Raw genomic sequence first — 71687 nt, forward strand, 5'->3', positions numbered from 1 at the left:
CCCAATCTTTGTGAGGTTTTTTTTCTTTAAAGGATGCTTGTGAGATCATTTTAAAAAATAAAAGAAAATGCTTACCTGCTGACCATAAAAAATGACTTTTTTTTTTTAAAATACCTGCTGACCATAAAAATGCTTACCTCTTTAGAATAATGCAATCCAAAGAATGAACAGAAAAAGAAAAAGAAAAAGAGAGAGACAAAAGGTACATGTGATGTAGACTAAAGTGGTATGGGTATAACTTATCCAAATTTTTCATACCATATCATATGTATTCAGGTGTCAATCTGAGTCACCTTTAATTAGATGGAATGATTACAAGACCAATCCCACACATCTGTCACATACAAACACAAACACACAAGCTTGTCAAGTTATATCCCTCCATGCCCCACTTTGTCAGATGGCTTAGGACTTTACCATACATTTTCCTCCTCACAGGCATTGCCATATTGCCATCTCTCCATCAGTGTGTTGCACAGTAACAGTAATCATCCCCTTCCTTTTAGTCCTCTGCATTTTGCATTTCCATTATGAAAGTTTTCAGTGGGAACAGGCCTTGCTGGGCTGGTAGATTGTACCATACAATTCTAATTTATGGTACATTATGCATGCCCCCTCTGACATTTTTTTTTGTTTAAATTTGACTTTTATTATTAATTTTCTAATATTTTTGGTTTCAATATTATAAAAACATAATTTTTTTGTTGCAACGATAACATTCCTATAATCTAATCTATCCTATTTTATAGGGAGGGAGAGTCTAAAGAGACTATATAAGGGGATAGTAGGTGTACAGATTCGATTAGAATAAATGAGTGCTCTGACACCTCCTTGAAACTCCCGACCTATAGCTCAAAGAGGAACTTAATCCCTTTTTTGATAGGCACCGAGTCAACGGTCAGTTGTTTACAAAAATGTAATTAACCGCCTACTTTTGGATGCATGAGCTATCTGTCAAAGACTAGTTTGCCAAGCTAGTCCAACTCATAATCTTTGGAAGCATATCCTTTTGACATTTTGTTACCAAATATTTTGATTTCAATAACCTCAATTCTATGCTAAAGGTAAAATTTCTTTTCCTAATGTCATGATCTAGGAATGTTTGCGTGACATGACATCTAATAATTTGAAGGAATTACCACAAAAATTCCGCAAGAATTGTTTATAATTTTGGCAAATACTCGAGGAAATAAAGGGTGCTGATCACTCCTACATGACACATTCATAGGAGCTGCAGAACAATTTTCTTTAGGGGGCCAGGGGGGACTTGGTGGGACTTGAGTCACTTGATGGACTACAACTATTTTGCCATGAGTTAAAAGGACAAAACTCAAATCGTGGTCCATAGTACTCATGACCTCCAGTTTATCATTCAGCTTGCTTTCTTGTGATCTGAAGTGAAATCTGTCGTGTTTTCTGCAATTCTGGTGTAGGAATATAATTAATCTCCTCATGTGAAAGCATGGAGCCTCTCCAACAATTTTTATATATGTGATTATTGGGCCTACATTTCAAGTTGATAGGAATTATATATATTCCACAAGTATATAGTGTCATATGCATCCAATGCGCAGAAGTATCACATAAAATAGGAAAGGCAGACAGTTCTTGCGCAGTACTTTAATCTCTTAATAAACATTGTAGTCGTGTCTTAATCTAGCTTGTTTACTATATAAGTTCAACCTTAAGATCGAGTAACTTGATTATGTTTTGCGTAGAAGCATAGAGTTAGTTTCTAGTACTCTAGAAGATATATTACAGGAATACCATGGCAAAGGGATTGAAGCTTTATGACAATGAATTTTCGAGATCAGGTAATTCAACTGAGTTGTATAAGAGAGGTTAGAGAGAAATACCATATAAACTAAAGGGGATGACGAGGTCTAATTTGAAAATTAGGTGGGGGAATTTGAAAAGGTGTTGTGGGTGTATTTGGATAATTAGGTTGGGGTCGGGGATGGTTAAACTTGGTATGATAAACAGGTCGAGAGTGTGATTGGCACATCCTTCAAAATTTTTGATTATAGGGGCGGCGCGAGAAAATTTGAACTCCTAACATATTGCTTGAAAATAATTTTAAAATTGCATTTCCCTTGTGGTAAAACACGCCTTTATATGCTTCGTTTTTTTTTATATTCCCCATAGATAATTGTAAAACTTTATAAACAAGAAAAAGTTTTTTTTTTCCAATATGTAATTGCAAAACTTTTTTGGTTATCTAATAAAATTAGTGAAAAACTTTTCACCTTATTGGATGATTCAAGGTACAAGTTTCTTTTGAGTTTATTAGCATTGTCCCACAAGTATGACATTACTTACTTTGGTATTAACATTCACCCCCTAACAGGCCAAAAAGGACTGCACTATGTGTCTAAGCGTGTCATTTAACTCTCTTCTTTTATTCCTTATTGGTTAGCTGACACAAATGGTTTAATGTTAGATGCTTTTCCTAATCCCTCCTAATGTCAATATAATGATATCCAACTGCCTACAAAATGAGAAATCAGCTGATTTTGGGGACCTCTTGAGGCCTAATAAAATGATTGGGGACAGCCATAAAATCAAACCCTTCTTTGTTTTAGGTTTAGGACATGATTAGATCACAAGTAGCATGAGTAGGACCAACCCTAAAACAATTTTGATTTTGCCATCAAAGTCGCTTGTCATTATACCTTATGTTTGCCATTACAAGTTACTAAGATGGTGCAGTTTTTCTAAGAAAATGATTACTCCAAGTTATAATACGGTTTGACATAAAACACGCGTTAGATTTTTGAAAAGATCGGAGAAAGTTAGACAGTTTTGCGAACCTTGCATTATTTATGTCACGTCTAGAGGAGGAAAATGAGTAAAATACAATTGAGGGAAAAAAAAATTTTATGTGCTCATTCTCATGTCTGCAAAATATCTCCATTCGGAGGCAATTAATAGTGTAATAAAAATTTTTTTCTTGTAAAGAAAGACATAAATATATATGTGGAAGTTCAATTATAAATGACTATGTTAGGAACAATACGAAAGACAAACGAGAGACCAAAATTGATGTTACAAATAACAGTTGGGGGAAGGATCCTTTTCATAGAGAGGGATAATCCTTAGCAGCAGTTGTTAAGTCAATCATTTTTGTCGATTTTGTCTTATTTCACAATATGTACATTCATTTTTTCAGGATGTAATACACTTTTAATACAAAAAAAGAGTATAACTCACTTTGAATACAAAGTAAGTAGAATAAATTTTTATGAATCCCATATATAATGTTAAAAATGATATATATGCAATCTTTTAAATTTTATATTTTTTTGACCAATCATGACCGTTAACCTTTCAGAACGTTAATTGAATTCTATCCTAGAGCCAAAGGTAGAAGAGCACTCGAATTTGGTTTACGAAGTGCCTCAACAACAGTACTCACACCAGACAGATCTTGATTACTTGACAAGACATATCCAGGCTTACCTTGGCTGCTCAGATCCGTTTGGATTGCAGGTTTACTACGAAAAATTCTCGACATATTTTAAATTATTTTTTTACCTTATACACGTTATGTCGCTAGAATTTAATTTTTTACAAAAGCTCCCAAAAATTCCAAACAATATGAGCTTTATCCTAGTTTTTTCAGGCTTAAAAGGAACAACTATAGTCACCTTGCCCAAATTACTTTACAATGAGTACACTTAAAAGAAACCATTGTAAGCCACCTCTTGAAAAGCCTTCTTTTCCAAAATAAGAAAAGAAAAAGTGATAGTAAACCCTACGTGTCTGCAGCTGATAGCAAAATTTTATATCGGTTCAGAGCAACTATTTGACAAGTTTCGTAATTATTCTAAAACCAATACAAGAGTCCCATCTGGATCCATTTTAACATCCTAAGTGGATCCTGTTTAATATGTAAATTAATAAGTGGAGTTTTCATATGTCTACATGAAACTTTTTTTTTTTTTTTTTTTTTTTAAATTTTGGACCAGCATGCTAAGTAGTAAAGAGGCTGCTTAGGATCGATATAAAATTTCTGGAAAGCTTTAACCTTTGCAAGTTCTGCGAAGTTTCACCAGAATCGGTGGGGTTCTCTGCTCTGCAAAGCCATTTGGCATTTAAGCAAGCTGTTCGTGATGTGGTGCTTGTGCTTGTTTGGTCCAGTTTGAACTCAGCATGGCCCAATGGCTGGTTTCTTTGATGATAAGGCCTTGCCTTTTGAAGAGGGGGACAAAAAAGGGAAATTTGTCCCTAGGGGAAAAACTGTTATAGCTAGAGGTTTAAACTGAGAGATTAGGATTGCGTTTGATAAAATCGAAAATTGAAATCTGAATTTGTTAAGTTATTGAATTGTTAAAATATTGAATTGAAACGTCGTATCACATTAAGTGATAAGTAAATAGTTTATTACTTATTTTTTGGAACAAGTTTTGCCTAGAAAATTCAGTGTTATTTAATTAATTCAGATGTTTAAATTTTGATTATCAAATGCATCTAAACATATTAAGATTCAAATCCATTAAATTTAATTGCTGAATTGAGTTCTCAAACTGGTGAAAAAAATATAGGTAATTTGTGGAGAAGAATAGTTCTTTTTGGTTGAAATAGAGGGAATCCATTTTTTTAAATATTTTTTGGTGAGTTTATGGTGTAAAAGAAGTGTGTATGAATAGTAGATTATTTGGGATAATTTTTTGAAAAATTACTGTAGAATTTTTTTTATATGATGATGTATATGAGATAAGAAGGTACGACACATGTGAAATAAGAAGGTGATTAGAAAATGTATTGATAATACAAACAAATAAATTTTTACTAATAAACCACTAACCAAACTTTTTTTTTTTTTTTTTTTTGAGTGTATACCTGGAAAAGGGGTTTAAACTTTAGATGGGTCCATTGCCCATTTGTAACTAACGCAACACTTTCACATTATTCTTATTAAAAAAAAATGGCACAAATAATCCTTAACATTTCAGAGCTCACGCCTGTACTAAAAAAATTTGGACCCTAACATTTTCAAAAAGGCATTTTAATCCCAAAATTCCAATTATTATTATTATTATTATTATCATTTTATTTTTTCTTGATAAACTCACACGCATCACATGATTAACGTTTTATGTGGTTCGATCAATTAATCTTATGCCTACAAATATAAAAAAAAGCAAAATTTAATATTAAAAGTAGCAGTCCAGAGCTTAGAAAAATATTCTTAAAACCCAAAATAAATACAATAAGAGACAAAACGATAGAAAATTCAATACTTACGTAAGAATAACTGCTCCGTGGTTGGCAGTTGGGGTGAGAAGTTTGGAGGGCAAAAAAGAGAAAAAAAAACACAAGAATAATCGAATTAAATATAATTCACTTGGAAAATTCGGTTAAATCCGACTCTTGCTGACCCGACAGAAATAGGGACATTCTAGTAATTTCAGAATATAGAACAGACAAATTTATAATTATGCAAAGCTTTCTTGGTCGACAACATAATTTACTCGAAACAAATAGGACATCGATCTTTCGTGCCTCCATTTTCTGTCTTTTTTCGAATTAAAAGAATAAGGGAAGTGAAAGAGGAGAAGAGAAGACAAGACCATGAGAAGAAGTAAACAAAACTGAAAAAAATTCTCCACTTCTCTACTTCAGGTTCCAAAATTCAAACCCTAACCTCTCTATCCATGCATTTTGTTCATATTTTTGTGTTTAAATTCGAATTTTGTTTCCAATTTATTTTAATTTAAGTAGTTTTGATTATTTCTGAGTTAAGGCCTTGTTTGTTGATTGGAAATTATCAAAGATTAGGTCTATTGGATTCTTATCGTCCTTAAATTAACTGGTATTTCTATTATTTCAGCTGCTTGATAAATCTTATGAAGTAAGAAAAAAAGAATGAGAAGTTAAAATTTGTTACGAATTTTCTGTAGTTCTTAAGCTGGTATATATATATTTTCCCATAAGTAAGGTTCTGTTTATATATTTTTATTTTTTTGTAATTTTTTAATATCAAAAAAGGAGTTTCATTTTTGTATGATCATTTCCATTGTTGTTGTTTATTATTATTTTTTAAAATTTATGAGTTTAGTTAACTTTGTAGGATCGGTAAAGGTATGGCTATATCTGATGGGGTTGGTGATGCGGGGCCGGCTATATTGCAATTGCATACTTGGAGACCCTCTGAAAAGCGATTAATAAGAAACCTGTCAGAGTTTCGCAATGGTTCTATTTCTCCATCAAGAGAGCTTTTATTATTGCTTACGTACCAATGCGAAGCGTTGTTGCTTCCTCTAGTTAAAGGTAAAAAGGAATTGCTTGTGTTTGTCGGTAATTATGTTAATTAGCATTTAATGGTTGATCTAATAGTTAATTTCTTTTTTCCTCTGTCAATTGATACTTTTCAGAGCAATCAAGATATAGTAGGGACACTGAAATTAGTCGTTGTGAAGATCTAAAGAATCCTCATTTGGTAGTTTCTGGGTTGGACTCGAGGGAGAATTCGTTAGGCACTTCTGCAGCATTGGACGTGGGCCTGAGTAATGATCCATTAATGGAACTTCCAGGTCCGAGTGGTTGTGATTATATAAGTGATGTACATTCTTTGGCTTGGGGTCTGTGTGGAGATACGAACAAGCAGCACGAAGAGACTTCATTTAGGGAACTGCTTTTTGTGTCAGGCAACCATGGAGTTACTGTTCATGCTTTTTCTAATTCTTGTAAAACTGATGAAGTGTTGAGACCCATGGAAGAAGGTGAGACTTTACAAGGAGGGTGGGTGGATTGGGGACCATCGTTAGATGTTTTGCACAATATGGAGGGTGTAGAGGACTCCAGATTGGCTGATGAAGCCTCTGGGGCTGCCTCTTGTGAGAGCAGTAGTAGTGAAAGGAGCGGACTATGTACTTTTATGGAAGCTCCAAAGGATGACATTTCTAGCTTAGTTGCTCCCAGAAGATGGTTGCGTACTTTCTTAACAAAAGTTCAGACAGTGAAGTCTGATGGTCACTTATGCACTAGATTACCGGAGAAGTTATCATTTCCTCCTTCTGCCAACATCATCTCATTTAGCATTTTCAGTGATGATTTATCTATTTTGGAGTTTGTTTCTCATAAATCTCCTGTGCTGACCCAAAAAGAAAGTTGCACCGTGTCAGTTCAAGATAGTGGAAACAGGGAGTGTAGAAATTCAGATGCAGGTTCAACTAGCACATTACAAGGCGCTTCTGTTCCATCTGACTCGGCAATTGGTGGGATTGACAGTTCTTGCAAAATTTTACGAGTTTTTTCTAGCAATTCGTATTGTTTAGTTGGTTTTGCCATAGAAATTATACGGCATAACAACCCTGATGTATCTGGAGGAAAAGAGAGTAATCTTGTAATTGCTGTGGCTAGGCTAGTCAGTTGGGGAATGCAATGGGTTTGCTCAGTCAAGCTTGATGAAGGTCCTGGTATAGTGGAATGGACAGACTTCAAGCTCTCTCCTGGTTTTCTTATTTGTCTCAGGAAATCTGGCTTAATATCTTTTTATGGTCCAATGAGTGGTGAGCATATTGCATCTCTGAATCTTTTGAATATTTGTCGATTACATCCTTCTTTAAGTTCCCTAACAGAAGAAGGCTTAGCTTTGAGACACAATGGATGCAATATGGATCACAAGGAAGATGCTGTATTATCTCATCAAACTGGCAATTTTGCTGGTACAAGAAGGTTTCGGAGTCTTCACATTGTTTCACACTCTGCATTGTTAGGTGTAGTTGATGAATTTGGTGTAGTGTATGTCATACATGTTAATGACCACATACCGGGAATGCGAAAATCTTTTGAAAAACCACTTCCTGATTATCCATGGTTAGGAATGGGAATATTGGCTGGCTGGGAGGTGGCCAGTGCTGAAATTGGCTGTCAAAGGGATATTTCTGATCTTTTGGGATGCCAAAGTGTTAGTAGTTCACTGGACATAAATAAAAGTTTCATGTCTGGAGTAAAGGCAGAAAATCATGATACAAGTGCAACCAGTGAAAGTGATACCAAGAAGCAAAGGGATAAATCTAACTTGTATAAAAGTAGTCAGCATGCTGCATCCCAGGTAATAGATAAGAAGAAGCTTGTTGGCTCTGATTTACCATCAAGTTTTATGAGACAGATATTCCTTCCTACTGATAGATCTAATGAAGATGATATTGTTTGTTTTTCTCCCTTTGGAATCACTCGCCTTGTTCAAAGATTCAACTGTCGTGAAAACAGCAAATTTATTGTTCATTCGAACTTGCTTTTGGACTTTGCTATAAATGATGAGAGAGAGTATAAAAGGCAAGGTTGGGAAGCTTCTATCAAAGAGGCCATTGGTTGTGTTTTCGAGGGTTGTCTATATTTGGTGACGGAGAATGGTCTTTCAGTTGTTCTTCCTTCTCTCTTAGCTTCTTCGAGTTTCTTTCCTCTTGAAGCTATTGGATACCGACATCTAAGTCCTGCTACTGGAACTAAGCTTGAGATTGATGAACGTTTGGGAATTGAAATATCCAAAAATCCTTGGCCACCTTGGAAGGTGGAGGTTCTGGATAGAGTACTGTTATACGAAGGCCCTGTGGAGGCAGATCAATTGTGCCACGCAAATGGTAATACTTTTGTGAACTGGAATTAACATATTGTTTATTACACATATATTGTTCAGATTTTAAGCAAGTTATACCCTGTCTACATTGTGGTGTTATGAATATTTCCTTTCGTTGGGAAGTACAACTAATTGCTGTGAGTATGATCTGAAAAACATTACGTGTTTGTTTAGATCTTGTATTTTAGAGGAAGCTAGATATCTTTGATTTTTATCATGTTCCCTGAACGGATGGATGTACATGATTTTGTAGTTTTTGAAAATTGGTAAGACCTACTGTAGTAGGTTTGGCAAGTACAAGTGAAAAGTTCACTTAACAAGTCAAACTTTTATATTTTGTTTTAAAAGTCAAGTTTATGGGTAAAGAGTGGAAGTAGAAGATGGAAATGCTCACTTTTCTATCAGAAGATTGTAACATTGCAACATAATAGCTTAAAAGATAGAAGAAAAACATAACTTGTGAATCTGACTTTTGCATATGGAAGATTCCTTAGTTGTTTTGCCAGCTTATTTGGATATGTGCCTAGGAAGTCAACAGTGTGAGTGGTTGTTAAGGAGGAAATGAAATGATATGTGGAGTTTAATCAAGTAGCATTGTGGTGGAGAATGTGCAGAGGGTATATTACACGTATTTTTTTTTTCCTTTTTTAGTTTAAGTGGAAGGCGTCTAGGTTTAAATCTTTTTGCCTTGTACTTGATTCTTGAGTACAAAGATTCGACATTAAGTTCTTTAATACTAGCCATTTGCAATGAAGAGCTAATTCAAAAATTGGAATTATTGATGCAAAAGCCATATATAAGATGTAATTTCAGTCAATAGAATGTAAATCTTGACGATCATGAAATGTGTAGGACTACACGATTTGATATTTTGACAATCATTCTAGGTACGTGTATCCCTACTCTTGATATTCCCCCATTTGCTCTTGCTTGTGATGGACTGCATATGGCCTCGTCTAATTTGATAATGGATGAAAATATATAAGACCCAATGTACACAGTGACTCATGCAGACATCTAGAGGATAATGGTAACAGAATCATACAAATGGTTGGATTCTCCTGAAATATTTTGGAAGAATATATGATTAATTATATGTGGTAAAAGGCTGCTCGGTCTTTATCTCAGAATTCGAGGATTAGATGTGCAACTTGAATCAACACCCTCTGCAAATAACAGCTATTGTCTTTTAAAAGATAAGCCAATTTTCAATTGAGTTTGTGGTAATGAGAATTACCTCACTTTTATTTCTGAAGTAGTGAAGCTTTTGATACGTTTATTTTGGTTGGCTTTGGTTTCAATTGAAGAGTTTTCAGTATCATATGCACTAAGATGAACCTGTTTGTATACATTCTTTGATGTTTTGTGATGGATTTGCATATGTGACCATGTATTATGTCTATGGTTTGTAGCCTTTTGGTTGGTTTTTCACATTGGATAGTGGGAAGGAATTCTGCCTTTAAAATGAGTTTTGCCAAACATATGGTATTCGGTTTTATGGTGGTTGGCTGGCTGGTGGCTGGTCACAGTGGCAGATGGATTGAGCTTGCCGTGAGCCTTTGCACTGGCAGTGATGGCCGCTGGGCGATCCAGTGAAGGCAGTGGAGGAAGAAGGCATAGGAAAGAGCAAAGAAGGAGAAGATGGGGAACAAAATCAAAGAAAAAAGGAGACAAGTAAATAAATAAAAAGGAATGTGAGAATGGCACTGAAAGGTGGCTCATTGTAGGAATTTTTGTGGGTGAACTTTTTGTTTGAGTTGAATGTGTTTGATTGACTTGGTGAACTAGCCGTTGAAATCAACCAGATTTAGTGGCAGTAAATGATGGCCCATCTAAATCCTTTCGAAGTTTTCTATTATCTATATCAATTTTTTTCTGGGTGTGTATGGATGTATAAAATGATGTAGGTTAAAATCATCTATGGGCACTACCATTTTATGCTGCTCTGTGGTTCTGGTCCCTGGTTCCCTGCACCCCAACTAAACTACAAACACTTTAATCTATTGGTTGTCAATATCCTGCATTTTTGCAGTGGCCTAGCATATTTTGTACATTGACTACGTTTTTGGGTAACATTTTTTTTAAAAAATATTTGTATCCTGATAGCTGCTTCTCTTTTTTTTTTGCAACCCAACCAAGTACAAACACCTTAATCTGTTGGTTGTCAAATTAGGATGTTTGGGGTAATAAAATATGTTTTTTAGGACCGAGGTTTATTAGTTACTGGTACAATAGCTTGCCTTCTGAAAGTTTCTTTAAATGCAGAACATGCTAGTTTTTTTACGAGTCAGAGAATGTGTTTTTTACAGTCAAATTAGGATGTTTGGGTTAATAAAATATGTTCTTCAGGACCGAGATTATGGTACAATGGCTTGCCTTCTGAAAGTTTCTTTAAACGCAGAACGTGCTACTATTTTACGATTCAGAATGTGTTTTTTAGTCTGAAATATGCTTTATATGGACTCCTCTTTTGAGTTGACTATGGTTTTCCTAGTTTGTATCTTTTTAACTTCTTTGGGATGCATGCTGCCAGCATGTTTTTGGATGGCTAATCTCTCATTTTAATAGAAAGTTAAGGCTTGAGTAAGTAATGCATTACATAATTGTCACTATTGTTTCAGGATGGGACTTGAAAACTTCCCGAATAAGGCGCTTGCAGCTGGCTCTGGATTACCTGAAGTTTGGGGAAATTGAAAAGTAAGATTCAGTTAGCTTACAGTTGTTCTTGTTGTGAAACTTTATAGATATTGTAGTATCCTCAAGAATGCCAAACTTATGGGAAGTTTAAAACAGAATTCAGTTAAAATAATGATCTGAGGAACAATTTTTTTGGCTCAGATTTTTTTTTTTTTTGGCAGTTTGCTTCACATAGAAAAAGTTTGATTAGTTTTCTGAGGATTTTTGTGCTTTGGAGTTGAACTAATGTTATGTCTGCCATCAGATGATTGCATTTGGTAGATATGATAAAAAAGATTATCGGTGCCATAAGTGCAGCTTATTTTGTTCTGGTAGTTGGCAGTCTTTCCTCGGTACATTTGTTTGTTTGGAAACCTTATAAAGTGGGTCCTTTTTGTTCTCCCAATTGATAATTCAAAATTGTCTCCAAATCTTTTAGAAGCTTTGGAGTTTATGCCATGATTAAGAACTAGGACAGGATAATTACGTTGCTCAATCAGAGCTGGGAAATGAGTCTTTTCAAAGATCAAAGCCTTTCTCTGTCTCTGCCTCTCTCTCTCTCTCTTCCTCTCTCTCCCTCTGTCTGTCTCTCTCTCTGTCTCTGACACGCACACACACTAGAGGTGCATAGGCTTCACTCCTTTGTGCTAGTGGCAGCTGGTATATTTTAAATATGATTATGCTGGTAACTTTTTGCATGGATGTAGAACTCTGTATGCTAAATTAGGATTTTCCAAATGGTAGCCTGTTTAATGGTAATAAGTATGAGGTCTAGTAATTGAAGACGGATTGTAGATCTGCTTAATGCTTTATGTTTTATATTTTGGCTCGGTTATTGCTTAATGTAACGTCATGTTTCTAGCTAAATTTATCTCAAAATGTACTTGCCTTTAATAGATTGTTTGGAGCTTGATTGTGCTTCTTCATTGGTGAGCAGTTCTCTGGAAATGCTCGCTGTTATCCATCTTGCTGAAGAGGGCATCTTGAGATTGATCTTTGCTGCTGTTTATCTAATGTTGGAGAAAGTTAGTAATGATAATGAGATTTCTGCTGCATCAAGGTATGATGCTTCTCTACTTGGAATTTTCTATACTTTCTCTCCCCTTATTCCAACATTTTGGCAGATAGTAAAGCTTAGGACAGAAAGCTTCATCTTTGCATTATTTTTTTCACTCCCTTTTGAACTTTACAAACTGGAGAAGCCAACCTTTCTCTTCTTATGGTCTTTGGTCATTTCTACTCCCAATACGATCTTACTGTTCATTTGTTGTTCCGATAATGTGTGGAGTTATGTTTTTGATGGTTAGATTGTGATACAGGCTCCTTGCACTGGCATCCAGCTTTGGAATCAAGATGATACGCAATTATGGTTTATTACATCAGCAGAAGGAACTTTTGGATCAGAATGTAAGAGATGTCCAAGAATTTCCCATTCTACCTGCAGCAGGTGATGATGGATCAGAACATTTGAGGAGGATGTCAGATATGGCTCACTATTTGGAGATCATCAGAGATTTACAGATGCGACTGACTACCAAATTCAGACGGCTAGGTCATGGAATGGTATGGTTTGTGTTCTGCAGCTTATGCTGAATTCAGGTGAATTGACTTCTTGTGTACTATGTAGAATGATGTATATATTTCCTGATGTTCAAGGTGGATGGTCCGAACGCCTTACAGGTTATGGATGATCTTGTGGAGGATGAATCCAAGATTTCAGTTCCTTCTGGGGATGCATCATTGTTGGCTGCTGCAAGCCATCATGAATCTGTGCTTCCTGCATCTGAAAATGCAGAAAATTTGGCTTTGATCCCCATGGACACATTGAACAATGAAACATCTCTTGTTTCTGAAGGAAGCGGTCTTGGAAAAAGAATTTTTACCCCAGAGAATCCGAAAGATATGATTGCACGTTGGGAATTGGATAATTTGGACCTTAAGACTATAGTCAGAGATGCCTTAGTTTCTGGTCGACTTCCTTTGGCAGTTCTTAAATTGCATCTTCTTCGTTCAAGAGAATTTTTCACTGAGCAAGATACACATGACACATTTAATGAAGTTCGTGATGTGGGAAGAGCCATTGTTTATGAGTTATTACTCAAGGTAAGCCATTAATGCTTTGTAGGTATCTGAATTGAGTTAAAAGAAAATTAGGATTACTTTTTCTGCCCGTCCTTTTTTGGTAATAATACTTTTGGCGCTTTGATGGGTAGGGAGAGACATCTCTTGCTGTAGCAACTTTGCAAAAGCTTGGTGAAGATATTGAATCTAGCCTTAGACAGTTGCTTTTCGGGACTCTTAGGAGATCTCTTCGTTCGCAATTGGCCGAGGAGATGAAATTATATGGCTATCTTGGACTGCGTGAGTGGAACATATTGGAGAGGATATCACTTATTGAGGTATGTGGAACAGTTTAGTTATATTCCTATTACAGGCATTGAGATTTTACACAAGGGAATATTTTTGAGCTGACACTTGGTTGTTTTACGAAAAGAGGGTGTACCCTTGCAGTAGTTTTTGGAACTCATTCAGCACTCGGTGGAATGAGTTGAAGCAGGAATCTTGCAGAAATACATCAGAGGGAATCAGTTTCAGAGTATTGCATCCGCTACATAAGGATCTTATAATTGCATGTGGTGATATTGACGGGGCTGTGTTGGGATCCTGGACAAGCATAAATGGACATCCTGTTCCTCCTGAGGTTGATGATGACAGCTGTCATGCTGGGTACTGGACTGCTGCGGCTGTATGGTCTGATGTCTGGGATCAAATTACCATTGATCGTGTAAGGCATTTGCTATAAATTATTGATAATACTTTATGCTTCCTGATGGGTACTATGTTTTCCCTCTGAAGAGCATAATTTGAGTATATGTATTTAAAGAACAGAAGTTGCTGTGTCTTTTGATCTGGCATATTGTATTTTCTCCAAAGCATTGCATAGTATGAGCATCAATGCAAATGGTTCAAGTGGCCTTTCGTGGTGGCACAGGCTCTGAGATGGGCTTTTTGTTTACATTCAGAAGGGTTAGTGCATAATATAACATGTATCATTTTATTGTTAAAGGAAAGATGAACTTCTGGTGCTGGTTGTTAGAAATGCAGGTCAATTTTGTTTGGTAACTGCTGTAATAGTTTCTACTGATTTGACATAATTCCTACCTTGGCAGGACTCCAGCTAAGCTTTAGGTGTCTAGAGCTGAACTTGTACACCTCTTTTTCTTCTTTGATCCTTTCACAGAAAAGTGCCCCATATAAGAGAAAAGGAAGGGAAAATATGTGGAAGTTTTGTTGCCTCTTCCCTCCCCTGTTGTTAAATAAATAACAGAGGATATTATGCTGTGGTTGCCTTCTTTCTCCAAAGCACTGCAATCTCTTTACTGCTTGTGTTATTTTGTTGCTGTAGCCTTGTCACATTCTGTTTTCTTGTTGTAGAGCAGTTGAGTTATTTATACATGATTGACTAGGTTTTATTTTGACAAATATTTGAATTCAACGATGAGCTAATACTACTCTTTTTGTGCAGGTAGTGCTGGATCAACCTTTTCTTATGGGTGTTAACACTTTGTGGGAATCACAGCTTGAGTACTACATGGGCCACAATGACTGGATGCAGGTTTCAATGCTCTTAGAGGTGATTCCATCATATGCATTATCTGGTGGGGCACTAAGCATTAGACTGGACTCTATGCACTCTGATTCAGTGGTTGAATATGGCCGGGAAATCCCTGACTATGCCAATTACGTATGTTCACTTGATGAACTGGATGGTGCGTGCATGAATGTCCCAAACATTAAGATTTTCAGGTTTCCAACCAATGATATGTGCTCCATGTGGCTAAGAATGCTTATGGAGCAGCAGCTTGCTAAGAAATTTGTGTTTTTGAAGGATTATTGGGAAGGGACTGCAGAGATAGTGCCTATTCTAGCACGGTCAGGTTTCATATTTGACCTACATGGTTCTTCAACCCTGGAGGAGTCGGGTGAGGGCTTGACAGAGTTTGTGCTTTCAGTTACTGATGCTACATTTCATCCCGGTGCTATCCTTGCTTTACACAAACTTATGGTGCAATTCTGTGCACAATGTAACCTCCTGAATCTCTTGGATATTTATTTGGACCACCACAAATTGGCAGTAGATCAAGATTCTCTTTCTTTGGTGCTGGATGCTGCAGTACGTGGACCCAAATTAACATTTGGGGTATTATTTATGTCATTGCACAACTTTGTTGCTAAGCTTTCATCCACATGAACTTTTCAATGACTGTTAATTTCTTTTTTGACCATTTAAAGATTAAGAGCTGCACTAAAGATATTCAGATTTTAGGAGTTTGGTTTACTATAGAAATTGTGCTTTCATGAAAGTCTAGCAAAATAAGTTCTCACAATCATGAGGCTGACAGGGCTTCTTTTCAGTGTAGTAAAAGTCACCCATATTAAAAGAGCTTTTGCTATATATCCTTTTCTTTTCAGAGCGTGGGAATTGATGAAGCTAATATCATTCCTTATCATTAACGTATTATTAAGATTCCAATCTCATTTATCGTAACTTTTAAGAACCATGTGGTAATTAATGATGGAAAATGCTCTTTAAGTTTTCTTGGAAGCATATTTCATAGTTTGATTGTTATGGTTTGTTAAACTTCCCACTCCCATCCATAATGATACCGTTATGTTTGGCTTTCAGATTCTAGTTATATTTAGCATTTTGACGATGTGTTTTCTCTTTCTGGCTTGTAGAACTAGTGCTTAAACCCCATTTTGCATTAAGAGGAATGGAAGATAATTTCTAGCTGACATCTTAGGTTTCTCTTTTTATCATACTTTGTAAATGTGCCTTTATTCATGCTAATATAGTGAATGCATTGCTTTCCATAGGGAGACAATCAGTGGGCAAAATTATTGCTCTTTCAAAGGGTCAAGGGAAAGGAATATGAAGCATCATTCTGTAATGCGCGTGCTGTAGCATCGCACAATTTTCTTCCTGGTAACAATATCGGTGTACTAGATGTTGATGACATAATGCGTACTGTGGATGACATTGCTGAAGGAGCCGGAGAAATGGCAGCTTTAGCAACCTTAATGTATGCACCTGTTCCAATTCAAGAGTGTCTGAGTAGTGGGAGCATTAACAGGCACTTTAGTTCTGGGCAGTGCACTCTGGAGAACCTTAGGCCAGCTCTGCAGTGTTTCCCTACACTGTGGCGCACTCTTCTGGCAGCATGTTTTGGACAAGATCCCAGTTGCAACATGTTTGGTTCTAAACTACAAGGTAATGCAATCTGACCAGATTGGGGTGGTGGGGCATTGGGGTTGGTGAAAGAGGGGATGGGGAGGGGAGAAGAGGGAATGGAGGAGGAAGGGAAAGGGGAGGATAGAGGGGGGAGGTGGCGAGAGAGGTTGGGGGTGGGGGGGGGAGGAGTGAAAGGGTGGTGATTGTTGTGGAGGGAGAAAAGGTTGTGTTGGTTTGTTTTTTGGGTGGTTCTGGGATTTTTTTTGGGTATTTTGTGAGATGTTGCTGTAGACTTGTATCTTAGAAACTTTTTTTTAAGAGAAACACCATTACCAAACAGATCCTCTGGTCACCTAATTGTTTGTCTGATATTCAGTGTCTGGTTATTCTGATTTGCTGCACTATTTGAATTGGCGGGAGAACATATTATTCTCTTCTGGACGGGATACTTCACTTCTACAGATGCTTCCGTGCTGGTTTCCCAAGGGTGTACGGAGATTGATTCAGCTATATATACAGGTTACTTGAGAAATTTTATTCTGTCTCATTCTGCTTACGGAGAGCCATCTAGTTAATCTAGATTGTTATCTTTGCTGGCAAAGCTACAGTCATGAACTTTGCAGTAGTCATTAGTAGTTTGTTCTTGAATAAGATAGATGCAATTGTCTTCTTAAATAAGTTATAATGAGTCATCTTTTTTGGTACTTGGATCACTTTTACATGATTGTTGTGTTTGGATAAGTGCATGGAAAAGTGATATTTTTCTACACGTCATGGCAGGGTCCTCTTGGTTGGCAATCCATGGCAGATTTGCCAATAGGAGAATCCTATTGGCCAAGGGATTTGGATGATCCCAATATCAGTGCCATGTCATGGGAAGCTGCTATCCAGAAGCATATTGAAGAACAACTTTGTGCTTCTTCCTCGGAGGTGAGGCGAGGCGAGGCGAGCTCTTCATTTTCTGTTTTATTGTATATAATGTTCTTGTGCTTTTGAGTTTCCAATTTTGACTTGCAAAGAGTTTCTGCTTAGATCAATAAAGTCTTGGTTTCTGGTCAATTAATAAATCTAACCTTTTTTACTTTCTAAATTCTGAATTGCACATTGGTTATCCTGACTGTTACCATATAGGGGAGGTCCTAATTTCTGGGATTGAGGGCCTCAGCAATTGCCTTCCAGAACAATTGCGTAGGCAATTCATGTTGGAGATCCCACCATTTCGAAATTGTGTGGCGGGAATCGGAAGTTGGGGAAATTTAAAAATGTCATTTGGCCCGGCAGTTAACAATACAGGCTCAAGGAACTTTGTAGTATTAGTTCATACAAGTGTTGTTTTAATGTATGTGTCTGCAGTGTTACTCGAGCAATAGGTACTGACAATACCTGAGTCCCCTGATAGCCAATTGCCATTTCCCTTCTAACTTTCCAGCCCTGAACAGTGAAACTCTCCTATAAGCTTTTCATATCACATGATCAGAAAAGGGGATGTTGTTGGTTACCTGTCACAAAGTTACTAGTCCTTTGTCTTTCATTTGAAATTCCTTCTAAATCAGGGGAAAGGGGAAATTGGTTAAGAGATTGTCCAAAACCTACGTACTTAGCTGGTTGAATATTGGATGCCACTAACAAGAATTTCGTAAGGACAAAAAAAAAAAAAGAAAAAGAAAAAAGGGAAATGTTTTTTTTTTTTTTTGGTTCTCAATATGTTTTTATCAGAATTGTAACTTGTATGAAATATCTAGTGCAATTTGAAAATGTTGTGAAATCTTTTCAGTAGCTTCTATTTCAGTTTACAAATGTTAACTGATCCCCAATTGCCTTTTTTTTTTTTTAAGTTTCTTGGATTTTTTCTCATCTTAGTTGCTTCTCTTGGCATTAGGAAGCTGGTCTTGGTCTCGAGCACCATTTGCATCGTGGGCGTGCACTGGCTGCTTTTAATCATCTCCTTGCTTTGAGAGTTCAAAAACTGAATACAGAAAAAAGAGGGTCCTCTGGAACCTCAGTACCTGGGCAAACAAATGTGCAGTCAGATTTACATGCACTTCTTGCACCTATATCTCAGAATGAGGAATCTCTTCTTTCAACGGTGTGGATCACTTGTGGTTTGTTTTGTTTATGTAAAAAAGTGATTGCATTTTTAAGTGGACATTTTTTTATCCTTTGTTTGGTTAATGCCTATATCTTGAAGTTCACTCTTCCGCTGTCCTGACAAGTAGTAAGTAGTTTGTCATCAAGGCAGTTCTTGAAGTTTGACAATGTTATCGAATAAAAGTGTTTAAGGAGTCAAGGAGATTGTAGGTCTCATGACATCATTTAAATTATTGGACTTCAAGTATATCATATGCCTTCAATGTTGAGATGCATAACATGTTTTTCCTTCATGCCATAGGAATAGAATACATGCAAGTTTGGCAGGGCTATTCTAATAGTTCTTCATGTTACTAAAAATAGTATGGTAGTTTGAATAAGGTGCTGGATTTTGCCGTGTATGGGCAAACTTTTCTGGCATTCCTTTCAAGGGCCCATTCATTTTTAGAACCTGAAGTCTCCCTACTTCACGACCACAGGATTGATGTTAGTTGGCTTTTAAGTGTAAGCCCAAGTGCGAACTCACAGCTCTGTGGTACCCATTTTCATAAGCAAGGACAAAAGCCAGATGAATTAGTACTTGGGTGTGATCAATTGGTTCAGCTATTTTATTATCCTCGCATAAGCATATGTAATATTCAGATAACAAAACTAATTACATGTAGCGCAACACTTATTGACTCATGATAGAGTTTGCGACTTGTATGTATAGGTTGTGCCCCTCGCCATTTTGCATTTTGAGGATTCAGTGTTAGTGGCTTCTTGTGCTCTTCTTTTGGAGTTATGCGGTTTGTCTGCCAGCATCCTCCAAATTGACGTTGGTGCTTTAAGAAGGATATCTTCTTTCTATAAATCTGGTGATCATGGAAATCAAACAGTGGAACTTTCGCCCAAGGGTTCCGCTGTACATACAAAATCTATTGAAGGAGATGTAACAGAATCTCTTGCTCGGGCATTGGCAGATGATTATCTTCGCAATGAATCTTCCATTTGTGTAAAGCAAAGAGACCTCCAGAACAATGTCACTGGAAAATTGCCAACAAGAGCTCTCATGATGGTCCTGCAACATTTGGAAAAAGCAAGTCTTCCAGTTTTTGGTGGTGGGATGACGTGTGGTTCGTGGTTAGTAACTGGTAGTGGTGATGGAACTGAGTTGAGGTCTCAACAGAAAGCTGCAAGCGAGAAGTGGAATCTAGTCACGGTTTTCTGTCAGATGCACCAGATGCCCTTAAGCACCAAATATCTTGCTTGCTTAGCTAGAGATAATGACTGGGTATGCTCTAGTTTGTGGTCATAGCCTTAGTTTTACATCAATATCTATTTTCCATCGGATGTCACATCTCAAGTATTTTGCTGCCAGGTTGGGTTTCTATCAGAAGCTCAAGTTGGAGGATACCCTCTTGAAACAGTCATACAAGTTGTATGCCTCAAGTCCCTTTTAACTGTTTACAGTTCTATTTAGTAACATCTTATGATTTGCTCTAATACTTTTGATATCTGCTATTTCCAGGCATCAAAGGAATTTAGTGATCCACGCCTGAAAATTCATATATTAACAGTTTTGAAAAGCATGCAATCACGAAAAAGAGTTTTTCATTCACCAAATTCAGATATTGCTGGGCAACAGTTTGAAGTTTTCATATCAGATGAAAACCTTTATGCATCTGTTGAACTCTTTGGTATAATAGCAGAATGTGAGAAACTTAATAATCCAGGTGAAGCTCTTCTCTTGAAGGCCAAAAACTTGAGCTGGTCAATTTTGGCTATGATCGCAGCATGTTTTCCAGATGTATCTCCCTTGTCATGTCTGGCCATTTGGCTGGAAATAACTGCAGCAAGGTGGCATTTATCTCTCTCTTCTTTACTGTATATAAAACAGACTTGCTCACACATGCATTTCCTGATATAAATATCACTTGCTACACTGTCTTTAAGCTTCCATTACTATATTATGCCAATTTCTGCACAGAGTTTGTATTCTCAGGATTTATCATGAATCTTCCCAATGATATTTTTCCATGTGTACTTGGATATGAATTTGATTTAGTATGCTTTCTAAATCAGGGAGACTTCTGCCATCAAAGTTAATGACATTGCTTCCCAGATTGCAAATAACGTTGGAGCAGCTGTTGAGGCTACTAATTCCCTGCCAGTGGCTGCTAGAGCCCATACATTTCACTATAACAGGAAAAGTCAGAAAAGGAGACGGCTTATTGAGCCCATGTTGGAAAATTCATTGTCTTTGACAGCTTTTGATGTATCTACCACTTCTGGCGGTGCAAAGTTTGAAGAAATCATGCCTGAAGAGGAAAGGGGACAAAAAATTGATGAAGATGTAACCGTGTCATCTAATTCTGATGAAGTAGTTAATTCCCTTTTGAGAATGGTCGCTGTTCTGTGTGAACAACACCTGTTCCTTCCATTGCTGAAGGCATTTGAGATATTCCTGCCATCCTGTTCTCTCTTACCTTTTATCCGTGCACTTCAGGTATGTGTAAGTTGCTTTGCATTTCGAATTACTTCTTAGTGCAGTTTTTTGAGGTAAGGCATTAAGGCACCTTTGTTTTCTAGTAAAACTGGTTGGGGTCTGCCAAACCCCTTGCTGTCTCAGGTGGTTTTCTTCAAACCCAAAACAAAAAAAAAAGGTTGACACAAATCTGCTTGGTCCAATTTCTTTCCAATAAATTTCCACTGCCCATAAAGGGAACTTAGCCAGATTTCTGAATTATTGCAGTATTATTTATATTTATATCGACACTGTTTCATTACAGCACTGATTTTTATTTTTCAAATAATAAAAATAAGTTCCAACTCCATATACAACCTGTGTACGTTGCTGGTGCTGATTTATCTTGTATGCTCAAAAGGAAATTGCATCTCTTTCTCATGATGTGGCCTGCTATCCATCTAAATGGCTACTTTTTTCCACACACTGCCAGGACATTTCAGATTTGAAATATTTTTGAAGTGTATCTCTGAACTATTGTATTGGCTTAAATTTTGTAGCACAAAAGGAAGAGTTTCAAATGTGTTTACAGTCTAGCGATCATCATTGTGATGATCTGAATCATTGACAAATTAGCGGGTCTTTGTCTCAGTATCAATAATGATAAATATGTGGTTTTGCATTTGGACAGCTTCATTGTGTTAGGATGATTAATTTTGTTTCTAAATGTTATTCCACTATAGGATTTCAAGCTGCTTAACAGCAATTGATGAAGACACTGACCTAACACTTTATGCAAAATAACCAGATATCGTGGATTGATGATTAGGGATAATAAAGAAATGAGCTCTTTGTGCAATCCATAAACCTTTAACCAGACACGAACTTCTTCAAACTAATCTTATATGAGAAAAAATTGATTGAAAATGTCTCTGTATTGGGCTCAAAAAGTTCTTTGTAGCTTTCATTGGATCTCTGAGCATGAAAATGTAGCTAGAACTTTAATATTTCTGTTTTTTTTTTCTATTATTTGTGTATGCTATAACTTGCAGGCATTTTCTCAAATGCGCCTTTCAGAAGCTTCAGCACATCTAGGGTCCTTTTCTGCCAGAATTAAGGAAGAACCTTCTCAGACACAAACAAATTTTGCAAGGGAAGGACCAACAGGGAGCTCGTGGATAAGTTCCATAGCTGTGAAAGCAGCTGATGCGATGCTTTCGATGTGCCCTTCACCTTATGAGAAAAGATGCTTATTACAACTTCTCGCTGCGACTGACTTTGGTGATGATGGATCTGCTGCAACATATTATCGGCGACTTTATTGGAAAATAAACCTTGCAGAACCTTCACTACGTAAAGATGATGGCCTCCATCTTGGAAATGAGACGCTAGATGATGCTTCCCTGCTAGCAGCATTAATAAAGAATGGTTGTTGGGAGCAGGCACGCAATTGGGCCAAGCAACTGGAGGCTAGTGGTGGATCTTGGAAGTCTGTTATACACCATGTTACTGAAATGCAGGTATTTATTTGCTTCACAAAGCTTTTATTCCACATTAATATCATCTATGATTTTGTTTTTTGCCTATACTTTTTGAACAAGGTCTTCTACCTGCTTGCAGCTGAGGTTTGCTTTTCTGTTTTTTTTTGGTCATGGGAGTATCATGTACTATTCACTTAAAACTGCCAAAAACTGGTGAATTGGCTTTCACGGCATATATTGTGAAGCTTTTCCCATTGATTTGTCAAAAGTTGGCATTTTAGCTTTTATTTCTCTCGGGTATTCTTCAGGAAATAGTAAGTTATGTTGCTCTTACAAATGAAACTTGTGGGCTCTACATGACACTAATGCATGTTCTGTAATGACTCTCCTAAAAGTGATTGTCCCAATTCCACCATTTAAGAGCCCTCCATTCCTTTTAGGTCTATCCTTGACTCTAAACTTATTGGATAGCCTGTGGTAGACTAAAGTTGATTTTACTTTTGTTGGATTATCTTGTTTATGTCAAGGAACTGCATGTGTACTGTTTTTTAGCTAAAAAGGAGATCTGTTAGGTAGAGAGTGGTCAGAAACAGGGCATTTCTAGGAGAAGGCATGAAAACACCTGACTCAGAATGTTTTTAGCTTGTTGGAGTTGGTAAATTCGATGAGTCTATTTCCAAGAACCGATGTTCTGTCCATAAGTTGTAAGTTATTCATAAAAACCACTATCCAATGTTGAATTAATTCAGGACCTGAGTCACCTCGTGTGTTATGGTCTGCCATTATTAATTATTATAACCTTATATCTTGAACTTGGCTGTTTCAACAATTCATGTTCTAAAGTACCATATAGCTCATTTAGGTGCCCTAACAAATTCTGCTCTATTTTACTAGGGATCCATTATGTTGCCTGTTATTTTGCATGCCAGCACAAAACTTGATACTTTCAGCTCTCTTCATGACTTAATTGAAGGGTTCCCATTCTTTGTGAAACTGCATTTTCTTTCTAGTATAGAGTTAGATCATGCGTCAATTTTGATGTGAACTCTGCATATTTTCTTGTGCACATGGATCTAGGCTGAATCCATGGTGGCAGAATGGAAGGAGTTCCTTTGGGATGTCCCAGAAGAGAGGGTTGCTTTGTGGGGCCACTGTCAAACACTTTTTATCAGATACTCCTTCCCAGCATCACAGGTTTGTTTATTTATTTATTTACACGTACTAGATGCGTAAGTTAGCATCGTCCTTTCCACTATTTTGAAGTCATTGCATCTTCGCTTTTGCCCTGTCTTTATTTCTTCTCTTGAATGAGTAGAAACAAAGCACCTGCTGTTTTACACAAATTTTTTCGTCTTCAGTCAATTTGATTTTCTACTGTTGCTCTGTAGGCAGGGTTATTTTTCCTCAAACATGCAGAGGCAGCAGAGAAAGATCTCCCAGCAAGAGAGCTTCATGGACTATTGCTGCTTTCTTTGCAATGGTTGAGTGGAACAATAACTCGGTCTAATCAGTAAGTGTCTGTAAGGAACAACTTATGCTACATACCTTGCATAAAATTATATTCTGACTGACTAATTTTACAGGGCATGTCCTCTAAACCTTCTGCGAGAGATTGAGACTAAAGTGTGGCTTCTAGCTGTAGAGTCAGAAGCTCAGGTGAAAAGTGAGGGGGATTTCCCCCAGAGCAATTGTGGTAGGGAACTTGGGATTGGGAAGAGCTCCAGCATTATGGATCATACTGCAGACATCATCACAAAGATTGACAATCATTTGAATTCAATGAAAATGAAAAGTGTAGACAGAAGTGACTTCAGGGAGAATAATCAGACACAATTAAAGACCCATCAAGCATTAGTAGACGACTTTATGGCTTCCACCGGAGGGAACAGCAAGGCAAAAAGGAGAGCCAAGGGCTTTGTGCAATCAAGACGGCCTTTAAATGATGCAGTGGATAAAAGCAATGAGTTTGAAAGTGTCTTCTTCTCCCAGAGTCACAGAGATGATTCACAATTAGTGGATGACAACTTTAAATTTGAAGCATCCCTTTCAAGGTGGGAGGAAGGAGTTGGACCTGCAGAGCTGGAAAGAGCCGTTCTTTCATTGTTGGAGTTTGGACAAATTGCAGCTGCCCGACAGCTGCAACATAAGTTGTCTCCAGGTCAAATTCCATATGAATTTGTTGTCTTGGATGCTGCTTTGAAGCTGGCTGCTCTCTCAACTCCAAACAACAAAATGTCTGTCTTGCTATTGGATGATGAAGTGCGCTCTGTGATACAGTCTAACAATTTCGTGGCTAATCATCATGTGATTGAGCCACTTCAGGTACTGCATAATTTTGTTTTCCACTTTTCAATTTATGTTATTCAATGGCTTTAGACAATACTTAAATTCTAGTTACTTCAATTTAAGTTGTTTGCATAGGACAATTTTTTAATGCTAATAAAAATTATCTGAGGTAGGTATTGGATGGTCTAGCAGCCATACTCGCTGAAGGCCGTGGGCGAGGAGTTTGTAAGAGAATTGTGGCTGTTGTAAAGGCTGCAAATGTTTTAGGTCTGTCATTTTCAGAAGCATTTGATAAGCAGCCAATTGAACTATTGCAGCTTCTTACTCTCAAAGCACAAGATTCATTTGAAGAAGCAAATCTCCTTGTGCAAACGCATTCTATGCCAGCTTCTAGTATTGCTCATGTTCTTGCAGAATCCTTTTTAAAGGTCTGTGTGCTTTTTATGGTTTGTCCTTCTTAGTGTGTAGATGTTCAATTAACATCCTAGAATAGATCTTTGGCATCTGCTAAGGGCTATGTGACTGCTTTGTCTTGTTTTGGTTGAAATAAGTCTGAACAGGGATTTTGGAAGTTGAATTTTAATTTTATAATTATTTACTGATCCTTTGTCAAGTTATTTTTGTTTTTGGTGGAAGTTTATGATGTCTGGCACTTTTATTGAAAAGTCTATTTATGTTTGTTGTTGAATTAGGGCTTATTAGCTGCACATCGTGGTGGATACATGGATTCCCAGAAGGAGGAAGGACCTGCTCCTTTGTTGTGGAGATTTTCAGACTTCTTGAAGTGGGCCGAGCTTTGTCCCTCAGAACCAGAAATTGGCCATGCGTTGATGCGTTTGGTGATCACTGGGCAAGAAATACCACATGCCTGTGAGGTAGTATGGCAACTGTTTGTCTTTTCTTCTTTTACCTCAGTATCCCTTGTATCTAATTAAATTGCTTAAAACTGAAAGATTAGGGATTGTGCTGGTTGCAAATTGAATGTGTAATAATTGGCAAAATCTGATGTGGGGCAATAAGGAACATTCCTAGTCCTAGTTCACTAAAATTTTGGTTTTCAAAGTGTGTATAATGACTAACAAGATGGATGGTGTCTTGGTAATGTTTTACTTTGCATTCAATAGAATAGTTCCTAGTCCTAGTCCACTAAAATTTTGGTTTTCAAAGTGTGTATAATGACTAACAAGATGGATGGTGTCTTGCTAATGTTTTACTTTACGTTCAATAGAATAGTTGGAGTCTGGGTCATAGGTGGAAGTTTTTAGCCAAGTATAGTGACACGGAAACTTTATTCATCCTCAGCTCTGGTCTTTTAATGGTTTCCTCTTTTTTTTTTTTTGGCATGCAAATTGTTGTTATTTTTAGCTTCTTCTGCATAAACAATATAAAAGTTCCCTTTAGATTTGTGAGCTTAATTTTGGATGATAATCTGATATGCAATAACTACCTCCAGTCTAAAAATGAAATACTGTGTTATCTTTGGATGTTGATGTTTTCCCCTTCTAAATTACCTTTTAATTAGTCAAATTCTTTTTCGCGTCCTTATTTGTTTCCTTATTTTCTCATTCTGAAATGTTCAGTTAGTTTAGTATTGATAGGAATACTATTGAGCGCATAAATTCATTTGAAGTTGGAGGACTGTTGCAACTAAACTTTGACATGTTGGAGCTTTGCTTTGTGAAACTTGATGGCCTATGGTCTAAGCTGCCAAGATACAATCATCAATTTTGCGACTAGATATAAGGATGTAATATTTGTTTCATGGGTTATGGATTGAATTAACAAGGTGTGATCATCTGAATAAAATCATCGCAATTAGCGCGTTAACCTCTTTTTTTAAGTTTTGGTGAATGGAAGATCTACATCCTTATTGAACAACTTGTTGGCACTGTCTCTTTATTGAATTATTTGTGCGGTGTCCTCTCAGTCAAGTTTCAGGTGATTTAAATGGTGTTTTTTCCATGCTTGGCTTGAGCCTCTTTTCATTCTCTACTTTCACCCTTCCTCATTTTATGGAAGTCAGTAGTATTTGACCAAGTTATTTGTCTATTTTGGGTGTGAAAAAGAGGAGAAACTGAACGTCATATATTTCACATCAATTCTTCCCTTATAAGAAGCATGTTAGAATCCTGCTTTTCTCCTACACAACTGGAAAAAAAAAAGATTTTTTTTTTTGCCCACGGGGGCGGGGATGCCTGGCCAAGGGGTTGTTAGTGTTGTTTGTTGAATAATAATCACCTCATTCCTCAAATGTTCTTTCAGCTGTATTTGCAAGATAGATAAATGTAGTAAAAGAGAGTACCTTTTCCATGTTCCTCCTTTTGCTAAGCTTTGAATTCTATTTAGATTGTTATTGACACCTTTGTCAATATGTTTCTGTTACCATAAATCCTGTTACTGTTCTTATTGCTGGGCCTGTAGACAGTATGTCTAATATTTAACACATGAAGAACTAGCACTACATAGACTTTGCTGAAGTGCAGCACAGGAGTAGGTAATTTGCTGAGAAATTACTGAGTGTCAACATGCTTCAAAGATTCTGTCAGATTGTCAGTAAATTGTGAAGTTCATATTTAAACAGGAAAGAAATGGACTTAAAGATAAGTCTTCACCACAAAGTACAGCACTTGTAGTTTGACAAATAATCAAAAGTTCATAGTTCTAAAAGCTTGAATTCTTTGACTTGTTTCTTGTAAGTGACCTTGAAGGTATTAAGTGTACCTTACTTTGAGATTGATGAAGAAAAAAATTTTAAAAAGGGTTCCTATGCCAGAGGGGGGTCAACATTTAATTATTTGGAACTGATTTTTCAGGTTGAGCTTCTGATACTGTCCCACCACTTCTACAAGTCATCAGCATGCCTGGATGGTGTTGATGTTCTTGTAGCTCTTGCAGCAACCAGGGTAGAAGCTTATGTATCTGAGGGTGATTTCACGTGCTTGGCTCGTTTAATAACTGGAGTCGGAAATTTCCATGCGCTGAATTTCATACTCGGAATCCTTATTGAAAATGGTCAACTTGATCTTCTTCTTCAAAAGTATTCTGCTGCTGCAGATGCAAATACAGGCACCGCTGAAGCAGTTAGAGGATTTCGTATGGCTGTTCTTACGTCACTCCAGCAATTCAACCCCCATGATCTAGATGCATTTGCCATGGTAATTATTTATAATCTTCTTAAAGATAAGCTAATTATTAGCATAAAGTAAATTGCAGTTTCTGTTGTTTCATTGCAATTGTTGGTTCAGCTTCTCTCCCTATCCATTTCATTTCTTCACCAATTGAAAACATCTGATTCTCCATTTCTTGCAATTGGTACATCTGAAAAGCTTGATATCCTGTTCCCGGCTTTCTTTCAGGTTTATAATCACTTTGACATGAAGCACGAAACTGCTGCTCTCCTGGAGTCACGTGCAGAGCAATCTTCTCATCAATGGTTCCTCCGTTATGACAAAGATCAGACTGATGATCTACTGGAATCTATGCGGTATTTTATTGAAGCTGCTGAAGTTCACTCCTCCATTGATGCTGGCAATAAAACACGCAAAGCTTGCGCTCAGGCATCACTCCTCTCTCTTCAGATTCGAATGCCAGATTTGCAATGGCTCAATCTTTCTGAAACTAATGCACGAAGAGCACTAGTTGAGCAATCTCGTTTCCAAGAGGCACTAGTCGTTGCTGAAGCCTATGGTCTTAACCAGCCAAGCGAGTGGGCCCTGGTGCTTTGGAACCAAATGCTCAAACCAGAACTCACTGAACAGTTTATGGCCGAGTTTGTTGCTGTACTCCCTCTCCAGCCCTCAATGCTTGTTGAGCTTGCAAGATTTTATAGGGCTGAGGTTGCTGCCAGGTGGGACCAATCCCAGTTTTCCGTGTGGCTGACAGGCGGAGGGCTGCCAGCTGAGTGGGCGAAGTACCTTGGTAGGTCATTCAGATGTTTGCTGAAAAGGACTAGGGACTTGAGGTTGCGGCTGCAGTTGGCTACGACAGCCACCGGGTTTATTGATGTTATTGATTCATGTAACAATGCGTTGGATAAGGTTCCTGAAAATGCTGGGCCACTTGTCTTGAGGAAAGGGCATGGAGGAGCTTATCTCCCTTTGATGTGAAAATTTGGGCATGAATCACTTGAAATTGGATCCTTGAGATCTTGAACACGATTTTAGCGGTGCTGCATTATGATATCATCACGACAGATCTCCTGCAATTCTCTGTGAACAGCACCAAGCAAAGCATGCCAAGAAATCAACATCATGTACTGACAATGAGTTTGGAGTTTTCTCCAAGATAGCCAAGTAGAAGCAGTATCAATCCTTGATGAAGACTAGGCAGGTTGTTTTTTTACAGAAATCTTGTGAATATAATGCAGTTTCGGCATAAATTTTTTTTTTTTTTTAAAAAAATTTTCCCCCAACTTTTTCATACCGGGGCGAGCTGATTTGAGTGTACGAGTGAAATTTTGGCCTGTAAGAAATGTACATGATTAGAACTGTACAATATGTACATAGATATTTGAAGTGAAATTTATCTGAAGTGGCTGGTTTTTCTTGAGGTACTCGAGGCATAATTATCAGTTAAGAGGCCATATTTTTGTTTGATTGAAACAAATTGAAATTGAAGTGTACAATTTGCTCCATTATCAGTTAGAATAGCAATATGGATGGATTTTGAGAGTAGTTTGATGAGGTAATTAACGTTTAACCTGGACTATAATAGTACCAGGTTCTGCGCTATGGAAATCTGGATACAGTAACGTATTCCACCACAACAGTTCATGTTAGTTTCACATGAATTTTGCTGCCATAAAAAAAGGATTTTTCTTTTAAATGAGATAAAGAAATTATTTGTTTCTTAGATTCAATATAAACAAAGAATTACCACATTCAAAAAATTAAAAGAACAGCAAGAGAATTAGGACAAAATCGATTGGCATAAAGTTCATTGATAAGAACTTGGGTTATATTTCTCTGTTTATGAACTTTCGATCCAAAAACAAGCAGTGGACCCTAATTCATTGCAACAAAAATTAACCTTTCACTCCTGCTTTTTGTCCAAAGATTTATCACTAGTGTTATGCCTCTGGGATAGAAAACGCTTCGTGCTCTCAAGAACACCAAAGAATATTGAACCACCAATGCCTATCCACAACACTCTTGGCCCGATGCCCTGCAAGGATTTAAAGTTAAGAGCAACAATTAATTACCATATTTCATATGCCACGCTTCCCATTTAACAACAAGAACTACACTTCTATCCATTGGCACAAACACTTGTACCTTTAAAAGAGCAGGAGGCCCTTCTTCTCTTACTATAGCCTGCACGCAATCAAATACGCCTCGATACTGGTTTGTTGATCCCTGTAGAGCATGCAGATTAACATATCATACCAGCAAACGGAACAAATTCATTATGCAGGTAACCCGACTGAACATTCCGTCGATGTTCATGAAGAAGAGAACGGTTGAGCAAGAGAGAGAGTAACAAAACATACACTTATAAACGAACCTGGACCATTAACCTTGTCTTGATCACGTCCAATGGTGTAGTTATAGCTCCAGTTAGGGCGCCTACATATATATATATATATATATATATATATATATATATATATTAGTGTACATAATTAGGAGGTAATCTTCATTGCAGAATGTAATGTCGAGCACTAAGCAAATAATTCAATTGCTTCCTAGATGACCTTCGAAAAAAATTGAAGGTCCATTTCCAGTCTAGGCAACCAGAAATCCAAGAACAGTCTTTACATTTTGTGCATGAATCACAAAAATGAGTATACCGGTACAATCTACTACTAATTTCAAATTCTCCAGCAGGAGAAAACCTATTTCTTGGGAAACAAATTGAGTTCGTATTCTGCAAAGTGCACACCAAGACGCATCTAAATACAAGAGATACAGAAGCAGGCTATTAGGAAATGAAATTACCAGCAAAAGCACCAATTGCAGCATTCTCAGGATCATTCAAATCCCTCTTTGCCTGGTCAAAAGCACACCACAGAAAAGGTGTTTACAGAAGCAGTATTGTTTAAAAACACAACTCAGACCAAATTATGAAAGTCTTGGTATCAAGAAATTTGTTTAGTTATCATTTAGTTAAACCACAAAGCAAACTCATAAGGTGCACTATATATGATTAAACATGGAAAAAGAGAAACAGCTTAACAACATAGCATGACATAGTTTATCAAATGCACATTAGATTAAGAGATAAACAAGAACAAGCAGGAAAAATCAGCTAATATATTTTTGTGCGGGAAGCACTATAGAGCTGAATTCGTCCTCATCTGATAAGCAAAACAATTCATCAAGTCTCTTTCTGTATAAAGTAACTTACTGCCATCTTGTAGCCTATTCGAAGCTGTTCATAGATGCAGAACTCGATTGCATCAAATGGCAAATCTCTCAGTAAAAATGATCTATATCCCTACAAGTTCAGGATATAAAAGTTAAAAACCCATGCAGAAGAGTAAGATAAAGAAAAACCCGTCCTAAAACACTACTATTGTCAAAGATTAAAGCTTCTGAGAATTATACACAACGTATATCTGCATAGAGTACCTAATCACAGCTTAGCAATCCTCTAGATATATAAAAACATCATTAATCATTGGAAAAGGGATGGAATGAACATCTCAACACTATATGGTTGTAAGGAAAATTGATTTTCCTCTGAAGTATTGGATAGAGCAGGTATATTACCGCATAAAGACCTCTAAAACCTTCCTTGGAAATGATTAAACGAACAGCATCAGGTGGAGAAGCAAATTGTCTAGTCTGCATCCGTTGCTTGACAACCTACACTTTCAAGATACAAAGAAAATTTACCAACGCAAAATGAAAATGAAATTTTAAGGCTATGCACAAACAGCAAGAAAACGAATATAAACTCATGTACCTCTGTTGGAACACGAATAAGAGAAGCTGCAATACCTCCAATGGCCCCAGCTGTCTACACATTTAGCACCTCATAAACAAACCGGGGAAAAGGCTACAACACAATCACCTCGAGCATAAAATGTCATCCAAACAGTTATCAAACTTATAGGGACTCAGCTAATATCCAAAATTCAGGTGACACAATCCACTTCATTTCACAAAGCAAGTTTTGGTCTCAATCAACAGTTATCAGGAATTTCAAAAGAAAAAACAAGTTAATGGGAATATTGTTGTTGAGTAATGTAGGTCAAAGGTAGAAGTCATTCTGACATTTGTAGATGCCAATTAGGTCCAATGCCACAACCACCATGCCAAACAAAATGAACTCAAAAAGTTTCATAGGTCAAGTGATAAAGCGACAAACAAAGTTTGGGCCAAGGGACACTCCAACTTTTGGGTTCTCCAGACATGTAGTAGAAACGCCTTGAACCAAAAGTAAGAATCTTTCTACTATGAACTAGGATAAAAAGATTGCAGAAGAACATAATGAGCTTAATTAGGCTACCAGAAGAAATCTATGTAAAAAGATAAGGCCTTTGTTCTGAAGTACAGTGGTGCACCTACAGATCAGAATTGCTAAAATTACAAAATATCCGACTGAAGTTATCTGGCACATTTATCAGGTATTATGGCACCATTTGAAATAACACTTACTAAATCTTCTCAGGAATCGAAATTTGTTATAACACCCTTTACAGCCTATATTTTACATGAAATTTATCAATTCAAGTCCTTTCTTTGTAGGTTAAACATCTGAATTTAAAGAAGTTATATTAATGACCAGAGCTGTTTCGAGATCAATAAAAAGTGCCACAAGATATAAGCCTTACCAGATGAGCAACTGCACTGAACTTTTCAGGGAAAAGCTTCAGCAATTTTTGCTTTGTGGGTTCATATACACCAACAAAAACAGCAGATGCCCTGTAGATACAACAAGTGTGTAAAGTAGTGGTGGCATCCATAGATCCATTAATTGTTAAAATCAAATCTGAACAAACAAAAAATTGCAAAAGCAAAAGTTCATCCGTAAAAATTAAGGATGGGGCCACTGGCCAAGATTTCATCCGTTCAACATACAAAATGTTATTAGCTATTTGATTAGCAAGTGCAATACCACATAATACAAAATTATCAAGTCATGGAATTTTATAAGAACTTACGGCAGGACTCCAGCAAGGTTACCAGTCAATCCAGAATACAGGCCTCTAAGATTTATTTTTCCTCCTCCTTGAGCAGCCTACACGTATCATTATTAACAGGAATCATAACATGATATTGACAGTAAACATAGGGAGCAACTTTGTCCCAAGAATTTGAATCCTAATGGAAGAAATCATATTCGAAAATCTCACTTTCTTTTTTCCTCACAATAGGGCCTACGCAACATAAAGTATTAACCAACAAGTATTTTCTGTTTCTGTTACACATTCACATGGACTTTTACCTGTTTCAATATGTAACACACAAAATTTATAACTGAGGAACTTTCATCTGCTACTACAGATTGGATAATACAGAAAAAAGAGGGAGAGAAAAAGAAACCAAACGTCTCTCATTAGCACAATGAACAAATCAGCCCAAAAGTTTGCAGCATATATCACAATAGACCAAGAAACAAGATGTTTCCCTAGTTAATTTTCATCAGCTAAGCAGTCTAATCAATGTTTTAGAAGCGGTCAAATATAAATGCATTTTACCATATATTACTCCTTCACCCCCAACCAAACAAATTCTTAAGCTAAGATATCACAATTTTCAATTTGTTCCTTCCAAAGAAAATAACTGTCATCAAATCTCTTCACAAACATCTAAATCTTAGATTAGTACTGCAGCAAGAACTGCAAGTCAGAAAACATAATACAGATTTGATGTTTGTGAGGAACTTTCATCTGCTACTGAGGAACTGAGGAACTTTCATCTGCTACTACAGATTGGATAATACAGAAAAAAGAGGGAGAGAAAAAGAAACCAAACGTCTCTCATTAGCACAATGAACAAATCAGCCCAAAAGTTTGCAGCATATATCACAATAGACCAAGAAACAAGATGTTTCCCTAGTTAATTTTCATCAGCTAAGCAGTCTAATCAATGTTTTAGAAGCGGTCAAATATAAATGCATTTTACCATATATTACTCCTTCACCCCCAACCAAACAAATTCTTAAGCTAAGATATCACAATTTTCAATTTGTTCCTTCCAAAGAAAATAACTGTCATCAAATCTCTTCACAAACATCTAAATCTTAGATTAGTACTGCAGCAAGAACTGCAAGTCAGAAAACATAATGTACATCTAAGCTAAGAGTGCAAGGCATCTGCTTATGACACTATGAGAAACTATGATCATTAGTTTTCCATCTTAATTTGGATCCGCTTAAGTGCTTCAAATAGTTCACCTGCCTGCAACCGAGTCTTTATAGTATCAATAGGGTACAGCGCAGTCTCAACAACAACGCCTGCTGTGCCTCCTGCTATAACACCATCTGCAAAAATTTCTGTGGTATCAGAAGTGCAGTAGTTTAAAAAGTTCAGCTTAAATGCATCAAAGGAGAAAGTTTATATGAACAGGAAAAAGATAAAGAAGTAGCCAATTTTTATAAAAAAAAATTGGTTGTGATTAGCTCCTAAAAAGTATTGCAAAAGGCAACAATTTTCACAGATGCATTGCGTTAAACTTTAAAGCTCCATACAAAAGGAAAGGGGATATTGGCTAATAATATATTGTGAGAAAAATCTGTGAGTTGAATTCCCAGAACACATCATTATCAATCTTTTTTATCACCCTTATTTCAAGAAAATATAAATGGAAAAATAAAATGCTGTTTCTCACCCATTGTACATAGAGTCCTGTTAAGTGATATGTCAAGACACTCATTTGGGGTGGAGTGCAGGGATATTAATAATGATTTGGATGCCACATTTTCATTCCTAGAAAACTTTTATCCAAAGACACAAAATTCAAAGGATTCATCTGCAGTAATAACATGACACCTTTTGATTCGCCCAAGTTGGCCAATCCTGCTCTATTAACAACTAAATAGCATTTTATCTAACTTTCTTCTCAATAAATTGGGGCCATTCGAGAAGTTTCCTGATCCCACCTACAGAACAGCAATAATGCGCATTTCAATAAAGTCATGACCAAAATATGAATACTTGACTTTGGGCTTACCAACTAAAGTACGAAAGAAATCAAATGGCTTCTGTTCTTGTGTGCTTATTGATGCAAAAAACCTCTTTGGATTGAACTGGACATTTTGAATTTTCCCATTGGATCTATCTGCAAAACCAGATTGCCTGCTCAAACAAGATTGACAAAATAGAAGGAAATAAATCAATAAAATCGGCATATGAAACATGGGAACTTTCCTGAGTAAAATGGTTTTCCTCATATCATCCCAGAACCTGGAGCATTACTACATAATTAACTAAAGTAAATTCTGACATTTGTTTGGAACATTACCAATTGCCTAGTCTAGCTTAAAATGAAACTATGCAATTGCTAATAACAACCAACACCTTTTGCAATACAGTAAAAAGTGACTACTTTCTACTGCTCATATCTACCCCTGTTCAAGGCTTACATTTTATCACCACTCCCAGTTTAGTACCTTTTCTTAAACTGTTCTAAATGGTATTCCAGACAAACTTAAGCTATGAAATTCTATACATTTGGTGCCCCCTAATTACTGATGGAAATGACGCTACATCACTATTGGCATAAACTCTATACTTTCAAGAAATTAATTGTCATTAATATGCTCTTATAGATGTATATCCTACAAAGGTACCTATCTTCCAGCTAGCACAGGTTATTCTAGAAAACTATAATACTAATCCACAATGGTTTTTATTTATACTTTTCTCTTTGTTATGCACAAATTTCTACCTTCCAATTCTCATTATGTTGATTATTCAAGACCTACTATATCAAGCAAGTACCTTTTTCGTGTCATTGCATCTAAATTGCAACAACCATACAAATACAACAACAGTGCAACAGGATAATTCACCAACACATTTAACAAATGAAAACAGGGATTAAAAAAAAAACATAATTACCATTTTCCTTCCCGTAAAAAGCCCACATAATGAGTTGCAAGGGCATTAAAGTTTACAATTTTAGTAGTAAACCCAAAAAGGGGAAAAAAAACACACACACACACACACACAGACAGAGTAACCTATATGGTAGTTCAGCTAAACAAACTATTTGAAAATTGACAGGCTACAAAGAATTGTAACACAACATAAAACTGATAATCATAATTTCATCTGCACATATACATATAATTGGGCATTAAAATTGAAATGCAGAATTGAAAAATTAATTTACGTGAGGAGGGGGAGCAGTTCTTGGCATCCAAAGCTAACGTCAAAGGACCCATTGCCAATCCACACCTTCTCTCTCTCTCACCCTATAACAATCAGTTCCCAACACCAAAAAACCAAAAGCCAAAAAACAAGATAACAAATAAAAGTTTAAAGACCAAAACAGAACCAACTGAAACAGCGAAAAAAAATCAGTGAAGTCTCGGAATTTCATGAATAACCAGAATAACAATTCAAGAAGCATAAATAACAGTATGCAGATACATGACTATTGTGCTTCATATCTTACCAGTGAGTGAGAGAAGTTTTTGGTGAACTGGGAACTGGCTACCGGCCGCTTATGGCAACGTAGTCCGGAAGTGTGGGAGATAAGGACAGAAAGGATTTTGTCAAGAAAAAAAGGATGAAGCCTCAGTTTTCCCTTTTTTTTTTTTGGGTATAGGGGCGTGCGTTAAGAGCGGTCTCACGTGTTAGTTTATTCTTTATTGGAACGTAAGAATTGTGACACCGCGTGAGTTTATAAGAATGCAAGAATTGTGATTGGGTGTATTTACACAGCAAGTATTCACTCATTTCGACAATTTTTAGAAAAATTTATTTTAGAAAAAAAGAGTGAAGTTAATTTGGGAATGTATTTTAATCGGAATGATTTTGTGGACTAATTTAGGTATGATTAAATGTATTAATGATGCTTCAATTGGTACCCATTAGAAAAATCGTTTAGATGTGATTAGATGTACTAATGATCCTCCAATTGGTACACATTAGAAAAGTTTTAAAGATTTTCTTTTTATGAGTATTAGGGACTTAGGATGAAAATGAATTTTTTTAATAAATATCTAACCCGTTAAGAGGGGTCTCACGTATTAATTTATTAAAATATAATAATTGTGATTGTGTGTATTCATTCACGTGATAAATTTCACTATTTGGCAACTAATAGGAATATCTATTTCAAAAAAAAAAAGAGTGAAGCTAATTTGGGAAAGTATCTTAATCAGAATGATTTTGTGGACTAATTTAGGCATGATCAGATGTACTAATGATCCTCTAATTAGTACCTGTTAGAAAAATCATCTATAAAGTTTTAAGGATTTTCTTCTTATGGGTACTAGGGTGAAAATGAATATTTCTAACTAATGTCTGGTTAATGCTTTAAGTGCTGACAATTTTTTTTCTAATAAGTGTTGAATGGTAAGTTAAATGTAATTTAGGTGTGTTAACGTATGCCCACAGGACTCGATTAGAAAAATCCTTTAATAAAGAGTGAAGATAATTTAGAAAAGTGGGTAAATAAAAATGATTTTGTGCATATCATTAGATATACCAACGATCCCCAATTAGTATCCGTTAGAATAGTTCTTTATAAATTTACAAAGATTTTTTTAAGGGCAAATTACACTTTAACCCTCTGTGGTTTAGTGTTTTTGTGCATAACTCCCTATGATTTCAAAAATTATACATAACCCTTCATGGTTTGGATTAAAGTGTCAAAGTAACGGAATTTGTAATCCATAACAGAGTCACCTAAGATGTCAAAAATATCCCTATGTAAAGTTAAAAATTATTTATTAACCACTGGAGGGTTATGTGTATATTTTAAAAATTATACGGGGGTTATATGGTAAACATAAGATCATACGGGTTTGTGCATCATGTATATTATGTTTACATATTTTGGTTGCTTCAGCGATTTTAATTTTTAAACAAGGGTAGTTTTGAGATTTTAAAGGTTCTATTATGAATGATCATTTTCGTTACTTTGACACTTTAATTCAAACCATGAGGGGGTTATATATAACTTTTGAAATCATAGAAGGGTTATGTACAAAAACACTAAACTATAGGGAAATAAAATGTAATTTGCCCTTTTTTCAATGAGTAGTAGGGGTGGAAATGAATGTTTCTAACAACTATCCAGTTAATATTTGTTGAGAAGATAACTTGAAACCAATTTCTTTCTGATTTGAGGAGTATGAAAAACATCTTTCAAAATTAAAGTACGATCAGAGGTGAATTTTAGATCCACATCACCAACACCCACCACCTTAGTGGCATGTGAGCCATTTTACCTTCTTCAGTATGAGTGTAGCTTTTGAACCAATCTTTATCATGGCAAATGTGCCTAGAAGTGCCCAAATCTGCCCACCACCCTTCATGATTCGCTAGTATGTTCACCTCAGTTATCATAGCCAATAAAGGTTCTTTAGCTACATGAGCTTGAAGTTTATCACCATACTTTTTAAGTTGTCCACGTTTTCTAAAATAACAATCCTTGGGTTGGTGGCCAAGTTTTCCATAAACAAAACATGGACCCCTAACAACTTTATTATTATTAGAAGGGGTTTCTTGGTTCTTTTTGGGTCCTTTATATAAATATTGTGGCCTATTCTGATTTTTCATATTTTTTCCTCTAGGTCTCAAGTATGCATTATTTTTAGAATTCTAACATTTAGAGACATTATCAGTTGAAGTAATAAAATGTACCTTATTAGTTTCACCATTGTCATTAGTCTCCTCAGACTTATCTTGCTTCCTTGCCTCCTCTTCGATTCTAAGTCCATGAGATTGACTACAGTGATCTCCGACTACTTGTGACGTAGTTCCTTTTGAATATCGTTCCAAGAATTTGGTAATTTGTCAATTATAGCAGCCACTTGCATTTGTTCATCCACCTTGATGCCTTCAGATTGAATTTCATGAGCTATATATTGTAGTTCATGTATTTGAGTAAGGACAGATTTGTTTTCTGCCATTTGATACTTGAAGTAGCAGCTACAAGCATACTTGTTGGCTCCAACTTCTTCAGTATCATATTTCTTTTGCAAAGCCTTCCAAATCTTTTTAACTGTTTAATAAGAAGTGGAGTAGTAGTCATAAAACTCATCGGATAAGCAATTAAGAAGATAGTTTTTACAATCTTCATCATCACTTCTTCATTTTTGAACACTTTGTTCGTGCTCTTGCTTATTTTGCTCATATATGTCATCAACACGGATTTTGGTTGAATTTTTGGCCATAAGTACCCAAGTTACGTTCATGAGTTTTAGGTAGAAAAGTACTTTTTAAGCCCATCTTTTGAAGTGGTGTTCGCCATTGAACTTGAAAGGCTTGTTGAGATCTGTAGAGCTTCCGACAAGCGTATGGATAGTAGAGTTAGTATTACTCTCCATTTGAGTATCGTCTTAAAATTGCTGGAAGAGAGTACATGAACAACATTTGATTTTCACGCTAACCACCTTGAATTTGACAGCTACTAAAAAGTTCAGTAGGGTTGTGACGCGCAGTACGCTCTTTTTAAGACAATATGCGTCCCTATGGTATTTTTTTTAACCAATGCAGAAGGTCTAGTGCGCTGCCTCCAGAATATAACAACCCAACTCTATAGTTGTTGCTTCCTTTTGATTTGCACAACCAAGAGAAGCAAAAGTGATGAGAATATAAAGACCAAGACCCATTCAAGCACACGGGGAATTGGAAGATTCAAGTGAAAACTAGTTGATTGCACGAATGCTTGAGTTTAGTAGGATTATTTGATTTTTCTTGTTGATTTTGGTTATTTCTCGTTTTAAAAAATCTAGGTAATTAAGATAGTTTAATTGCGGCCCATTTGTTAGTAAGTAAGGCCCAAAATCTTTCTTACGTATGTAGGGTAGTTTGGTCAACTTTTGGATTAGAATTAATGCTTGTAAGGGTTATAAATAGCCCCACTTCCTCTTTATTTTGGGATCGGTTTTTGACTATTAAATACAATTAGTGAGTTTTCACTTTTTTTTTGGCAAGAGAGTTGCCTTTGAATACTTGAGAATCTTCTCAAATTATTCACCCGAATTTATCAATCGAGTATCTCCTTGATTGTGGCGTTCTACAATCTCCAATTTGGTTCGTTAATTCGAGTAGTTACGAATTGAAATAATATCAAAATTGTTCGTGACTTCTAGGGATTAGTTGGGTCAAATTTTCGCTGCCTAAGCCATGGTGTTTTGGTTGTCTAGATCGGGGTTTCACATCAGTTGGTACCAGAGCTAGTTGACAACCACCATGTTATATCTTTTTTTTTCGTTTATTTCGAGTCATATATGTTTATCCCAATCTGTTCGTTTGTTTAGAACCAAAAAAAAAGAAATACTGTTCATCATACTGGTCACCAACACTGTTCATCGATACTGTTCACCGACACTCTTCATAGTTACTGTTCATCCGAATACAAATCTGTCCAGCCTTGTTGTTTGTGTTATTCAACTTGTTTACTTGATTTTCAAATCTGAATTTTGGCAAAACTTGTTGAAATTTTGTGAATCTTGAAAAGAATTTACAATAATCTTGAGCTTCTTGAATTCTTGACCACAATCTTGAAATTTCTGAAGTTCCTGACAACTTTCTTGAACGTTCTTGAAAGATCTTGGAGTTCTTGGTTGTTATTATTTGTGGACTTCCTTGTTTTGTGTCGTGGTTGATAGTTGTAGTAAAAAAAAAAACAAAAAAAAAAGAAGAAAGAAAAGAGGAATTGGTTGGCAAGAGGAAAAAAAAAAGAAAGGAAAGAAAGGGGCAACCGAATTGTTTTGAATAGGGAACCAAATCTGATTTGTGCAATCTTTCTTGGAGTAGAATTTGGAAGTTACCAAAAGTTGTTTCAAGAAGGTTACCAAAAGTTGTTCAAGAGGAAGAGGATTTTCAAAAGGTTTCCAAAAAACTAACTTGTTTCCAAAATCAATTAGGAAACTAAGTAAAGCACTTGGATAACTTTTTGTACTCACTTGGACACTCTCTCTCCTACCTTTTTAGGAAATTTTCCTAAACTCTATCATTCATTTTTTGAAAACTTTCCTAAATTCTCTCATCCATTTTTTAGGAAACTCGCCTAAAATTCTCTCATCCATTTTTAGGACCTTTCCTATATTCTCTCATCCACTTTAGGAAACTCTCCCATATTCTCTTCCTAGATTCTAGAAACACTTTCCTACATTTTCTCCTATATTCTTGTGATTACACTTGTGGAAAGGTTGGTAACGGTTGTTGGACTTGAGCAGCATTTCTCAACTACCTAACCCAACAGGTAAAGGTATTTGGTAAGTCCATTAGAGTGACATCCATATACACGAGTGCGAGTGGATACACGTAAGAGAGCGTGAAAGGCAATATCTTCGGTTTCGTTGCTAACTTTTTGCAGGTTCCCTCATACGTCATGGCGAGTATAAGACGCATAAAAGTTAGCCCACAACATTATCTTCCTGATCCTAAGGGAGTCAAAGAAGTGACATTACGTGGTGTAGATGAGCAATTGGATCTCGTCAAATCTCAGTTGCTTGGTTGGTTTTATACTCGTTGCGGTGTCAAAGATAAAATTTGTAGTTTGGCCATTGATGGTAGTTGTGAAATCAATCTTGCAAGTGCTATCATGGTTGAGAAATTAAAACTTCCAACCATTGATCATTTTCAACCGTACAAGTTGACGAGCACTCATGGGGATGTTTGGGTTACTAAGCACACACTTGTACCTATTCAAATCGGCAAATATGTGGATGAGGTGTTGTGTGATGTAATCCCAATTCAAGTGACACATGTGTTGTTGGGCAAAGCATGGATGTCGAGGCGAGAAGTTAAAATTGACGGACATACTAATAAGTATTGCTTCTTATTTAATAGTCGTCGCCTTGCACTTGTATCACTTACTTATGACCAACTTTGTATTGATCTAGCATGCATGAGAAGTGAGTTTGAGCGTTATAGAATAGAGAAAAAGCTAGATGAGGGAATTGTGCCTGCAGAGGTAAAATCCGAGGAAGTTGAAAGTAATGAGATAAAAGGGTCAGCTGTTGAACTAGAAAAAGAGATGAAAAAATCTAATGAGATGGGTGGTAAAAAGGAAGAAAAAAGAGAAAGTGGGCTGATCTTGAGCAACCCGGTGAAGGCCTATTATTTTCTTAACAAACTTACCTTTGCTTTGTTTAGTGTTTCTTCTTTTATACAGATCAAGCAAAGACAAGTTGAGCTGATCTTGGTGTGTTCCATTCCAAAATTAATTGTAGACGTTGCAAGCCTCCATGGAGTTGGTACTCCAAGAGTTAAACCCCGTTGGTATCCATTCATGGAACAATGTCAACTCAAATCAGTCCACACCAAAGGGGAGTTGATTCGAGCTCATCTTGAAGGGAACACTCCATATTTTAGGGATGGTTGTGTACCAAGGGTTCATTTAAAGAACAAATACCTCAATGACCATTATACTTTCCGTCTTGCTCTTAGTCTACATGAAGCTCCAACATCACCAAATCCGCCTTGGTGCCTTGCAAGTGTGTTCGAGCCGGAGTTCGATTTCACGGGATACATTTCATACCACTTTGAGGACCCTTACCTCATGACCACAAACAATAAAGTTGAGCATACATTGAAGATGGTCTGTGAGATTCAAGGTTCGACGAGGGTTATTTTCCAACTTAGCACATGGGCTTTGTATTGGATGCCATCTGTAGCCATCATAACAAGATTGAGTCGAAGGCATGTAACTCGTCTTGTCACCATTCGTGCTTCAATTTGTGGGCAAATTACTTTTAAGAGGAGGGGAATGATGAGAATATAAAGACCAAGACCCATTCAAGCACACGGGGAATTGGAAGATTCAAGTGAAGACTAGTTGATTGCACGAATGCTTGAGTTTAGTAGGATTATTTGATTTTCCTCGTTGATTTTGGTTATTTCTCGTTTTAAAAAGTCTAGATAATTAAGATAGTTTAATTGCGACCCATTTGTTAGTAAGTAAGGCCCAAAATCTTTCTTACGTATGTAGGGTAGTTTGGTCAACTTTTAGATTAGGGTTAATGCTTGTAAGGGCTATAAATAGCCCCACTTCCTCTTTGTTTTGGGATCGATTTTTGATTATTAAATACAATTAGTGAGTTTTCACTTTCTCTTTGGCAAAAGAGTTGCCTTTGAATACTTGAGAATCTTCTCAAGTTATTCACCCGAACTTATCAATCGAGTATCTTCTTGATTGTGGCGTTCTACTACCTCCAATTTGGTTCGTTAATTCGAGTAGTTACGGGTTGAGATAATATCAAAATTGTTCGTGACTTCTAGGGATTAGTTGGGTCAAATTTCCGCTGCCTAAGCCATGTTATTTTGGTTGTCTAGATCGGGATTTCACATCAAAAAGCTTCCCAATATCTTTCTTTGCCCAAAGAAAACAGAATGAGGGAGAAAGAAAAGAGTGTGAGGAGAATAGTATTTAGAATGATATTTTGTTGAGAGAAATGTGTATGAAATTCTCCAAAGAATTTCATTATTTATAGGCTACAAAAACCTTTAGAAAGAGGGTTGAAAGTCCAATGTACAACGATTTCTTTTTTCATATTAAATTGTAGTTATTTGGTAGAATTTGTAACCTAAAAATATGATTCACATTTGACTCAACAATTCTTCATTTGACCAAATAATTCATTTGTAACTCTTATTGAAATAATTGTACAATAACTCAATTCAAAATGCATTGTAACTCCCACAATTATAATTCCCATAACTCCCAAATAAATTCTATGGTAAAAAATAAAAAAGCCCCATGTGCTAAATCTAATATACAAATAAGCCCCCTATGATTTCAAAATATACAACGTGATACCTCATGTTTTGAACTAAATTGTAATCCTGATGGAAATCGGTAAAATTAACGAGAACTGATGAAAGGACCAAAATGCCCTTATATAATAACCAAAAGGCAATTGAACAGAATCATTTGTTTCGTTCAAACCCTACGAAAAGAGAGAGAGAGAGAGAGAGAAAGCGAAAGAGCAGCCAAAGCCGTGCCAATCTGAATCAAGTAAAAAGAGCGAAAGAGACGAAGATTTCTTCCATAAAATCGAAGGCAAATGGGTATGTATGTTATACTTCGTTCATGTTATAATTAGTTAAAATTAGTTCATGTATGTTGTAATTAGTTACGGTTTAGGGTTACCCATCTCAGATTTTTGCTAAATTGATTTCAATACTTAGGGCTAATGATACTATTTACTTTAATAATATACAATATTTAGGGTGTTGACCTTAGAAAAATCCTGATTTTGTGAGTTTTGGGACTGATAATTTGGATTTAAAGTCGAGATTTTTGCTGATTTGGGACTGCAACTTTGGATTTAAAGCCGAGATTTTTATTGATATTTGGGTGTTGACTAGGAGTCATGCAAATAATTTCTATTTGGGTGTTGACTAGGAGTCATGCAAATAATTTTTGAAATGTCCATTTCTGATAGGATTTGTTTGTGTGTTTGAGTACGACTCAATTACTTGTTATAACTAGATATTTAACAAAGAATTGTGAGTAAAACTATAAATTTCTATACCTGTCACTGTCTTATCTGGTTTAGGGGTCTAGAATGCTATTAAAATTGGCTGTACTTGTACTTTTCTGTTTATTTAGTTTTATGTATGTCAATGATGGAGACATAGTAGTCGGGAGACTAAAGCATATTTATTATATTCCTTGAAATATTCAACAGAGGAAGACAAGTCAGAGGAAAAAGTAAACATATATATATATTTTGATGAAAATTTTAGAGAATATCCTGCCCTCCACTACATAGGAACCCGTATGACTATCTTTAAAAATAGACTTGAAGACCAGATCTCCATATTTAGCCTTTGCAGGATGTTTAAAAAAGTGGATGAGAATGCAACTAGAGTGACTTTCTGATTTTGTGCTCTACAAGTAGACTTAGATGGTGACCTACATCCAATTAGGGACAATAATGATGTTAAATTGATGAATAAAGCATATTGGGGTTTGGCAACAAGGATAATATATGCTTGCAGTGGGGATAATCCTTTTGAAAAGTCACTAGAACATGGTAGGGACAATGTGTTGTAGCCAAATTCGACAATAGATGCATCAACATCAAATAAATGTGTAGATGGGGTACATAACACCAAAATAGACAACGGGGATGAGGGGTACATAACATAGAAACTTTAGAAAAAAAAGAAGATGGGGTTAGTAATTGCAATCCAAAGAAGACAAATTATACTGATGATGATAAGCCTGAATGGCTGAAGGAGGGGTTGGAAACAAAAGAGGATGAGAACATTTTTGCAACTAAAAAAGATGTGGATAAATGCAACAAACCAGAAGGCGGGTCCATATTACATTCCACCCATTTTAAACCTTATCATGTGTTCTCTTTTCCTGCAAAGGTGGCTATCAAGAGCCTTGCCAAAAGTGAAACAAATAAGGCAAAAAAGTCCAGTAAAAGTAAGAAGCAGTTTGTAGGGCCAGACAGCATTGGAGAAATTCCACCTCATATTTCATTTCAGATTTCATCTGAGACTCCATCTCAAGCTGCTGACCAACACCCATCTCAAATCCCATCACAAGCTGAAGCAATGAACAGTAAAAATGCTGAAAAAAAATCAACAGAAGAAGGAGCACCACATACACCAGAAGAGGATTGGCAGGAACCAGTAGTTTCTGATGAAGAGTTGCAGGACAAGTGTGGACATGATTATGAAGGCCATGAAGAATGCCTTGACTTTAACCCTGAAGTGGAGTTTCTAAAGTCACATTTTGAATTGAAGGTTGGGCAGAAGTTTTTCAATTTCATAGTTTTTAGACATGTGTTGATCCAATGGTTGGTAAGAAAGAGATATGAGGTTGAATGGGTAAAAAATTACTCAAAAAAGATTATTGCCAAGTGTGCAAAGGGCTGTTCTTGGAGGATTCGTGCAACACCAATCTAAGGTGAAACTACTTTTCAAATTAAATCATTGAAAGGTCAGCATGTTTGTGTTAGATATTACAACAACAAACATGCAACAGCCAAGTATTTGAGTGCGAAGTACCAAGACAAGATAAGAGGTAACCCGAAGTGTGTCGTGAATGAATTTCAGAATGATATTAGAAGAGATTTAATGATTAACGTGTTCGTTGCCAAGATACGTAGAGTAAAGAGAAAGGGAAAAGATGAGATGCTTGGCATAGATATGGAGCAATATCACCACCTTTGGAGTTATGCAGCTACAATCCAAGAGACAAATCCTAATAGCACTGTCAAGATTCAGCTTGATACAACAGAAGAGGGTTCACAATGAACATTTGAAAGACTGTATTACTGCTTTCATGCTTGCAAACAGGGTTCCTCGATGGCTATACCAATAATTGGTCTTGATGGGTATTTTTTGAAATATTCATTTGGTGGTCAGTTGTTGTCAGCAATTGGTAGAGATGACAATGACAACATGGTTCCAATAGTAGTAGCAATGGTAGAGGTAGAGAGGTATGACTCATGGGAGTGGTTCCTGGAACTATTAATGGTTGATCTCGGACTTGGTGTGGAAAACATACCCTGAACATTCATCTCAGATCGATAAAAAGGATTGGTCCATGCAGTGAATGAGTTATTTTCAAATTCTGAACACAGGTTTTGCTTGAGGCATATGTACCAAAATTTCAAGCAAAAGTTCAAAGGAAAAGAGTTGAAAGACTTGTTCTGGGCAGCTGCAAGTGCTAGGAATGAAATAGACTGGAAATTAGCAATGAATTCCCTTGAAAAAACTTCAAAGGATGCAGCTGAATGGCTGCAAAAAATGCCACCAGTTTTATGAAGTAGGTCACATTTTAGACAAAGTAGCAAATGTGATATTCTTGTCAACAACCTTTGTGAGTCATTCAATAATTATATTTTAGAAGCCAGAGAGCTACCTATCATAGGGATGCTTGAGTGGATCCGAAGAAGGCTCATGCAAAGGATTCAAGTGAAGAGGTCTGGTATGCAAAAATTTCAAGAAAATCTCTATCATAACATTGCAGAGAAGATTGACAAGAATCTGAAACTTAGTAGGCTTTGTATTCCTACATGGGATGGCAAGAACAAATATGAAATTGACTGTGGGCCTAGAAAATCTGTTGTGATGGATTTGAATGAAAAGACTTGCATATGTGGTTATTTCCAATTTACAGGTTATCCTTGTATCTATGCATGTACTGCAATAGAAGCACGTAGATTGCCATTGCTGATTATGTGCATGCCTGCTACAGTAGAGAAAATTACTTGAGAACATATGAGCACACTATCACACCTGTCCCAAGTGATAAGTACCGGGTGAGATGTGAAAAACAATCTCCAATCCTCCTGCAGTTCGAAGATTGACTGGCAAACCCAAAAAGATCCGGCAAAGGGCAGCCGACGAGCCTAAAAAGGGTCAAGTCTCAACCAGGAAGGGTCTTGTGGTACATTGCAAGAGATGTTTTAGCCAAGACATAATTCAAGGACCTGAAAGAATGCCATTCATCCGAACTCTAAATTCTACATGGTAACATAAACCAGATTTTCCATCTTATTTGTTGTCCCAAATCATATTAATTCAACATGAATATGAACTTGTTTTTCATAGGCATCCGACACTAATGTAGTTGAATCAAGTTCAGCAGTTCATTCATTAGCTCCTTCACCAATGGTGCCCCCACAACCAGTAGTCCCAAATCAAGAATAAGCTGCACATGTTCAAAAAACAAACTGCAGGCCTGGGAAGCAGTATATGCAGCCAACAATTGCGAGTGTGGCAAAAAATGTGCCTACTAGACAATCATGTTCTCAGGTTGGATTAGATGTACTGTAAATGTGAATTAATGAAGCATCATTCATTCGGACATTCATATTTTCCTCTTTAATTGCAGCCTGTGAGTGGCACAACTTCACTAGCAAAAGGACCCCTTTGTCCTACTGTTGTCTGTTGCTGATGTTCTATCCAACCTAAGGTCCAAGTAAGCAAGAAGATATGGACAGAAGTAATTCAGTTAACATAGCAACCTTAGAGTTGATTTTAGGATGAACTTTATGTTTGTTGATTGCCTTTTGTGTAGTTTTTAAGGAATTAGTGGTTGCTGCTGGAGTTGGTGGCAAACATTTGGACAGTTTTTTCGGCAGCTTTTGTTTGGTGGGATGCTTTTGTCTACTTTATTTGGAATTGTTATCAACTATTGGAAACTTTAAAGTACTTTGGTGGGATGCTTTTGTCTACTTTATTTGGAATTCTTTTCAAGTGTTGGAAACTTTAATGTACTTATTGTCTGTTTTAATGGAGAATTCTGATTAAGAGCTACAAGTGTATTTCTCAATTGCAGAAGATGTTATTATATGTACTTATTGCTCAAAACTGTTTTTAATGCACAAATATGATTAAGGGCTGGAAGTGTATATAATAGTTATTTGTTTCATTGTTTTTGGTATAACATTTTTCAAAAAATCAGAAGAATAAAGTGCACATTTTCATGAACAAAACAAACTATCAAATTTCTTCATTTTCATTCATAACAAAATCATTGTCTTATTTTATAGACATTATCATCAACAGAAGCAAAAGTGAAAAAATAGATACCATTAAACAATAGCTAATTAGTGCTTTCAAGTTCTTTACTTTATCATTCAAGTTCTTCACTTCACAATTCGAGTTCAAGCATGGGAAATGTTCTTCAACCGTTGGCCTCCCAAAAAAGTTTTCTCTGCTGGTTTCATCTCTATAGATGGGATTACATCATGACCAAAATCTACATTCATCCCTTTCACATACAAAGTACAGCATCCCTTTGGATGGCTTTTCGGACTCAACAATCTTCACCTTCGTCTTTCTTCGACAGTCACAAATCTTATATTGGTATCGTAGATCCCTAGCTCTACTACACCCTCGAGAGCTAGAGGAAGACATGAGCAAATTTTTTAGCCAGTCGTTTCCCTTCATCAGTAGATAAATCCCAATTTAGTTACCAACATTCTTACTTTAAACCCTAATAACAACAATTTGTTAGCCAAAACCCAAAATCAAAACTTTTTACCTTAGCCAAGATTGTGTAGTAGCTACTCGGTGATTGACTTCATCTTTGAAGAAGCTTTACCTTCCTCTTCGATTGGGTGGTAATTTGATTTCTCCCAAAAGCTAGTTCAATTTCTCTCAATCAAGTAGAAAATCGATTTCTCTACACAAGCATCGCTAGGAGTTTTATTGGGGGCTAAGGGATACAATAGGAATATTTGCTAAAAATTAAGCATAAAGAATTTGCTTTTAGCTTCCAGTACATCAGTCCCGTTAATTTTACCAATTTTCGTCAGGGTTACAATTTAGTTCAAAGCATGAGGTGTCGCGTCATATATTTTGAAATCATAGGGGGCTTATTTGTATATTAGGTTTAGCACAGGAGATTTTTTTGATTTTTTACCCTAAATTCTATTGTAACTCCTTGTAAAGATTTGGCCAAAAAATAATTAAGATTTTTTAAAATACACCAACAGTTGGTGTCTAATGAATAGAGCTATAAAAGAAATGTTGTATCGGTGTTCAATGGGTATCACACCTTAATTGAGGTAGCCGAATATTGAGTTCATTCAATCAAAATTCGGGTTAGAGATGCTCCAGGATATAAATGTGTAAGATCATTGATTTTCCACACAATGATGAAAGCTTTATATGTCCAAATTTACCAAATGTATCTTGAATATATAAGTATACTCTAAAAAATATATGAGCAAGGAAATTATATTTTCAAGAAGGCTTTGAAAAGAACAATAACGAATATAAATTCCAAAGAATAGAGAAAGTCATATAAAATATTAGGGTAAATTATATATAACCCCCATGTAGTTTTATCTGCCACATGATCCCTTTAACATTTCAAAATATCCACTTCACCCCATATGGTTTTATATAATGTAGAAACTTGAGCAAAAATAACTTACATAATGTCGTTAATTGAAATACCGATAGTTATTTTACTTAAATGCTGAATCAATCAATGACTTAACTACCTTGTATAAAAGTATGATTGGATTACATGGATAAATGCAGAAACCACAAAGAATAAAGTAAATACTTATACAAATCAAAAGAGAGTTTCATGGAGATTAAAATTTTATTACAAGCACTTTTAGAGTGCGTTTGGGATAAACGCCATAACTAATTGTGCATTCCGCCTATTTTTCACTTTACATAAAATCATAAGAGGGTTATATGGCTATTTTAAACCTTTAGAGGGGTCATTTGGCATTATGTAAAATCACTGAGGGTTATAATTAATTTATCCAAAACATTATTAGAGAAGAAAGATCCCTTGGTAATAGGGAGAAAGAAGGAAGAAAAAAGAAGAAAAGAAAGATAAGAGGGAAGAAAATAGAAAGGAAAGAATGAGAAAAGAGTAGAGGGTTCAAGATGAAGGAGAAGAAAAAAGTGAAACCAAGGAAGAAGACAAGAAATGGTGGATAATTTTTGAGAGAGATAATGTCTAAACCCTAGATGCCCTACACCTAATGCCACAACTGACTCATATGGAACCATGGAACCAAGGAAAGAAGCAGAAACAAAAAAAAAAAAAAGTCATACGGGTGGCAGCATATAGTGCTGCACATGAGTCAAATCACTCGCTAGCCACTTGTGAGTAGCTCGACTCAAAGCTCGGCGTGAGTTCGGTCAATATCGAGTTTTTGTCAAATTCAAACTAATCAAGTCGCATTCAAGTTCGAATTCGAGTTCAAAAATATTTAGCTCATTAACTCCTAAATTGACACGATTATACATACATACATACATACATACATATGTATATATTAAAATAATATATATCTCTAATATTTTATTATTTTTTAAAAATTTATTATTTTATTTATTTTTTAAAAATGTAAAATAATTTTTTTTTATTTTTTCTTGACTCGGCTCGAGATCAAACCTTACATTGAGAGTTTGAATCCAAGTTTCCACTTGATAAAATTTAGGAGTGAGCATGGATCGGGTACCAACCCTATGCACCATTTGGTTGACCTGACTCGCACCTTACAGGTCAGCTATTTTTTACCCTTACTCGCTCCGCATATCAGCGGGTACTCAATTATCGGGTGCCCTCCGAAATAGGGTCGGATCAACGGATACCGATTTCGCCCCGCTTATCATTTAATTTCTTTAAAAAATAATTTATACTAATTTAATTTTTTATTTTACATATTCATCTAAGATTTAAAAAAGATTTTTTTTTCAAAAAAGTCTTCTACCAAGAAACAAGCATGCGAAGAGAATACAAGAAAAAGGAAAAAAATTAAAAGAATTCAAAATCAATAAAAATTGGAAATAAGTAGCACCTTTTTTAAATATATATTCCATATTAATTAAATTTTTTTCTAAAAAAAAAAAAGATCATGATCTCTTCAAATGAATTTAGTAAACAAACTATAGTCTCTCATATTTATAATGCATTTGTTCAATGAAATTGCTTATTTAGCTCTAAATATATTACTTTATAGTATGTGTATAAAAATAAAAAAATAAATATGCGGGACGGGTCGGGTATTTGCGATTTTTAATTATGTGACTCTAACCCGTCCTATATCTAACCGGGTACCCAATTCTCTTTTAATCTGATCAAATAATACGGATCGGGTATCCTAATTTTCGGATCAGATAGAATAGGATGTGACGGATTTTCAGGTTAGCGGGTATTTTTCAGCACATGTTTTGGGGCTGAATCTTATTGGCTCTTATCCTATTTATGTTGACAAATTTTGTAATAACCTCGAAAAAGGTGTGTACATATACGTCGAATCTACAAAATTTATCTAACACTTAAAAATCAGATATTATTTGTAAGAATTAAATCATTTCGTCAATTGATTTCTTATTTTTTATTCATCTTTAAAACATAACTAAATTTTAAACTCGAATTCGGATTACTTATCATACATCCAACTATAATAAAGGATACATTATCAATATATAAAAATTAATTCATATTTAAATGTTTCTTAAAATCATTTAATTAGTTGTCTAAAAAAAATCAAGCTTTTGATATATCTGTCCTAGAGCTATATAAGCCTATAACTTTGGAAGATTTTGTTTTGTATCTCTTAAGGTTAGAGAATGACACAACCAATCCAAATCTATCTTATATTTGTTCAAAACTAGAGGATCATTGGGGGAGGGAGGAGAGAGAAGGGGGAGGGAGCGCAATGGATCTTCTGTCTCACACTCTGTCCCACTTTTTATTATATTGTTATTTCTCCTACATAAACATCATGTTTTAGTTCTTTTTTATTTCTTAAAATTCAATAACTATTAATTGAGTAATACACAAAATTTAACAAACTAGAAAAAAAAAAGCTGGAGGATCCTTGAGGACCTTGAGCGGTTGTGTCTATAATCTGTATCCTATTTCAATGCTAAATAGAAACCAGATTCTAGGGAATTTACTAACTTAGAAAACATCACTAGCCAAATAAGTAGTATTAGTTGGTAAAATCTACTAGGGAACCATTATTTTCAATTTACCTTTTTTTCCCTAATTTAGAAAACATTTTGCCAAATAAAAAAGTAGTATTAGTTGGTCAAATCTACAAAGGAATCACTTATTTTCAATTTACCATTTTTTTCCTTCAACAGTTGTCAATAAAATTTCAGTGGCTGTCATTCCTTGTTTTCCTGATTGATTACCTGTACAAAACCTGTGATAAGCCATCTCTTTTTTGGTACATTTTGTCATATTTATGACAATGATCACTTTTTCAAATTTTCTTCCTCATTTGGGAAACCAGATCGAACTCCATATATTGATGTTAAAAGTGGGATCAAAGTGGGATGAACGGCTTCAATCTCTTAATATATGCAATTTCATTTCTTTCATTGGAGACCATTGATGTAGAGGGTTATTTGGGTATTAATTGGGGAAGGTTGGCAACACAAAGAATGATACCATCCATGGTGGTTGACTTGTTGATGCAAAACAAGATCAATTACGTGAAGGTTTACAGTGCAAGTGACAATGTCTTGGAAGCCTTTTCAGCGACAGACATGGGACTGGAAGTCACAATGCCTAATGTATATACACAGAAGCTGAAAAATCAGGCTGATGTGATCGACTGGGTGGTTCAGATTATTGTAACGCATCCCAATGTCCATTTCATGTATGTTTTTCTTTTAATAGCACCTATCTCTTTCTATAAACTCCCAACCCCCAATTTCCAGGCCTATATTTGAACCTTAGACCTGCCTACGAACTAGGATAAGCGCTCTATCTTAGCCACTACTTAGCTATCCCAATAGTTGAATGAATGAGCTCCTGTCACATAGGAGAATCCTCCCAGCTGATGGTGAGGCAAGACTCTATGAGCCATTACTTAGTCACTGGATGAATTCAAATGTTGTACCTTATAACTCCCGTCACACCTTGAAAGAGATATTATTAGATAAATTTTTGGTTAATTTAATGGTTAACAATTTAATTTCTCCTTTGTTGTTTTAGCTCTCTTATTGATTATATTTTCATTTTTGGTCAACTTTTGTTTGATTTTTTTTATAGGTATGTTTGCATTGGGACGCAGCCATTATCGATAAGATTTTCCAATCAAACATATCCCGAAGCTATTCAAGTATTGGATTGGACGCAAAGAGCTCTTAATTTAATGAATAAAAGTGAAATTAAAGCAACAATGAGTCATTTCACTGATGTCCTCATCCCTGTAAAGAAACCATCAGAGGGCGCTTTCAGAGCAGATTTAGAGCCAAACATGACTAGGTCATGTCAGATTCTGCAGAGCTACAATGCTCCAATTGGACTAGATGTTTTCCCACTCCTGAGTGTTAATGATCTGTTCAACAGTGACACCGAATTTGCGTTCTTTGAGAACAACTCCACCTCAGTTTTCAAAGACGGGGACAAGACCTACTCCAATGCTTTTGAGGTTATGTATGATATGTTCGATGTTGCATTAGAGAAAGTGGGGTGTCCAAACATGACAATCATTGTAGATGCAATTGGATGGCCAACAGATGGAATAAAAGATGGGAATATCCCAAATGCACAGAGATTCCATCAGGGCTTAGCTAAATTTGTAGCAAGTAAGAAAGGCACTCCTCGTCGTCCTGGTCCGATTGATGTCTACATCCATAATTTGTCTGATGAAAATAAGATAAACAAGAGTACCGGATCCTTCAGGCGACACTGGGGCATCTACAAATTTGATGGACAGCCTAAGTTTAACTTTGATCTACAGGGGCTTGGGCGTGATGTGAAGTTAGTACCAGCTGTAGGCATTACACATATGCCTAAAAGGTGGTGCATCGTCAACGGTGATGTTGGAAATGATATTGATAATACAACAAGAGAAAATTTTTTGGATGCATGTAACAGTATTGTAGATTGCACTGCAATGGAAGCGGGAGCGTCATGCAGCAATCTGACAGAAACACAGAAGCTTTCGTATGTTTTTAATATGGGCTTCCAGACGGCAGCTCAAGATGTGTACAACAAATCGTGTTATTACAATGGATATGGTAAGATAGTCTCAGATGATCCTTCAACTCCATCCTGCACATTCCCTGTTGAAATATTAGCTGCTGAGATCCCTAATTTTAATGGATATGCACGAAGCCTGGCTCGTGCTCTCATGCCATCATCGATATCATTGATGATTGCTGTTGTGCAGACGTTGTTCATGTGATTTACTTTGATGTGTACCTGTGATTATAATGGATTTGGGGCCATGTAGCATGGGCTAATCATACAGATTAATATGCACATACCTTCAAATGACAACTGACTTTATGATTTTGTTTTACAATTTCACCTGTAAGAAACAAGTGCCTTCAAATCCAATTAAAATCGGCTCCATGTCAAATGTTAACTCTCAGGTATAAGATTCTTTTTATCTTTCTGTCCCTTCCTCGTCCTTCTTTTTCCTTTGTAGTTTTAAATATTGGGTCAGGTCTTAATCCAAATTAGATTAAAATTTCTTGGTTTTACAATTGTATGTTGTTAAATTTTCTAGAGGATACTTTGTATAAAGGACAGAAACAGAAGAAGAAGAGAAAAAGAAAAAGAAAAAGTTGGACTGTCGAGCTATTTTTTCTCAGAAAAATTAAATTTGTTCGTGTCACTCAGATTGATACATGTAGAAGAGGCAGATCTATTCTTGCCATTCTCCCAAACCAAAACATCGGGTACAAGTCCCCTCCAATAACTGTTTTTGGGAAACAACTAGAAGTTTACTACCGAACTGATGCAAATATACTAATACTCTTTGAAAATTAAAAGGTACATCCTATTTATGGGAGATAAGAGAACAAAGTTTTCTTGTGAAGAAATAAAGGAAGTCATATAGATTCTTTTTAATTTTTATACAAGGATATTAGGGGTGGAAAATTGGTTTTCTAACAATTGTCCAATGGAATGGCTATAAAGTGGCAAATAAAAATTTTTTTTCCTAGCGGGTATCCAATAGATACTATTATACTAAATCCAAATTAACAAGTGTTCATCCAAGCATTATGGAGTTTCCGAGAGCAAAACTTCAGCCAAGTTTACTTGATTAAAACTCAAGACAATGTTTCCATTGGCCAAGCTCAATCGAGCCATTAGGTAGTAGAGCTATAAATGAACTGTTGTATTAGTGTTCAATGGATATCACACATTAATTGAGGTAGCCGAATATTGAGTTTATTCAATCAAAATTCAGGTTAGAGATGCTCCAGGATATAAATGTGTAAGCTCATTGATTTTCCACACAATGAGGAAAGCTTTATATGTCCAGAGTTACCAAATGTATCTTGAATATATAAGTATACTCTAAAAAATATATGAGCAAGGAAATTATATTTTCAAGAAGGCTTTGAAAAGAACAATAACGAATATAAATTCCAAAGAATAGAGAAAGTCATATAAAATATTAGGGTAAATTATATATAACCCCCATGTAGTTTTATCTATTGCCACATGACCCCTTTAATATTTTAAAATGTTCACTCCACCCCATATGGTTTTATGTAATGTAGAATCTTGAGCAAAAATAACTTATATAATGTCGTTAATTGAAATACCAATAGTGATTTTACTCAAATGCTGAATCAATCAATGATTTAAATACCTTGTATAAAAGCATGAGAGGATTGCATGGATAAATGCAAAAAACACAGAGGGTAAAGTAAATATTTATACAAATCATAAGAGAGTTTTATGGAGATTAAAATTTTATGACACACACTTTTAGAGTACGCTTGGTATAAACATCATAATTAATTGTGCATTCCGTCTATTTTTCACTTTACATAAAATCATAGGAGGATTATATGGCTATTTTAAACCTTTAGAGGGGTCATTTGACATTATATAAAATCACTGGAGGTTATAATTAATTTATCCAAAACATTATTAGAGAAGAAAGATACCTCGGTAATAGGGAGAAGGCAAGAAGAAAAAAAAAGAAAAGAAAAATAAGAGAATGGAAAGAATGAGAAAAGAGTAGAGAGTTCAAGATAAAGGGGAAGAAAGAAGCGGAACCAAGGAAGATAAATTTTGAGAGAGATAATATCTAGACACCCTACACCTAATGCCATAAGTGACTCATATGAAACCAGGGAACCAAGTAAAGAAGTGGAATAAAAAAAAATCACGCGGTTGCCAGCGCATAGGCCTGCACACGGGCCTGCACACAGGCCTGCACACAAGTTGAATCACTCGTGAGCCGTTCATGAGTAGCTCAATTCAAAGTTCGGATTGACTTCAGTCAATATCGAGTTTAAGTCGAGTTTGAACTTACTAAGTTGAACTCGAGTTCGAATTCAAATTAAAAAATATTTAACTCATTAACTCACAAAGTAGCTCGATTATACATACATACATACATATATATATTAATAGTAAAATTATATATATCTCTAATACTTTATTCATTTTTTTAAAAGTAAAACAAAATTTCATTTTTTCTCAGCTCGACTCAACCTCGAGCTTTACACTAAGAGCATGAGTTTGAGCTTGACCTTGATAAAATTTAGGAGTGGGCATGGGTTGGTTACTCGCTCCATGCACCATTTGACTAACCCGTCCCGCACCTTGCAGGTCAGCCATTTTCTGACCCTTACCCGTTCCGCATATTAACGGGTACTGATTATCGAGTATCCTCCGAAGTAGGATTGAGTCAATGGGTACCCACTCCGCTGCTTATCAATTAATTTTTTAAAAAATAATTTATACTAATTTAATTTTTTATTTTACATGTTCATCTAACATTTAACAAAGATTTTTTTCTCAAAAAAAGTCTCCTACCCAGAAACAAACATGTGAAGAGAATACAAGAAAAAGGAAAAAAATTAAAAGAATTTAAAATCAATAAAAATTTGAAATAAGTAGCACCTTTTTTAAATATATATAGTCCACATTAATTAAACTCTTTTTTAAAAAACATAAGATCATGACCTCTACAAATGAATTTTATAAGAAACTATAGTCTCCTACATTTGCAATGCAATTTGTTCAATGAAATTGCTTATTTAGTTCTAAATATATTATTTTATAGTATGTGTATAAAAATAAAAAAATTAAAATAAATATGAAAGACGAGTCGGGTATCTGCAAGTTTTTAATTATGCGACCATAACCCGCCCCACATCTAAGTAGGTACCTAACCCTCTTTTGATCCGATCAAATGATACGGATCTAATTTTTAATTTTCGAATCGGATAGGTTCAAATGTCGTGGGTTTTTGGGTTAGCGGGTATTTTTATCCACCCTTAATAAAATTAAGTCGATGCTCAGTTTGATTTGGTCAAAATTTCGCTTGCACCCCTAACAGCACATGTCTTCGACTGAATCTTATTGGCTCTTATCCTATTCATGTTGACAAATTTTGTAATAACTTCGAAAAACGGGTATATCTACGTCAAAGCTACAAAATTTATCTAATACTTAAAAATAAGATATTATTTGTAAGAATTAAATCATTTCGTCAATTGATTTCTTAATTTTTTTACTCATCTTTAATACATAACCAAATTTTAAACATGAATTCGGATTAGTTATCATACATCCAACTATAATAAAGTATACATTATCAATATATAAAAATTAATTCATATTTAAATCTTTCTTAAAATCATTTAATTAGTTGTCTTAAAAAATCAAGCTTTTGATATATTTGTTGTAGAGCTATATAAGCTTATAACTTTTGAAGATTTGTTTTGTATCTCTTTAGGTTAGAGAATGACAAAATCAAATCAAATATGTCTTATATTTGTTCAAAACTAGAGGCTGTTGGGGGGAGAGGAGAGGAGGGGCAGAGAGTGTAAATGAAAACTCCCTAGTTCAAGATCTCCCACTTACATTAAAATAAATCAAAAAAAAAAAGAAAAAGCTGGAGGATCGTTGAGGACCTTGAGTGGTTATGTCTGTGATCTGTATCCTATTTCAGTGCTAAATAGAAACCAGATTCTAGGGAATTTACTAATTTAGAAAACATCAACTGCCAAATAAGTAGTATTAGTTGGTAAAATCTACTAGAGAACCGTTCTGTTCAATTTACCTTTTTTCCCTAATTTAGAAAACATTACTTGCCAAATAAAAAAGTAGTATTAGTTGGTCAAATCTACAAGGGAACCACTTATTTTCAATTTACCTTTTTTCTTCAACAGTTGTCAATACAATTTCAGTAGTTGTCATTCCTTGTTTTCCTGATTGATTACCTGTACAAAACCTGTGATAACCCATCTCTTTTTTGGTACATTTTTTCATATTTATGCCAATGATCACTTTTTCAAAATTTCTTCCTCATTTGGGGAACCAGATTGAACTCCACATATTGATATTAAAAGTGGGATCAAAGTGGGATGAACGGCTTCAATCACTTAATATGTGCAATTTCATTTCTTTCATTGGAGACCTTTTATGTAGAGGGTTATTTAGGTATGAATTGGGGAAGGTTGGCAACACAAAGAATGATACCATCCATGGTGGTTGACTTGCTGATGCAAAACAAGATCAATTACGTCAAGCTTTTCAGTGCAAGTGACAATGTCTTGGAAGCCTTTTCAGCGACTGACATTGGACTGGAAATCACAATGCCTAATCAATCTACACAGAAGATGAAAACTCAGGCTGATGTGGATGAGTGGGTGGTTCAGATTATTGTAAGCCATCCCAATGTCCATTTCACGTATGTTTTTCTTTGACTAGCTCCTACCTCTTTCTATAAACTCCCAACCCCCAATTTCCAGGCCTAGAATTTGATCCTCCCTGCTGACGGTGAGGCAAGACTCTTAAGAGCCATTACTTAGCCACTGGATGAATCCGAATGTTGTACCTTATAACTCCCGTCACACCTTGAAAGAGATATTATTACATGAATTTTTGGTTATAAATTTGAGTATAATTTAATGGTTAACAATTTAATTTCTCCTTTTTTTTAGCTCTCTTATTGATTATATTTTCATTTTTGGTCAACTTTTGTTTGAATTTTTTTTATAGGTATGTTTGCATTGGGACGCAGCCATTATCGACAAGATTTTTCAATCAAACATATCCCGAAGCTATTCAGGTATTGGACTGGATGCAACAAGCTCTTAATTTAATGAATAAAAGTGAAATTAAAGCAACAATGAGTCATTTCACTGATGTCCTCATCCATGCAAAGAAACCATCAGAGGGTGCTTTCAGAAAAGATTTAGAGCCAAACATTACTAGGTCATGCCAGATTCTGCAGAGCAACAATGCTCCAATTGGAGTGGTTATTTTCCCACTCGTTAATGTTAATGATTTGTTCAACGGTGACACTGAATTTGCATTTCTTGAGAACAACTCCACCTCAGTGTTCAAAGATGGGGACAAAACCTATTCAAATGTCGTAGAGGTCATGTATGATATGTTCGATGTTGCATTAGAGAAAGTGGGGTGTCCAAACATGACAATCATTATAGATGCAATTGGATGGCCAACAGATGGAATAAAAGATGGAAACATCCCAAATGCACAGAGATTTTATCAGGGCTTGGCTAAATTTGTAGCTAGTAAGAAAGGAACTCCTCGACGTCCTGGTCCGATTGATGTCTATATCCATAATTTATCTGATGAAAATAAGATAAACAAGAATGCCGGGTCTTTCATGCGACACTGGGGTATCTACAAATTTGATGGACAGCCTAAGTTTAACTTTGATCTTCAGGGGCTTGGGCGCGATGTCAAGCTAGTACCAGCTATAGGCATTACACATATGCCTAAAAGGTGGTGCATTTTCAATGACCGATACACATCAGATATTGGTAAAGTTGCTTATAATGTTTTTGATGATCAAGTAAAGTACGCATGTGACACTGCAGATTGCACGGCATTGGATCCTGGAGGTTCATGCAGCAATTTGACATACATGCAGAGGCTTTCGTATGCCTTTAATGTGGGCTTCCAAAAGGCTGCTCAAAGTGTGTACAACAAATCGTGTTATTACAACGGATATGGTAAGATAGTCTCAGAAGATCCTTCAACTCCATCCTGCACATTCCCTGTGGAAATATTAGCTGCTGAGATCCCTAATTTTACTGGATACGCACGAAGCCTGGCTCATGCTCTCAAGCCATCATCGATATCATTGATGACTGTTGTCGTGCAGGCGTTGTACATCTGCTTCACTTTAATGTGTACATGCTGATTACAATGGATTTGGGGCCGTGTAGCATAGGCTAATCATACAGATTAATGTGCACATACCTTCAAATGACAACTGACATTTACGATTTTGTTTTACAATTTCACCTGTCAGAAACAAGTGGCTTGAAATCCAATTAAAATAGGCTCTATGTCAAATGTTAACTCTCAGGTATAAGATTCTTTTTATCTTAATGGTAAACTTAACGGAATCCGGTAATTTAACTGCCGAAACCGACATTTTCGTTAAGTTTAACAAATTCTGTTAGTTTATAATTTAGTTCAAAACATGAGATATCGTTTTGTATGTTTTAAAACTACAGGGGATTTTTCTGTATATTACATATACCACATGGGGCTTTTTTGTTCTTAACCCTTTAATTTTTTTTAAAATAATTTATACTAAATTAATTTTTTATTTAACATGTTCATTTAAGATTAACAAAGATTTTTTTTTGAAAAAAGTCTCCTACCAAGAAACAGGCATACTAAGAAAAAACAAGAAAAATTAAAATTAAAATTAAAAGAATTCAAAATTAATAAAAATTTGAAATAGGTAGCACCTTTTTTAAATATATATTACATATTAATTAAATTCTTTTCTAAAAAAAAAATGATCATGACCTCTACAAATGAATTTAGCAAACAAACTATAGTCTCCCATATTTGTAATGCATTTGTTCAATGAAATTGCTTATTTAGCTCTAAATATATTATTTTTTAGTATGTGTATAAATATAAAAAAATAAATATGCGGGATGGGTCGGGTATCTGTGATTTTTAATTATGTGACTCTAACTCATCATACATCTAAGCGGGTACCCAATCCTTTTTAAACTCGATCAAATAATACGGATCGGGTATCCTAATTTTCGGATCAGATAAAATAGGATGTGACGGATTTTCATGTTAGCAGGTATTTTTCAGCACATGTTTTGGGACTGAATCTTATTGGCTCTTATCCTATTTATGTTGACAAATTTTGTAATGACTTCAAAAAAGGTGTATATATACGTTGAATCTACAAAATTTATCTAACACTTAAAAATCAGATATTATTTGCAAGAATTAAATCATTTCGTCAATTGATTTCTTATTTTTTATTCATCTTTAAAACATAACTAAATTTTAAACTCGAATTCAGATTAGTTATCATACATCCAACTATAATAAAGTATACATTATCAATATATAAAAATTAATTCATATTTAAATATTTTTTAAAATCATTTAATTAGTTGTCTAAAAAAAATCAAGCTTTTGATATATTTGTCCTAGAGCTATATAAGACTTTAACTTTTGAAGATTTTGTTTTGTATCTCTTAAGGTTAGAGAATGACACAACCAAATCCAAATCTGTCTTATATTTGTTCAAAACTAGAGGATCGTTTGGGGGGGGGGAGGGGAGAGAATGGGGAGAGAGTGTAAATAAAAGCTTCCAAGTTCAAAATCTCCCACCTACACTAAAATAAATCACAAAAAAAAAACCTGGAGGATCCTTGAGGACCTCGAGTGGTTGTGTCTGTAATCTGTATCCTATTTCGGTGCTAAATAGAAACCAGATTCTAGGGAACTTACTAATTTAGAAAACATCACTAGCCAAGTAAGTAGTATTAGTTGGTAAAATCTACTAGGGAACAATTATTTCCAATTTACCTTTTCTCCCTAATTTAGAAAACATTACTTGCCAAATAAAAAAGTAGTATTAGTTGGTCAAATCTACAAGGGAACCACTTATTTTCAATTTACCTTTTTTTCCTTCAACAGTTGTCAATAAAATTTCAGTGGTTGTCACTCCTTGTTTTCCTGATTGATTACCTGTACAAAACCTGTGATAAACCATCTCTTTTTTGGTATATTTTTTCATATTTATGACAATGATCACTTTTTCGAATTTTCTTCCTCATTTAGGGAACCAGGTTGAACTCCACATAGTGATATTAAAAGTGGGATCAAAGTGGGATGAACGGCTTCAATCTCTTAATATGTGCAATTTCATTTCTTTCATTGGAGACCATTGATGTAGAGGGTTATTTAGGTATGAATTGGGGAAGGTTGGCAACACAAAGAATGATACCATCCATGGTGGTTGACTTGTTGATGCAAAACAAGATCAATTACGTGAAGCTTTTCAGTACAAGTGACAATGTCTTGGAAGCCTTTTCAGTGACTGACATTGGACTGGAAGTCACAATGCCTAATGTACATACACAGAAGCTGAAAAATCAAGCTGATGTGAACGACTGGGTGGTTCAGATTATTGTAAGGCATCCCAATGTCCATTACACGTATGTTTTTCTTTTAATAGCACCTACCTCTTTCTATAAACTCCCAACCCCCAACTTCCAGGCCTAGAATTTGATCCTTAGACCTGCCTACAGACTAGGATATGCGCTCTATCTTAGACACCACTTAGGTATCCCAATAGTTGAATGAATGAGCTCCTGTCACATAGGTTATGTTTTGAAACTCGGACCGGACAAAGACTCGGTAGAGTTCAGGGGTCAGAGGTCAATGGGTCCAACCGGGTTCGACCGGTGTCAAAAATCGGATGATGTCAGCATGATGTCATTAATATAATTTAATTAAAATTAAAATATTATGTAAAATGTCTAACCATAGGTTAATATCAAGTAAAGTATATTAGTAGATGTTTGATGTTTCAAAATTATTTAACAAAAAAATACAAATAACATAGAATAATCAACTAATAGTTCATATGATTTAATGTTTATTTCATAGTTAAGAATTAATTTTGGAGATTTATTTGAAATAAAACACTAAAATTTAGGACTATCTATAATCTGTTAAATATTTCTAAGTACGTCAACAATTTTGAGATACTTTAGAGGTCAAAACATAAATTTGTTAAAACTTGGAACCCAAACTGAAATTTTCTCATATTTCTTCTTTGACTCTAAGCCTAAAGCAATCATGTTGCCGTCACTTTCATCCATTCTTGTCCTGTCTCTGTTCTTTCTTCCCCTGCAACTTCTTCTTCTTTCGACTTTTTTTTTTCTTTTTTCGTTTTCCGTTCCAGATTTCATCGTGCTAGTCTTTTCTCCTCAAACTCACAAAATATAAAAAATTTATCTTATTTTTTTTAAACTTCTCTCTTTTTCAACTCTTTTTTTTTTACTGTTTTATTTCTTTTTCACCTTTTTGATACATGTGTGATTAGATCTTGTTCAATAAATGCATTTAAGATTAGATATGAAGGGATCTTGTTCAAAGGAGGAAGATGGTTTGCAAGTTTTGAGCGACTTGTCAAACAAGGAAGATGGGTTCCAGGTTAGAGTGAAAAGGAGAAAAAAATGAAAAACTCCGGTTCTCGCCGGTTTCATTGGTTTCCGGTCCAACCCGACTTTTGATGGGATTTGCCTGAGTTTTAAACAAACGGGTTTTTAGAAACACTCAAACCGGACATCTAGCCCGTTACCGGTCCAACCGGTCCGGTCCGAGTTTGAAAACATAGCATAGGAGAATTCTCCCTGCTGACGGTGAGGCAAGACTCTAAGAGCCATTACTTAGTCGCTGGATGAATCCGAATGTTGTACCTTTTAACTCCCGTCACACCTTGAAAGAGATATTATTAGATGAATTTTTGGTTAATTTAATGGTTAACAATTTAATTTCTCCTTTGTTTTTTTAGCTCTCTTATTGATTATATTTTCATTTTTGGTCAACTTTTGTTTGATTTTTTCTTTTTATAAGTATGTTTGTGTTGGGACACAGCCATTATCGACAAGATTTCCCAATCAAACATATCCCGAAGCTATTCAGGTATTGGATTAGACGCAAAGAGCTCTTAATTTAATGAATAAAAGTGAAATTAAAGCAACAATGAGTCATTTCACGGACGTCCTCATCCCTGTAAAAAAACCATCAGAGGGTGCTTTCAGAGAAGATTTAAAGCCAAACATGACTAGGTCATGTCAGATTCTGCAGAGCTACAATGCTCCAATTGGACTAGATGTTTTCCCACTCCTGAGTGTTAATGATCTGTTCAACGGTGACACCGAATTTACATTTTTTGAGCACAAATCCACCTCAGTTTTCAAAGACAGGGACAAGACCTACTCCAATGGTTTTGAGGTTATGTATGATATGTTCGATGTTGCATTAGAGAAAGTGGGGTGTCCAAACATGACAATCATTATAGATGCAATTGGATGGCCAACAGATGGAATAAAAGATGGGAACATCCCAAATGCACAGAGATTCCATCAGGGCTTAGCTAAATTTGTAGCAAGTAAGAAAGGAACTCCTCGACGTCCTGGTCCAGTTGATGTTTACATCCGTAATTTGTCTGATGAAAATAAGATAAACAAGAGTACCGGATCCTTCAGGCGACACTGGGGCATCTACAAATTTGATAGACAGCCTAAGTTTAACTTTGATCTACAGGGGCTTGGGCATGATGTGAAGTTAGTACCAGCTGTAGGCATTACACATATGCCTAAAAGATGGTGCATTGTCAACGGTGATGTTGCAAATGATATTAATAATACAACAAGAGAAAATTTTTTGGATACATGTGACAGTATTGTAGATTGCACAGCAATGGAAGCTGGAGCGTCATGCAGCAATCTGACAAAAACACAGTAGCTTTCATACATTTTTAATATGGGCTTCCAGAAGGCAGCTCAAAATGTGTACAAAAAATCGTGTTATTACAACGGATATGGTAAGATAGTCTTAGATGATCCTTCAACTCCATCCTGCACATTCCCTGTCGAAATATTAGCTGCTGAGATCCCTAATTTTAATGGATACGCACGAAGCCTGGCTCGTGCTCTCATGCCATCATCGATATCATTGATGATTGCTGTTGTGCAGACGTTGTTCATGTGATTCACTTTGATGTGTACATGTGATTATAATGGATTTGGGGCCATGTAGCATGGGCTAATCATACAGATTAATATGCACATACCTTCAAATGACAACTGACTTTATGATTTTGTTTTACAATTTCACCTGTAAGAAACAAGTGCCTTCAAATCCAATTAAAATCGGCTCCATGTCAAATGTTAACTCTCAGGTATAAGATTCATTTTATCTTTCAGTCCCTTTCTCGTCCTTCTTTTTCCTTTGTAGTTTTAAATATTGGGTCAGGTCTTAATCCAAATTAGATTAAAATTTCTTGGTTTTACAATTGTACGCTATTGAATTTTCTTGAGGATATATACTTTGTATAAAGGACAGAAACAGAAGAAGAAGAGAAGAGGAAAAAGAAAAAGTTGGACTGTCGAGCTATTTTTTCTCAGAAAAATTAAATTTGTTCGTGTCACTCAGATTGATACATGTAGAAGAGGCAGATCTATTCTTGCCATTCTCCCAAACCAAAACATCGGGTACAAGTCCCCTCCAATAACTGTTTTTGGGAAACAACTAGAAGTTTACTACCGAACTGATGCAAATATACTAATACTCTTTGAAAATTAAAAGGTACATCCTATTTATGGGAGATAAGAGAACAAAGTTTTCTTGTGAAGAAATAAAGGAAGTCATATAGATTCTTTTTAATTTTTATACAAGGATATTAGGGGTGGAAAATTGGTTTTCTAACAATTGTCCAATGGAATGGCTATAAAGTGGCAAATAAAAATTTTTTTTCCTAGCGGGTATCCAATAGATACTATTATACTAAATCCAAATTAACAAGTGTTCATCCAAGCATTATGGAGTTTCCGAGAGCAAAACTTCAGCCAAGTTTACTTGATTAAAACTCAAGACAATGTTTCCATTGGCCAAGCTCAATCGAGCCATTAGGTAGTAGAGCTATAAATGAACTGTTGTATTAGTGTTCAATGGATATCACACATTAATTGAGGTAGCCGAATATTGAGTTTATTCAATCAAAATTCAGGTTAGAGATGCTCCAGGATATAAATGTGTAAGCTCATTGATTTTCCACACAATGAGGAAAGCTTTATATGTCCAGAGTTACCAAATGTATCTTGAATATATAAGTATACTCTAAAAAATATATGAGCAAGGAAATTATATTTTCAAGAAGGCTTTGAAAAGAACAATAACGAATATAAATTCCAAAGAATAGAGAAAGTCATATAAAATATTAGGGTAAATTATATATAACCCCCATGTAGTTTTATCTATTGCCACATGACCCCTTTAATATTTTAAAATGTTCACTCCACCCCATATGGTTTTATGTAATGTAGAATCTTGAGCAAAAATAACTTATATAATGTCGTTAATTGAAATACCAATAGTGATTTTACTCAAATGCTGAATCAATCAATGATTTAAATACCTTGTATAAAAGCATGAGAGGATTGCATGGATAAATGCAAAAAACACAGAGGGTAAAGTAAATATTTATACAAATCATAAGAGAGTTTTATGGAGATTAAAATTTTATGACACACACTTTTAGAGTACGCTTGGTATAAACATCATAATTAATTGTGCATTCCGTCTATTTTTCACTTTACATAAAATCATAGGAGGATTATATGGCTATTTTAAACCTTTAGAGGGGTCATTTGACATTATATAAAATCACTGGAGGTTATAATTAATTTATCCAAAACATTATTAGAGAAGAAAGATACCTCGGTAATAGGGAGAAGGCAAGAAGAAAAAAAAAGAAAAGAAAAATAAGAGAATGGAAAGAATGAGAAAAGAGTAGAGAGTTCAAGATAAAGGGGAAGAAAGAAGCGGAACCAAGGAAGATAAATTTTGAGAGAGATAATATCTAGACACCCTACACCTAATGCCATAAGTGACTCATATGAAACCAGGGAACCAAGTAAAGAAGTGGAATAAAAAAAAATCACGCGGTTGCCAGCGCATAGGCCTGCACACGGGCCTGCACACAGGCCTGCACACAAGTTGAATCACTCGTGAGCCGTTCATGAGTAGCTCAATTCAAAGTTCGGATTGACTTCAGTCAATATCGAGTTTAAGTCGAGTTTGAACTTACTAAGTTGAACTCGAGTTCGAATTCAAATTAAAAAATATTTAACTCATTAACTCACAAAGTAGCTCGATTATACATACATACATACATATATATATTAATAGTAAAATTATATATATCTCTAATACTTTATTCATTTTTTTAAAAGTAAAACAAAATTTCATTTTTTCTCAGCTCGACTCAACCTCGAGCTTTACACTAAGAGCATGAGTTTGAGCTTGACCTTGATAAAATTTAGGAGTGGGCATGGGTTGGTTACTCGCTCCATGCACCATTTGACTAACCCGTCCCGCACCTTGCAGGTCAGCCATTTTCTGACCCTTACCCGTTCCGCATATTAACGGGTACTGATTATCGAGTATCCTCCGAAGTAGGATTGAGTCAATGGGTACCCACTCCGCTGCTTATCAATTAATTTTTTAAAAAATAATTTATACTAATTTAATTTTTTATTTTACATGTTCATCTAACATTTAACAAAGATTTTTTTCTCAAAAAAAGTCTCCTACCCAGAAACAAACATGTGAAGAGAATACAAGAAAAAGGAAAAAAATTAAAAGAATTTAAAATCAATAAAAATTTGAAATAAGTAGCACCTTTTTTAAATATATATAGTCCACATTAATTAAACTCTTTTTTAAAAAACATAAGATCATGACCTCTACAAATGAATTTTATAAGAAACTATAGTCTCCTACATTTGCAATGCAATTTGTTCAATGAAATTGCTTATTTAGTTCTAAATATATTATTTTATAGTATGTGTATAAAAATAAAAAAATTAAAATAAATATGAAAGACGAGTCGGGTATCTGCAAGTTTTTAATTATGCGACCATAACCCGCCCCACATCTAAGTAGGTACCTAACCCTCTTTTGATCCGATCAAATGATACGGATCTAATTTTTAATTTTCGAATCGGATAGGTTCAAATGTCGTGGGTTTTTGGGTTAGCGGGTATTTTTATCCACCCTTAATAAAATTAAGTCGATGCTCAGTTTGATTTGGTCAAAATTTCGCTTGCACCCCTAACAGCACATGTCTTCGACTGAATCTTATTGGCTCTTATCCTATTCATGTTGACAAATTTTGTAATAACTTCGAAAAACGGGTATATCTACGTCAAAGCTACAAAATTTATCTAATACTTAAAAATAAGATATTATTTGTAAGAATTAAATCATTTCGTCAATTGATTTCTTAATTTTTTTACTCATCTTTAATACATAACCAAATTTTAAACATGAATTCGGATTAGTTATCATACATCCAACTATAATAAAGTATACATTATCAATATATAAAAATTAATTCATATTTAAATCTTTCTTAAAATCATTTAATTAGTTGTCTTAAAAAATCAAGCTTTTGATATATTTGTTGTAGAGCTATATAAGCTTATAACTTTTGAAGATTTGTTTTGTATCTCTTTAGGTTAGAGAATGACAAAATCAAATCAAATATGTCTTATATTTGTTCAAAACTAGAGGCTGTTGGGGGGAGAGGAGAGGAGGGGCAGAGAGTGTAAATGAAAACTCCCTAGTTCAAGATCTCCCACTTACATTAAAATAAATCAAAAAAAAAAAGAAAAAGCTGGAGGATCGTTGAGGACCTTGAGTGGTTATGTCTGTGATCTGTATCCTATTTCAGTGCTAAATAGAAACCAGATTCTAGGGAATTTACTAATTTAGAAAACATCAACTGCCAAATAAGTAGTATTAGTTGGTAAAATCTACTAGAGAACCGTTCTGTTCAATTTACCTTTTTTCCCTAATTTAGAAAACATTACTTGCCAAATAAAAAAGTAGTATTAGTTGGTCAAATCTACAAGGGAACCACTTATTTTCAATTTACCTTTTTTCTTCAACAGTTGTCAATACAATTTCAGTAGTTGTCATTCCTTGTTTTCCTGATTGATTACCTGTACAAAACCTGTGATAAACCATCTCTTTTTTGGTACATTTTTTCATATTTATGCCAATGATCACTTTTTCAAAATTTCTTCCTCATTTGGGGAACCAGATTGAACTCCACATATTGATATTAAAAGTGGGATCAAAGTGGGATGAACGGCTTCAATCACTTAATATGTGCAATTTCATTTCTTTCATTGGAGACCTTTTATGTAGAGGGTTATTTAGGTATGAATTGGGGAAGGTTGGCAACACAAAGAATGATACCATCCATGGTGGTTGACTTGCTGATGCAAAACAAGATCAATTACGTCAAGCTTTTCAGTGCAAGTGACAATGTCTTGGAAGCCTTTTCAGCGACTGACATTGGACTGGAAATCACAATGCCTAATCAATCTACACAGAAGATGAAAACTCAGGCTGATGTGGATGAGTGGGTGGTTCAGATTATTGTAAGCCATCCCAATGTCCATTTCACGTATGTTTTTCTTTGACTAGCTCCTACCTCTTTCTATAAACTCCCAACCCCCAATTTCCAGGCCTAGAATTTGATCCTCCCTGCTGACGGTGAGGCAAGACTCTTAAGAGCCATTACTTAGCCACTGGATGAATCCGAATGTTGTACCTTATAACTCCCGTCACACCTTGAAAGAGATATTATTACATGAATTTTTGGTTATAAATTTGAGTATAATTTAATGGTTAACAATTTAATTTCTCCTTTTTTTTAGCTCTCTTATTGATTATATTTTCATTTTTGGTCAACTTTTGTTTGAATTTTTTTTATAGGTATGTTTGCATTGGGACGCAGCCATTATCGACAAGATTTTTCAATCAAACATATCCCGAAGCTATTCAGGTATTGGACTGGATGCAACAAGCTCTTAATTTAATGAATAAAAGTGAAATTAAAGCAACAATGAGTCATTTCACTGATGTCCTCATCCATGCAAAGAAACCATCAGAGGGTGCTTTCAGAAAAGATTTAGAGCCAAACATTACTAGGTCATGCCAGATTCTGCAGAGCAACAATGCTCCAATTGGAGTGGTTATTTTCCCACTCGTTAATGTTAATGATTTGTTCAACGGTGACACTGAATTTGCATTTCTTGAGAACAACTCCACCTCAGTGTTCAAAGATGGGGACAAAACCTATTCAAATGTCGTAGAGGTCATGTATGATATGTTCGATGTTGCATTAGAGAAAGTGGGGTGTCCAAACATGACAATCATTATAGATGCAATTGGATGGCCAACAGATGGAATAAAAGATGGAAACATCCCAAATGCACAGAGATTTTATCAGGGCTTGGCTAAATTTGTAGCTAGTAAGAAAGGAACTCCTCGACGTCCTGGTCCGATTGATGTCTATATCCATAATTTATCTGATGAAAATAAGATAAACAAGAATGCCGGGTCTTTCATGCGACACTGGGGTATCTACAAATTTGATGGACAGCCTAAGTTTAACTTTGATCTTCAGGGGCTTGGGCGCGATGTCAAGCTAGTACCAGCTATAGGCATTACACATATGCCTAAAAGGTGGTGCATTTTCAATGACCGATACACATCAGATATTGGTAAAGTTGCTTATAATGTTTTTGATGATCAAGTAAAGTACGCATGTGACACTGCAGATTGCACGGCATTGGATCCTGGAGGTTCATGCAGCAATTTGACATACATGCAGAGGCTTTCGTATGCCTTTAATGTGGGCTTCCAAAAGGCTGCTCAAAGTGTGTACAACAAATCGTGTTATTACAACGGATATGGTAAGATAGTCTCAGAAGATCCTTCAACTCCATCCTGCACATTCCCTGTGGAAATATTAGCTGCTGAGATCCCTAATTTTACTGGATACGCACGAAGCCTGGCTCATGCTCTCAAGCCATCATCGATATCATTGATGACTGTTGTCGTGCAGGCGTTGTACATCTGCTTCACTTTAATGTGTACATGCTGATTACAATGGATTTGGGGCCGTGTAGCATAGGCTAATCATACAGATTAATGTGCACATACCTTCAAATGACAACTGACATTTACGATTTTGTTTTACAATTTCACCTGTCAGAAACAAGTGGCTTGAAATCCAATTAAAATAGGCTCTATGTCAAATGTTAACTCTCAGGTATAAGATTCTTTTTATCTTAATGGTAAACTTAACGGAATCCGGTAATTTAACTGCCGAAACCGACATTTTCGTTAAGTTTAACAAATTCTGTTAGTTTATAATTTAGTTCAAAACATGAGATATCGTTTTGTATGTTTTAAAACTACAGGGGATTTTTCTGTATATTACATATACCACATGGGGCTTTTTTGTTCTTAACCCTTT

General features: G+C 35.6%; 6 protein-coding genes across 6 annotated transcripts; 5 read left to right on the plus strand and 1 right to left on the minus strand.

Annotated features, from left to right (window-relative positions):
- The first annotated feature begins 5541 nt into the window (after nt 1-5541).
- Nucleotides 5542-29182, plus strand: LOC113777684. The gene is made up of 26 exons (XM_027322846.1): nt 5542-5625; nt 6074-6273; nt 6378-8588; nt 11206-11281; nt 12198-12320; nt 12580-12823; nt 12917-13363; nt 13474-13659; nt 13755-14045; nt 14787-15434; nt 16139-16532; nt 16870-17012; nt 17274-17423; nt 18373-18579; nt 19294-19854; nt 19942-20001; nt 20092-20420; nt 20646-21069; nt 22080-22547; nt 23586-23702; nt 23897-24018; nt 24092-24830; nt 24968-25222; nt 25487-25669; nt 27608-27949; nt 28151-29182. The coding sequence occupies exons 2-26, from the start codon at nt 6087-6089 to the stop codon at nt 28898-28900; spliced, it is 9657 nt and encodes a 3218-aa protein (XP_027178647.1). The 5' UTR covers nt 5542-5625; nt 6074-6086; the 3' UTR covers nt 28901-29182.
- A 535-nt stretch (nt 29183-29717) lies between these two features.
- LOC113778028 (S-adenosylmethionine carrier 1, chloroplastic/mitochondrial) lies at nt 29718-36483 on the minus strand. Its single transcript, XM_027323276.1, has 13 exons — nt 36362-36483; nt 36077-36158; nt 34913-35020; nt 34141-34223; nt 32902-32978; nt 32572-32662; nt 31701-31754; nt 31505-31600; nt 31140-31229; nt 30731-30782; nt 30297-30358; nt 30068-30148; nt 29718-29957 (listed from the first exon to the last, which is right to left on the minus strand). The coding sequence occupies exons 2-13, from the start codon at nt 36126-36128 to the stop codon at nt 29826-29828; spliced, it is 978 nt and encodes a 325-aa protein (XP_027179077.1). The 5' UTR covers nt 36129-36158; nt 36362-36483; the 3' UTR covers nt 29718-29825.
- A 16179-nt stretch (nt 36484-52662) lies between these two features.
- On the plus strand, nt 52663-54524 carry LOC113776841 (glucan endo-1,3-beta-glucosidase 8-like). Its single transcript, XM_027321896.1, has 2 exons — nt 52663-52988; nt 53384-54524. The coding sequence occupies exons 1-2, from the start codon at nt 52663-52665 to the stop codon at nt 54522-54524; spliced, it is 1467 nt and encodes a 488-aa protein (XP_027177697.1).
- Nucleotides 54525-58788: 4264 nt separating this feature from the next.
- Nucleotides 58789-60491, plus strand: LOC113776842 (glucan endo-1,3-beta-glucosidase 8-like). Its single transcript, XM_027321898.1, has 2 exons — nt 58789-59006; nt 59318-60491. Exons 1-2 carry the CDS (start codon nt 58789-58791, stop codon nt 60489-60491), a joined length of 1392 nt encoding a protein of 463 aa, XP_027177699.1.
- A 3839-nt stretch (nt 60492-64330) lies between these two features.
- Nucleotides 64331-65095, plus strand: LOC113776843 (glucan endo-1,3-beta-glucosidase 8-like). The gene has a single exon (XM_027321899.1). It carries the CDS (start codon nt 64331-64333, stop codon nt 65093-65095), a length of 765 nt encoding a protein of 254 aa, XP_027177700.1.
- A 4514-nt stretch (nt 65096-69609) lies between these two features.
- LOC113776844 (glucan endo-1,3-beta-glucosidase 8-like) lies at nt 69610-71312 on the plus strand. The gene is made up of 2 exons (XM_027321900.1): nt 69610-69827; nt 70139-71312. Exons 1-2 carry the CDS (start codon nt 69610-69612, stop codon nt 71310-71312), a joined length of 1392 nt encoding a protein of 463 aa, XP_027177701.1.
- Nucleotides 71313-71687: the final 375 nt, after the last annotated feature.

Source organism: Coffea eugenioides, chromosome 7 (assembly GCF_003713205.1).
Source record: "Coffea eugenioides isolate CCC68of chromosome 7, Ceug_1.0, whole genome shotgun sequence".
In the NCBI taxonomy this organism is placed as follows: Eukaryota; Viridiplantae; Streptophyta; class Magnoliopsida; order Gentianales; family Rubiaceae; genus Coffea; species Coffea eugenioides.

Bases quoted from the DNA above. Each gene is read 5' to 3' on its own strand.
- LOC113776842 (XM_027321898.1), top strand. From the start codon at position 58,789: ATGATACCATCCATGGTGGTTGACTTGCTGATGCAAAACAAGATCAAT. The intron at 59,007-59,317 runs GTATGTTTTTCT...TTTTTTTTATAG, and splicing joins CATCCCAATGTCCATTTCAC to GTATGTTTGCATTGGGACGC.
- LOC113777684 (XM_027322846.1), top strand. From the start codon at position 6,087: ATGGCTATATCTGATGGGGTTGGTGATGCGGGGCCGGCTATATTGCAA. The intron at 12,321-12,579 runs GTATGATGCTTC...ATTGTGATACAG, and splicing joins GAGATTTCTGCTGCATCAAG to GCTCCTTGCACTGGCATCCA. The intron at 20,421-20,645 runs GTGGCATTTATC...TTTCTAAATCAG, and splicing joins CTGGAAATAACTGCAGCAAG to GGAGACTTCTGCCATCAAAG.
- LOC113776844 (XM_027321900.1), top strand. From the start codon at position 69,610: ATGATACCATCCATGGTGGTTGACTTGCTGATGCAAAACAAGATCAAT. The intron at 69,828-70,138 runs GTATGTTTTTCT...TTTTTTTTATAG, and splicing joins CATCCCAATGTCCATTTCAC to GTATGTTTGCATTGGGACGC.
- LOC113776841 (XM_027321896.1), top strand. From the start codon at position 52,663: ATGAACGGCTTCAATCTCTTAATATATGCAATTTCATTTCTTTCATTG. The intron at 52,989-53,383 runs GTATGTTTTTCT...TTTTTTTTATAG, and splicing joins CATCCCAATGTCCATTTCAT to GTATGTTTGCATTGGGACGC.
- LOC113776843 (XM_027321899.1), top strand. From the start codon at position 64,331: ATGAGTCATTTCACGGACGTCCTCATCCCTGTAAAAAAACCATCAGAG.
- LOC113778028 (XM_027323276.1), bottom strand. From the start codon at position 36,128: ATGGGTCCTTTGACGTTAGCTTTGGATGCCAAGAACTGCTCCCCCTCC. The intron at 30,783-31,139 runs GTAAGTTACTTT...GCTTTTGACCAG, and splicing joins GAATAGGCTACAAGATGGCA to GCAAAGAGGGATTTGAATGA. The intron at 30,149-30,296 runs GTTCGTTTATAA...CATGCTCTACAG, and splicing joins AGACAAGGTTAATGGTCCAG to GGATCAACAAACCAGTATCG.